The sequence below is a fragment of the Anser anser genome, assembly GCF_964211835.1.
Source record: "Anser anser genome assembly, chromosome: 1".
Lineage (NCBI taxonomy): Eukaryota > Metazoa > Chordata > Aves > Anseriformes > Anatidae > Anser > Anser anser.
This window is the reverse complement of record NC_139720.1, coordinates 140686201-140758289: the sequence shown is the minus strand read 5'-3', so window position 1 is coordinate 140758289 and position 72089 is coordinate 140686201. Positions and strand designations below refer to the sequence as shown.

At 42.4% G+C, this 72089-nt stretch overlaps 2 long non-coding RNA genes across 2 annotated transcripts; both read right to left on the bottom strand.

Moving 5' to 3' along the window:
• Positions 1-21515: 21515 nt before the first annotated feature.
• Positions 21516-39807, bottom strand: LOC310903859. The gene is made up of 3 exons (XR_014587880.1): positions 39648-39807; positions 26185-26341; positions 21516-22728 (listed from the first exon to the last, which is right to left on the bottom strand). It is a non-coding gene; the product is annotated as an uncharacterized lncRNA (long non-coding RNA).
• A 10081-nt stretch (positions 39808-49888) lies between these two features.
• On the bottom strand, positions 49889-52459 carry LOC310903857. The gene is made up of 3 exons (XR_014587879.1): positions 52310-52459; positions 52058-52173; positions 49889-51958 (listed from the first exon to the last, which is right to left on the bottom strand). It is a non-coding gene; the product is annotated as an uncharacterized lncRNA (long non-coding RNA).
• Positions 52460-72089: the final 19630 nt, after the last annotated feature.

Below are 72089 nucleotides of genomic sequence, written 5' to 3'. Positions count from 1 at the left end.
AATTGGCATTGCTGGGTGTACTGAGCAGAGCTTGGTATGCTACAGAGAGAGGAGCACCTCAGGATTTATTGTGCATGTCTGTAGACATCCAGGAGGGCACCTGAAAGCCCACCTGAGAGCTTCTAAAACACGTCTGCACCTCATTGTCAGCAAGCACGCAGCCCCCTCCAACCAAACCAGGGGAGGTGGTGCTCACGTCGTGCCAGCAAGCGATGGCCTTTTCTTGATGGTACATTTTTGTTTCCTACTCGTGAAGCTGTGAGAGGAAAATGCATCACCATAACGAGGTGTGATGTACCACTCATGTTGCCCAGGGAGCAACTCGCCCCTGTATATGGCTCACGTCGCACCCCGGAGGGGCTGCGGCTCCGCAGAGCCAGCCTTGCGAGAGCAAAGCCTGCGGGCGGGGGTGGTGGGGAGGTGGCAGAGTTTGAACAATTAAATAGCACCATCTGCAGGCTCTGCACGCCCCGTGGTCCATGTCTGAAGATGTTCATGGAGGTGCCGATGGGTTGGTAGCTGTTTCGCTCATGTTCACGTGGGTATTTTATCCCTGGTGCAGGCAGTGAATGTGGCCACGGAGTCATCGCCTGAGAGTAGGCTCAGCTGGGGGGTGTTTGGCTGAGACCTTGCAGGCAAAGCACAGCTGAAGGTGGAATTTTTGAAGGAGAAATCTTCTCTGGGATAGCCATTCACTGGCAAACATCAGTAGGGGCTTTTTTGGCTTCCTCTGCCCAGAGATCCCAGGAGTGCGGTGCCATCACATCGGGGATGCTGCCTGAGCTGCCCCTTCCCAGAAAAACACCTTGAGGGGAAATGTGTCCGGCAGGAGGTGGGAATCATCCCCTGGCTGGGAATGTACTCTCAGACTCACTTTTCTACCAAAAAAGAAAAAAAGAAAAAGAAAAAAGCACTTCTGCACTTCACAGGTGAGAGAGAGCAGGAAAGCAAGAAAGCAAGTGAGTGACAAACTGATGTTTTAAAGTTGATAACTTTCCCTTTAAATCACAAACTTCTTTTATTTTTAAGCCTTCTGCTGCTGGCACATTAAAATGTCTGCTGTATCCCTGACTACTCTTAAATCATCAGCACTAGGTTGTGAACATTTTTCTGCTGATACTTTTCTTTTACTAATAATATCTCTGCTGTCTTACAGGAATCTTGCTAAAAGAACCATGACTGATCCCTCCTCCCCCCCCCCCCCCCCCCTTTTTTTTCGTAATGCTTCAGGTCTATCTCTTTATTCTCAAAAAAAGCACTTTCCTGAAATTCACTGCGGGAATTTTGTCTGCCACCCAGCTGCATCTTTCTGACAAACAGGCAGAATAAAGGCAAGTTTAGAGTGTCCTGAGGGTGTAATGCCAATACTTACCTTAAAAAAAAAATAAAAAAATCCCAACCCACCAAAACCAAACGCTTTTAAAAAGTTGAGTACTTTAGAAAAAGCTGGATGAAGCAAGGTTCTGTGCAGAAGAAGAGAAACACCTACAGCTGAAGGTTAAAGACACTTTGCTTCACCCAGCCTGCCCTCCCACCCTCCGTGGGGACAGGGGACACCCGCAGGGATCCTCGGTGGCAGCAGAGCCTCTGCCTACAGTGAGGGCAGCTCTGGGGCTCGCTGCTGAGATCTCCAAACTCCTCCTTATGTCAGCAATGACACCCTGTGACCAAGGTCACAAAAGTCTGGGTCTTCCCTAAAGGACGGTAATAATGCCCAATTCTAGGGACGTGGAGGTGGCATGGTGACTGGTGGGTGACCTGCTACCAGCAGAGACAGCTGGACCTTAGCTGCTCTCTGGGTACTGCCCTGAGGCCTCAAGCACTCCCAGGACTTCCCAGCTCAGCTACATGTGATTGCAACCCTCCGGTCCACAGCAGTACATAAGCCACAGAGCTGTCCTTCCCTAGCACCCTGGGAGTTGTATGCTCTGAGGATGCATTATCGTCTGAGCCTGCGACCTTGTACAGTCAGACAAATCAGAATTATTGCTGCACATAATGAAAATATCTCAGAGTAAGCTCCATCTCTAACGACCTTCTTGCATGAAATCTAAACGAAGGCCTTGTAGCAAAAGCTGAAAAATAAATTGCATGCAATAATAATGGCATTCCAGCTTGGCTGGGAAGCAAAGAAAGCATTAATGCTATTGTGCAGGACTCTGGTGTGACCTTCTGTGGGACACGGGATGCAGCCATGGCCACCGAGGCTCGAGTAGGAGGAACTCCAGCAGAGAAAGGGAGCCATGCAGGGGCTGGAAATGCTGCCGTGCTGGTGGGGAGGCAGCATGACCACAGGAACCTGCCTTGTGTGCCTTCACCGTACAGAAAGGAAGAGAGAAGGGAGGCTTTCAGACTATAAATAAAGCAAAGCAGAGGAAAAGCTCTTGTTAGAACTGAAGAGCAGTGTGGCACACTAACTAATGTGATTAATTCAGTTTTTAATAAAATTTTGAATGGAAATAACCAGAATAGATTTAATCTCTGGAGCAGTGGGACAGTGTGGCAGCCCTCAGTTACAGGGCAGTGCCAGTGGTACTCGAGGTGTTTCTCGTCATCTATCCCCAGCAGCCACGACAGGGATTCCTGCTCCTGGGTCCCATAATTTACCATTTACTAGCACACTTTAGGACAGACAACATCTTCCACATCTTCATCCAGGGATGGACATTTGCTTGGCTGCCTGGTCCCAGCACAGTGTTGTTTCTGAGAGCCCTGTGAGGCTGAAGGGAATCCCCTTTGAGTCCCCCACGTTGAGCTTTGTGGCCTTCCTCATATGAAGCTCACTGGGGAGCGTCCTTCTGGAGACCGTCACCGTCCGTGGAGCTGGAAGAGGGTACGCAGCAGCAAGCTCTGTGCATGTAAGGCTGTTGTTTCCCTGGGACATTGCTGCTGCCCGCTGCCCTCCTGCCAGGTACTGTCACTCAGGGCAAACACAGCTCTACCACCGGCACCCCGACTCGGGCGTTCATCAGTCTTCGTGGGGAGACTGCAACCAGCAGCCTGGTGTAGCCAAGGAGTAGCGACCTATTCCCTCCTTCTCCTGGCGTAGGACATCTGGACTTCCCTTGCTGTGCCAAAAGCGCCTGACTCACTTCTCAGGGCAGTGCAGGCCTGTGACGACTGCTGTGGGAGTTAAGAGATGAACTCCCAGTGTGCGGCCTGGGTATGCAGATGGGCCATTAGCGTTTCCTTATTTGTTCCTCAGAAATGAAGACCTGACCTCTGAGCACAGTGCCGATCGCTGAGATCTGCAGCAGGTTCTCTCAGTCCGTGATGTACTGTGTTTTTCTGGAGGAAGGGAAACATCCAAGAGTTGGATGTTTGTGTACTGGGCTGGGCGGACGCAGGCCAGCTCAGGCCCAGAAGGTGACAGCAGTGTTAGAGTGGTGCTCCCAGCAGGTCTGGCTGGCGTCGATGTAGCTACATTTTAACCTGGCTTTCCAGAGTGGAGCTGGCTCAGGCTCAGACAGCTTGCAGACCACACAAAGGCAGCCTCGGTCTGTCTGCATCCATCTGAGCCTATATATAGCCACAGAACAGAAACCTACGCGAACAGGGAGTCTAACGCTCATGTCACCACCCTCCCCGCAATGAATACGTGTTATGGAGAGGTCTCACACGGGAAACAAACCTTGCTGGTGAAGCTAATCAACATTGCTAATGCAAGTCAACAAAGTACGCTTTGTTTATCAGAAATTTGCACAACAGCATGTCTGTTTTCCAGTTAGGATCCTTCAAAACAGGCCCTCAATAGCTGAAGAGGAAAAGGCTTGCTCCTCAGAAAGGGATATTTTGCTTCTTGCAACGCCATTAAGAGTTGCTGGAAAAGATTGTTGCCCATTTGGAAGTAAAAATATCGTGACCTGAATGTGATAAAAACAGAAATAGCACTGAGTTGCAGGAGGGTTAAACCAAGATGAGGGGATTTTGCAGCATGCTTTTGCAGAAAAACAGCAAACTTTACAGCAAACTTTTACAGCAAAATAATTAGAAATGAAATAGAGCAGAGATTTTTCTAAAACAGACCTCAATCTCTGCTGAATATTTAAAAGGCAAAGGCTGTGAAATTCAAGCACCTCCAAAGTGTATGGTTGGGTTCTGCCTTCAGAAATGTCCAATGGCAAATTCTTTTTCTTTTGTAGTTTATGAGCTGTGATGGCGCTTTAGACATTGCCAAATACAATATTGCAAGAGTGTAGAATTGCATGTTCTGTGACTTAAAAGACTGGGAAGGCTGAAAATATTAGCATTTATTTCCTGTTGCACCTGAAGGAATACAAGCCTCTGCATTCATGGGGCTGGCACAGAAACAGGGAGGGACTCAGACTCCTAAACCCTACATGATTTTGGAAAAAAAAAAAAAAAAAAAAAAAAAAAAAAGAGGCACTATTTCAGTCCTTGTTTGTTTTAGAGAAAAGAGAGGACTGAGGTACCTGTAAGAGGGTTGGTTTGCTATAGGTCAGCCTCCACACCCTGAGGAGCTGCTCAACTGTGGAAAGGTCTAAAGCCTATCACAGCTTTGGGTCTGCTCATGCAGAGACGTGGCCCAGCCTGAGGCCCTCCAGGGGGACCCCCAAGAGATTCAGTCCCCAGGGAGGGAAGGGAAAGAGCTGTGGACTGCAGCCTCTGCTCCTGTATATCCATTTTACATTAAATGAAGGGAAAACAGAAGTATTATGGGAATATGTACCAACTCCAAGGCCTTCTCCTCCCACAGACATGCCCCAAACAACTGAGAGGTTGGCTGAGAGAGGCTGAGGCAGGGCTGTGAGCCAGATTTCTCCCTCTTGGAGAGATGCTCCAGCCTCTTCCTCCTCCCCTCCCAGGCAGTCCTAAGAACATGGTGAGCATGGTTCTGTTTGTTTTCATTTCATTTTTAAAGAAAATATTTGTGCCTGCCCCATGGCCTTGTTAAGCTCAAACCTTTCAGCAGTCTTCCTTCATAAGCCTGAGTCCCAGAGAGAGGATGGCTTTTCAGATGCAAGGTTGTGCTTAATATCACCTGTTTGCTAGCTCTGCACCACAGCTTGTTCAGCACATGGGCTTTTTGAGTTGCTGGTTTGAGGTGGATGCCAGCCTCAGTGAATGCCTGCATCTGGATTTCTCTCACAGGGAACGAGGTGCCAAGAAGTTGGATTTAGCAACTCATGCTTAGCGGATACAGGAGTCTTAGCTGATAGGGCCTTCAGCTCTTGTTTTGGGCTGTAAAAGACCACGAGGAACAAAACGGCAGCAAAACAAATTATACATAGAGAGGAATTTAGCAGGTCTATGTGGGAGGCAGGTACTGGGAAACTCAGGCATTTGAACTGGACTGAATGTGAATAAATGTCATCCACATCTTCGCCGTATCTGGCATGTTCTGGTGCCAGAATATCAGGTGGTCTTTTTCTTATAGCATAAGACCTGAATGTCTACCGGGAATTAGCTAAAGTTAGTCATGTTGCTCAGTGCACAACAGGAAGGCTCAGTGGGATTTTAACGACAGGTCAATAGAAAAAAAAAATTAGAAAAAAGAATGGACTGAGTTACAAGCAAAAAGCAAAGAAACCAGATAGCAGAAGGCAAGAAGCCAGGACAAACTACAGGGGCAGATATTAAGGTTACAGAAGGTGATATTGATAAGTACATTGTTGTAAGGCATGCATGTATTGGATAAGGGAAGACATGGCTGCTATGCCACAAAACCTATGCCACAAAAAGGAGTGCAGTACTAAGTTCTAAATGCACTGAGGCATTTAAATTCATAATTATTTGGGCAACACTGATTTTAATGGATTTAGGGCACTTTGCAGAGGGCTGAAACCCACCTACTTCTGTGGACATAGCCACAAACCAGGCTATGTAATTAATACATGTACGGTGAGCAAGTACAAAGTCTGTGCACTATATGTAAGTGTGAAGAAAGATGTGATGCTTCACACGTGCAGTGTACAAGTCTGAAAGCCCACTGAAAGCATACAGTTTTAAGCACACTTTGAGAGAGGTGAAATTCACTGCAGAAGCAAAGAAGCCACAAAGGTATCAGTTCCCATTTGAAAGCTATGCTCGCATACCTCTCTGGTGCTCACATTGGTGTAGGCTGTCCTTACTGCCTGCAGAGCAAGACCAAATAATCTCAAGAGGACACTGATATCTGGGGACACGTCAGGTTATCAATATGGGTGCAAGGTTGGTTCTTGTGTGATTAAGCATGGTTTTTCTTTGCCTACAAAAACCTGAGTTAAAAAATACACATTTTCATTAGAGGAGCAAAATGGAAGTATTGTACCTGAAAGGTTCCTACATGAAGTTGCACGACATATGAGCATGGCCTGGTCAGAGAGGTGCACCTCTTTGGAGGAGGATAAAACTAATGGCCAGATGCTGCTGTGTGTTTCTAGCTGTTCCCTGAAGAAACACTGGAGATGGGGGTGAAGGACAGCAAGCAGGGTAAGGATACCAGAATCTGAGAGACACCATCTGGAAGCTGGCAAAACAGCAGCCCCTTTTCAGCGACAATGAATTATGCAAGATTGACTGACTGTATGAAAAAAAAAATAGAAAAAAAAAAAAAAGACATGCCTATCAGTCAGGACAGTTCAACACCCACCTAGGGATGGCTGCTTTTCATTAGCTGCTAGTGGTGACACAGATAGCAGTCTCAGTGGAAGAATTAGACGGGGGAGAGGGCTGCAGCTGGCTGTCTTGTGAATCCTGTCAATACTGAATGCAAAGGAGGAACAAGCAGGATTTTGAAAACAAACTTTTGGCAGAAGAAATGTTAGATTCATGTGATGTGAGGCTTCACTGAAAGAGGAGCTGGTATGGGTTGGAGAGACTCCAATTAATCCATAGGGAAAATAGCCTTCTGCTAGCATGATTAGAGGGAAAAGGCTTAGAGTGAAGACGTGGGGGGAAGATATCGCCTCAAAAGATAAATGTGAAGAGGATGTTAAAACACCAGTGTTAATGTTATATACAGGACAACAGAAGGAAATGAAATCGGCTCTTGAAAACACAAGCTGTTTCGGGTTTTAGCTGTCCTTCTTCCAGAGAGGCCCAAGGGGATGTGGAGAGCCCAGGTAAACAGGTTACTGCACAAAGCCAAGCCTCTCAGGTCCAAGTTCATGGTTCAGACATCTCATGGGTTGTCACTGATGAGAAGTTTTTCATCAGGTCAGTATAATTGAGAAATCATTCCAATAAACATCTTCTAAGCTGTTATAACACAGGTTGCTTGCTGTTTTCAGCAAAGAATCCATGGACCAGGAGTTATGGGTGGACATTTTATGCCCAGGGTAAGACACTCTGTGCTCAGACCTCTGGCACAGTTAGGTTCACGTTGAGAGCTTGGACTTCTGCAGCACAGTCCTTGAATGGAAGACTTGCGTCTTTTTATCTTGGAAAATTTTTGTTTTCAGAAGATATACTGAAAATCTGCATTTCCCAAACACAATGTTCTCTTCCACCAACATTTTTTTAAGGTTCAGACATCTGCCTTACACAAGGGAGACTGCAAAATGTCTCATGGAAGGGCTGAGTCATAGAAATTCAAACCAGATCAAAACAAATCTCAGCTAGATCTCCAGCTCCCCTTAGTTCTTCAAAGAGGGCTCTTTCTGCTTTGTTACCTCTCTTCCTTCTGGATGGCCCTGGGAAGACCAGCTCTTGTCCACTTACCGTGGAACATTTCCCAGCCTGTTTTCTGAGCCAGGAGCCAAAACCGATACCATCCAAAACTTCAAGTACGCTTGAGATGTTTAAAGCACAAATCAGGCTCATTTACCCTGTCAGATGAAGTGTATTTAATCAGCACGGGGTCTTTCATGGTTAGCTGTGTTTCATAATAAGGTAGTGGTATGGGATGACAGGGCGCATATACCAAGCTGGGCTTGTTCTAGCAATGCTGTTGACATTGGCAGGCATGGGAGGAACCATTAAAATATTTGGGCAGTGCAGGCATGCTTCTCTGAAGCTGTTGCTGTAGCATTTGTGGTACATTTAGCACAATTTGGGAAGCAGCGTACTAAAGGAATATGAAACGAAATTCAGTGCACAGCTAGGTCATGAATAGTTAATGCAGACGGGTGGAGAATGGCAATTCTGTTTCACGGAGGAGTTTGATATTTGCTTTCATTCACATTTAGAAGCAAAACTAAACACCCTGCAATTCTCCACACGGTGTTACAAGGAGATCAGGTTCTGGCTGGGCTGCACAGCAAGCTGTTTGGGAAACACTGACCCCGACAGTCCTGCTGCCAGGAGATTCAAGACTTCACATTCTGAGGACTGACAACTTTATTTTTGCCTGGCTGTTTAAACAGTAATAAATAAATAAATAAATGAAAATCACGAGAATGGTTTAGCTAGCCCAATATTCTTCTATTTTGATGGTCCACTGCACATGCCTTGGAAGATAAGAGCAAGGCAAACGTCGTACCTCCTCAGTACTCTCCTAGGCTTCAGTAATCCCAGAATTAGGAACCTTGTGCGCCAGAAGTGGCATCCTTTTCCAGGTGGTCCTCGGTGCATTTGTCCTGGTGATTTTTAAATCATGCTAACATTTAGCTTCTACAAGGTTTTCTGTAGCTGAATCGCAGCTTTTGTGGTGAACCATTTACCTCTGCTTGTGTTGAACTCAGTGCTGCCTGCAATGCTAGAATAGCAACTGTGCTGGTGGGAGAGGAGAAAACCTGCTGGTGTGTGACACGATGCAGAGGCCGGTCTCAGAGCTGGGTGCGTCATCTCCACGTTACATACTTTGGGCAGTCTATGGTTCATTACTGAATATGAAAAGGAGTATATTGTAATTTGAATCTGTGAGCTGTTTTTCTAGGAAAACACAGAACGTGTATTGTTTTTACCATTTTTACATTCTTGTGGCGCAGGCAACAAAAGTAAAACCATGCCAAGGTAAAAGAGAATAAGAAAGAGTATAGGGAAAGGGAAGAGAAATGGAAGGGAAGGGAAGGGAAATGGAAAAACAGCATACATTAAAATAATAAAAAAAAATCTACATTCAAAGCATTCAAACAACAGTTTACATGAAGTTATCCTGTTGACGATGTATACGCAGAGCATCGAAGAGTTATCTGAAAATTTCCACTGACTGTTTTTTTGTTTTGTTTTGGTTTGGTTTTGATCACATCACTAACCAGTTCCTGTACCACCAGAAACTGCACCAAATATTTCTTTGCCCTCACATAAACGTGTGTTCTCTGGTTAATTCACAGGCAAGGGAACACTGCGGGTGGCTGGGTGAAATCCTGGCTTTGCTGGAAGCATGTGGAAAGTGCCGGGCTGGACTGGTGTGGAGGGGGAAGCTCAAGAGATCATCTCTTCCCTGTCACTTTTAACAGGAGGTCACTGTTGTTTCCCTGAGGCATTTGAAAATCACAGTCTGCTGCTTCCAAGATAATGGGACTGGCTCACTAAGGTTTTTAAAATTATTTTTGTTCTGTTGTTTTTTTCTAACGTGCAAGTGCTTTCTGGACATCTGTCATGTGCTTACTTAACATATTTTAGCTTTACTCTGCAGTTACGAGGCCTAGAAAAGGAGGCCCTGTCCAAATAGCACCCGAGAGCCTCCACCTCTCTCTGGCATATCAGACCCTAAGATAAGCAGAGAATAAGTCTGTGATAAACTTGAGTTTTACCTCTGCTGTGTCCTCTGTGTGTGTTCAGACGGAGCAGATACGCATTCCCTTGGCCACATGGTCCAGGAGGGATGCTGGTTACCTCCCGGTGCACTGGGCCCTACAAACCCTCCCAGCTTCCTACCCGGGCTCCTGCCTGTGGCAGAAGAGGCCGTGCAGGGCTGTGCCCAGGCAGCTAAGGCCGTGTCTGGCTGCCAGGAGGCAGCCAGGACACTGCTGAGCCCTCGGCTGTGGGAAGGGAATGCTCTGCTTGAGCATGGATGTCAGACATACGGACATGCAGGATTTGGCTTTTGCGCAGAGGACTCCAGAGCAAAGACTCTTAACCAGCAGATCTCCAAAGTGAGATGATGAAGCTATTTCTAATCCTTTTTTTAAATTTTTTTTTTATTTTTTTTTTTTGAAGAATATGATGAAGCAATTTTTACCACATAGACAATGAGCCAGCATCTTACTGCAAAGTCCCGTTATGAATCAGTAATCTACATCAGAAACAGTATAGATGTGCCAAAATCTTTATCAAGAAGATGAAAATTAGACCTGATGCTCTGCAACATTTCATCTTACCTCTTCACAACAGGTCCATTTTCCTACTCTGGCTGGGTGTAGAAAAATAAAGTTTGATTGTAGGAACAGCTTGGCTGAGTGGGGAGGGAGGTTATTGAACTGCTTGTTAGTAGTTATTTTTTTGGCTGAAGTGGATGTAAAAGTTAATCTGCGGCAAAAGGTCTCACAGCAGGAGCATGTTTGTGAAAATCACTGGTACCAATTAATTACTGAAATTCTTGTTGCAGCATAATTTTTCTTCTCAGAGTGAAGGAAGAAAAACAGTTGCTGCATTCACCATAGACTCATACATATTTGGGAATGTGCTGGATTTTTTTTTTTTTTTAGTTAAAACTATAACCAGCTCACTGCTACAAAATAAAAGAAATGTAATAAAAAGGACAGCAATACAGGGAAGTGTATTCTGGACAATGAAATTGAGTGGTTGCTAACAACTGAATTGATCAATGACAAGGAAAAGGGTGTCAATAAAATAGCTCATTACTTCTGAGTTGACAGGGAAATCTTGATTAAATAACAATTCCCTATTTAAGCAAGCAAAGAAATAGATCAATACCATTGGCAAAAAATACACTTTCTTTATCAGGAAAGAAAAGATGTGTCAGATGTTATTTCTAAATACATTGCACAATGCCCATGCAGCTGGAACAATATACACAGCTGTAAAAGAAGAGATTTTTTTTTTTTTGAGATGAGTTACTTTTCTGGGTGCCAACTGCTGTCTCTTTGAAGAGTCTATATGGTCACACACGGCGATTTATAGAATCATAGAATCACAGAATATTCCGAGTTGGGAGGGACCCATAAGGATCATCAAGTCCAACTCCTGGCACCACACAAGTCTACCCAAAAGTTTAGACCATGTGAATAAGTCCACAGTCCAATCGCTTCTTAAATTCGGACAGGCTTGGTGCAGTGACTACTTCATTGGGGAGCCTGTTCCAGTGTGTGACCACCCTCTCGGTGAAGAACCTCTTCCTGATGTCCAACCTAAACTTCCCCTGCCTCAGCTTAACACCATTCCCGCGGGTCCTGTCACTGGTGATTATGGAGAATAGGTCACCTGCCTCTGCACTCCCCCTCGCAAGGAAGTTGTAGACTGTGATGAGGTCCCCCCTCAGCCTCCTCTTCTCCAGGCTGAACAGGCCCAGTGACCTCAGCCGCTCCTCATATGTCTTCCCCTCTAGGCCCTTCACCACCTTCGTTGCCCTCCTCTGGACACTCTCCAACAGTTTAATGTCCTATTTGTACCATGATGCCCTGAACTGCACACAGTACTCGAGGTGAGGCTGCACCAGCACAGAGTAGAGCAGGACAATCACCTCACTCGACCGACTAGCAACGCCGTGCTTGATGCACCCCAGGGTACGGTTGGCCCTCCTGGCTGCCAGGGCACGCTGCTGGCTCATATTCAACTTGCTGTCAACCACAACCCCCAGAGCCCTCTCTGCGGGGCTGCTCTCCAGCGTCTCATCGCCCAGTCTGTACATAGAGCCAGGGTTGCCCTGTCCCAGGTGCAGGACCTGGCACTTGCTTTTGTTAAACCTCATGTGGTTGGTGATCGCCCAGCTCTCCAATCTGTCCAGGTCTCTCTGCAAGGCCTTTCCACCCTCATCCGAGTCCACAACTCCTCCAAGTTTGGTGTCGTTTGCAAATTTGCTCAAAACACCTTCTAGTCCTACATCCAAATCATTTATAAAAACATTGAAGAGGACTGGCCCTAAAATGGAGCCTTGAGGGACCCCACTAGTGACCATTCGCCAGCCAGATGTGGCTCCATTTACCACAACCCTTTGAGCCCTGCCCGTCAGCCAATTGCTCACCCATCGTATGATGTATTTGTTAAGTTGTATGCTGGACATTTTGTCCAGTAGGATCCTATGGGAAACTGTGTCAAAAGCTTTGCTGAAGTTCAAAAAGATCACATCAGCTGGTTTCCCTTGATTGACTAGATGGGTGATCTTATCATAAAAGGAGAGTTAGGAGAGTTCATTAATATGCTGCCCTCATCCTTCTTCTTGTCAGCTTCTCCACCACCGTTGTTCTCTCTAAATTGAATGATGCTGCAATGAATGTTCTCTCTATGTTACAGTATGTACCTGTAATTTGAGTACATAGCCTTGGGCAATATCCCGGTGGGCTGAAAAGTCCTGCCGTACTTGCCTTTTGATGAATGCTTCAGCAGTGTTGGCTTAGGGTATATATATGTAAGCATAACTCATTGTTACTTGTGAAGCTAGGGAAAGCGTGCTTTCAAGGATGGTTTCAGAAGTCCAAAGTGTGGGGGTTTCCTTTTGCTTTGGGTTAGTTTTGTGGACATGGAAACCAATGATGCTACCTTTTTTTTTTTTTTGTATGAAACAGAATTTCTAGAAAAGATGAATTAGCTTCAATAACTCTGCTGCATAGGCTGAAGAGGAGCTCTGGAGGCCTCAGTAGGCAAGTGCCCAGGCAGGTGAGCCAACTGGGAGTCTCCAGCTCCTTGTCTTAGCAAGAAAGGCAGGAGACAGAGAAACAAGCAATTAACTTGGCAGGACTCAGCACTGAGCCTTTCTGCTTTGCAAGGAATGTCCCAGCAGAGTCTTTTATGGACTCTTGGAACTCAACCATCTCCTTGAAATGTTTTTGGGTGTTTAGGAGACTCAGCTATTCCCTGCCCACAGGAGGGACTTCAGATTTCCTTCAGCTAAGTGAGATCAGCCCCCAGTGGCTCTTGAGATAAAGCAGGAATGATGCAGCTGAGGAGGCATATATTAGAGACACATTAATGACATCATATACAATAAATCAATGCTGGAAAGGATGGTTTGCTGTATGTATTAGAAAAATTATAGGGAGTGCATCTGAGATTTCAAGATAAAGTAATCTGAAAAGAAATCAATCTATACATGATTTAATGGTGGCCTCTCATCTATAAAGCTATAAATAGAAATATTAAAAAGGGAATGACAACAGGAGCCAGTGGAGCTAGCAGAAGCTCAGGGATCCGTGGTGTTGTGGAAGGGTGAAGGCTTTTCAGGAAAACCTTTCAGTAATACCTGTGGACACTATGGAAGACAATAGGATTTAGAAAATGTCAACGAGATTAAAAGAAAATGCTCAGCCACTTTCCTGAAGAGAAGAGGGTGCTCAAGGTTAAGTGTATACCTGCAAGGTTTGCTCATCCGAGGCTTTAAATCTCTCCCCAATGTGCTTCCCTCTCCAAAGACCATAAACATTACAGATTGAGAGAGTATTTGCTATTTCCTTTAGATGGATTAACTCAGGCTAAACTTCAAGGCTGATCCTTCATGATGACACAGGGATCTCTAGAGAGCCTTGATTGCTTACACTGCAGCAAACCAGCAATCAAGGCTCTCTCTCTCTGTCTCTCTGTCTCTCTCTCTCATCATCTCCTTTTAATTTATTAAAACAAAGTCCTGCCTATTCTTCCCATCTCTTCCCCACCACGATGATCCTCAAAGCCCTGGCCTTTTAAAAGAGGGGCAGTTAATTATCGGTGGTCGTTCACCCTCCTGCTGAGTCCTTAGCTTAGCTCTCGTGTCTGTGTGTTGTCTAAAACTCAATACTTTAATAAAATATTAAAAATAAGCCATTAATAATGCCAGTAATAGCAAAATCACTACCGTGAATTCATAATCAGTACTATTTCTCTAATAATCTCAGAGCAGAAATACTTTAGGTTGAGAATGATCCTGCTTCCATGGAAATCAGTGGCAAGCCCACAAGCGGTTGCTAGTCTGGTCTATGGAAACAGGGTCTTACTTCTTTTAGGAACAAGGGGAGCACTGCTACTGGGATACCTCTGACAGCTGGAAAAGCTGTTTCACAGCACGTATCTGCTGGCAAATTTCAACCAAATAAGCAGGTAATTTTCCATTTATTATTATTATTATTATTATTATTATTATTACTATTACTATTATTATCATAAATGTCTGTTGCGAGAAGTAGTGAATGGAAAAAATACTTGTCCCACCTGCTTGTGTTAGGTATTCTCAGTAGTGTTACTGCTTAGCTGCTATGTGGACAAGACCAACTTGCTGCATTTCACCTCTGTTGAGGTGAAGCTGTGGAAAGCTCCTGTTTTGTTAGGTGAGGCTGTCCACAGCGTAGACAAGATCGAGGGATTCCTACACAGAGCCTTGTGTATTCACCCTTGTTAGGAGATCTTTTCTATTACATACTCCTTCCTATCCTTTTGTTATGTGTGATCCTTCTGCTAAAAGTCCTTCCAGGGGGGAGCAGCAGAGTGACTAGGATTAAGTGTTATATAAACCGAATGTATGCACACTGAAATAGCTAAGGAGAGAAGAGGAAGATCATGCATTCTCCGGTTCTAAAGGCTTCACTCCGTGTAGTGGCTTGGTTTTGAAATGCATTTTCTATACGCCTAATTGAAAGAAACATTTTATTAATTTCTGCCATTAGATGATGCTTGCATTCTATCAGGATTACCAGGGAAACAGATAGCTGTAATAGCTCAGAAAGGTATGCATCACATTCTTCAGAAATGTCGATTACAGAAATATTTAATCTCTTGGTTCTCCTTGTATTATGATTAATATTTACTCTTCTTTGCTAGTACACACACACATATATATAATTATAATCTTGGAAACTACATCTTTGTTCAAGAATATGTCTACATTTTTAGGAAAAGCAATGCTTGCTGCTGAAAAAAAAATGAAAACACAGCAATTTTCTCCATTTTCCTAATAATATTGAGAAAAGAAACAACTTTGAATGCAGCTCACTGTGTTAACTTGCAAGTTTACTTTAAGACTGATTTTGTTTTAAAAGCAAATAAGTAGTAAAGTAACTTTGACAGAGCCTCTTTCTCAAAATCTTATTTTTCCAGAGGAGCTGATCAGCCCCTTCATCTCTTTAAACAAAACGAGGCCTCTCTGAAGCCTTTTTAGGCTTTTTGCAATTCATTAGACGCAGTTGCCTAACAGTAGTACTGAAATGCTATAAGCCAGCGTTATAAGCAGATAACTTGAAAAGGAATAAAAGAAGTGTCCTGGTTCCAGTTAGGACAGAGTTAAGTAGCTCATAGTAGCTGGTAGGGTGCTATGTTTTGGATTAGGATGAGAAGAGCGCTGATAACATGCTGATGTTTTAATTGTTGCAGAGCAGTGTTTACACCAGGCCAAGGACTTTTCGGCTTCTTGCTCTGTCCTGCCAGCGAGCAGGCTGGGGGTGCAGCAGGAGCTGGGAGGGGACAGACCCAGGACAGCTGACCCAAACTGGCCAAAGGGCTATTCCATACCATCTGACGTCATGCTAAACAATATATAGGGGTGGCTGGCCGGGGTGGGGGGCGGGCTGCTCGGGAATAGGCTGGGCATCGGTCAGCGGGTGGTGAGCAATTGCATTGTGCATCACTTGTTTTCTTACACATTATTATTGTTAATACTATTATCATTATCACTATTATTATTATTATTGTTATTATTATATTCCTTATATTCCTTATATTATTATATTCCTGTCTTAATAAACTGTCTTTATCTCAACTCACCGGCTTCACTTTCCCGTTTCTCTCCCCCATCCCAGAGAGGGAGGGGGGAGGGTGAGCGAATGGCTGTGTGGTGTTTAGCTGCCAGCCGGGTTAAACCACAACAAGAAGAAAAATAAAAAATAAAAAATAAAAGAAGAAAAATAAAAGCAAGGGTAAAATAAATCAGAAATTATAAAGCAAAGCTCTAGGGATGGGGCTGTAGCTGCACACTGACTTGAGCTCCTGGCTACTATGGCTTTCTCAAGTTTTCCTCTGCAAGGGGGCTGCAGGCCACAGGAAAAGGAAGTTGTGATAGATCTTGCTACTAGACTTTGGTAGGGCTTTGGTAGCCCCTTGAGCTTTCTATATGCAGCTGCAGAGCCTGCAGGCTGGGTCATTTGCCCTGGCCTGGCTGTGGACATGATGGCCACCATCCCAAGAGCCCTTGGAGAACTGTGGTGGTGGAGGGCAAGAGGCGTGCACTGCGAGTCACCGCATGGGTGTAGGCCCAGGGACTTGGTGGCAAGGGGAGTGTGGTTTACGGAGCCTGAAGGCAGAGGCCATAAATGGAGCACAGGCAGAGCTCTCAGTCCAAGCTAATTGCACTTGTCCTCCCCCAAAATCAACAGAAAGAAACAGGCGCCTGTGGAAGGATTCACACATCCCAAGAGAGGTGCCTAGGTCAGGTCCGGGGGATCACTGTCTGAAAATGCCCACTCTTCAGAGGCAGTCTGATGTGACTAGATAAGATTTAGACCTTCAACTCTTAGGCAGCGAAGAGAGATTACATGAATCTTCCTGTAGTTCTCCATGGGTGGCCTCGTGGTCTGCTACTGCTAATAAGAAAACGTGGTCCAGATGAGCTACCATGTGGTGAGAGCAAAGCTGGCCTGAAAACTGTGGATCTAGGGCAGTGAACATTGACTACTTGACACTGTAAGCACAAATCTCCAGTACCCCAGATGGGGTCTGCCCTGGAACTGGTTTCATTTAATATTTCCTATAAAGCTTTAAAAGATGTGAGAAAGAGTAAGCAAGCTGGGAGACTACGCCACGTTAGGGGGCTGCAGGGGGTAGGGAAGAGGGAATAGCAAACACGCTGGAGGTTTGGATCATACTTCAGAGTGTTCTTGACAAACTGAACAATTGAACAAATTGGTCTGAAATAAGTGGGATGCTACTCAATAAGGAGAGGTGAAAAGTTCTGCACTTCAATGGGAATAATCAACTAACTGCCAAAATAGAAGACAAAGCACAGCTGGCTACAGAAAAGGAAATGAGATTTCAATGAAATGCTACCTGGACGTGATTCTTACAACATTACACTGCTGTGAAAAATGCAAACATTCTTTTGGGTGTATAAGCAGGCAATGTTACATATAAAACAAGAGAGGTGATTTTTCCTTTGCTTCAGTCTTTCGTCTTTCTCAGAAAGCAGACTGTATCCAGCTTTTCTATACCTTTTCAAGAAAACTGTGGATAAAAAAAAAGGAAAAGATTTTGGAGGAAGACAAGAGAGATCAGGTCAAACATGTGATATATGTGATATGTGAAGAAAGACTGAAGGAACCTTAGTGGTTTTCAGTATAAGGAAGATTGACTGGCTGGAGATGTCAAAATAGCCTCCAAACATGTGAATGTAGCTGCAGAAAATGAAAGATATAGCTGTGGACAGGACAAAAATAAGAGGGTTAAACATCAGGAGAGGAGATTGATTTTAGAAAAAAAAAAAAAAACGGTATTCTAACAGTCATGCTAAAGAGTATGTTTTTTAGGGAGGTACGGATTGCACATCAAATAATATCTTAAAAAATAAATTAGCTTAAGAACTGTCTGGAAAAATACAGACTCCTCCAATGGGTTAGTCAGGACATATAATTTGAGCCCACGGCCCTCTATTAACTATACAATGAACCAGGAGAGACTGGGCGCCTGTCCCAGTCATCCCACATTATATGCTTAAACTTAGGCACCGCAGTGCCCCCAATAACAGCATAAACCAAGAGAATTTTTCGGCATAGTGTTACACCCCATACTTAGTACTCTGCACCCTGGCAGGAGTGTACCCTGTTCAGAATGATTGCATCTGGAAAGTCTGCAGCATTAGTCTGCTTCATTAATCTGGTGTAGCAATCAAAAAAGAAACCATAAAAGAGTGATGTGCAGTAAAGGGAATGCAAGTCTGAATCCCCCAGCTGGAAAGGACACTGGGGCTGGCAAGCAACTTGCGCGTGAAGCCAGACTTCCCCTGAAATAGAAAATCCAAGACAATCCAAGGGAATCTCATAAAAGAATAAGATTAAATTTAGTTGAATACTCCAAGAATATTTCCAGCACAACACATATACTGCCTCAGTGAACTCAGTCACCTGTAAACCCTGGTGCTTAATCCCTTTCTCAGAGTTGAAATTAAATTCAATTTAGTTCTATTTTGTGCAGAATGAGGAAATGATGGTTTGCTTGTAGACAAGCCTTTTGCTGGTATTTAACCGTTAAGGTCTTTTCTACTCATGGGATGTCCCTCAACTCCATCAGCCTTAGGCCACCAGCACAGATGCATCAACACAAAGCTGGCGGTAGAAGAGTAACCAGAAGTTTGCATTGGTGGGGCTCTTTTCTCCTTTCTTGGAGGGAAGAAATCACAGCAGCATAAATCAAGTTCTCCCAGCCTCTTCCCTGATAAAATCCTTGTGAGAACAACACATGATTTCCTGGTTCCAAGGACATATTTGTTTTCATGGATCTGTCTCATGACCAAGTCACAAGTCAGGACAGGAAATGGTGGAAATGCATTTTAAATGTAATGCAGCACGGACTGAGGACTGAGCACGAGGTGTGCTCAGCTCAGCTTGCCACTCGGCGTGTCTGCCTCTTGTCTGCCTCGGCAGCATCTCTCCAGTGTGGTGAGCTTCATCCAAACGCTTCATCCAAACGATTCCCACAGCACTCACCACAAAAGGCAGTGTTTTAATAAATCTTACCTGCCTGGACAGCCTTTCTTCAGGTGCGTTCACTATTGATCCAGTCAAATACAGAGGAGCTCAAAAGGGAGTGAAAGGACACCCATTGCCTCTGGTTTTAAGACACTTTCAGGGTATTTTTGGCACTTTTGAAACGAATTTTATGCATCATCTACTGAATTTGGTTTAAAGCATGTTCTCTTTTCTGTGGCCTATGCTTGCCTGAAAGCTCAGTTTAAAATGAGAAAGGAGAGAAAAAAATGTACTAATTTTTGTTTTGGGCATTTTAGGAGATCACTTTAAAAAGGTGCGTGCTGCAGGCAGCCAGCCTTGGTGGCACCACGAGCTACGCAGAACTGGCTGGATGCAGCGGCCAGTGGCTGTGGGAGCGTTTCAGTGTGGCCACCCCAAGTCCCTGTGGCCCACGAGACCACCAGGCCTGGGGGCCTGAGGCGGCACCAGGCCTGCCCAGACCAGTGCACTGGGGTCAGAAGGCCTCATGGGAACTGGTCACGGTGGTAGGCCACGATTTGGTGTCCAGAGGATGGCACTGCCTGTCCTCCTCACCTCCACTTTAGGGCAGCAGCGTTGCATGTCTCCTAGTTTGGCCAGAAGGGCCTGGGACTTAATTTGTGTTCTGGAGTCAATCCTGATGTGACATTATTTCTGTTGCAAAACACTACCTGACTTTTACGGTCTGAATGATGTACTACAGAGAACTACTTGCTTTCGGCAAGGCTTTGATTTGAACAAAGTTTCCTTACAAACCCAGCACACTGTTACCCAGAGATCACCACAGGACTGATATCCCAGGAAGGCAGGACCCAGGAGATGGTTTCTAACCTAAGAATTGCTACAGATAATGTCAGCATTGACATTCACCATAATATTATCTATATCTATATCTATACCTATATCTATATATATAACATTAATATAACATTATTTTTTTCCAAATGGATGTGAACAGAGTGTGCACAGAGGATGATAGGGGATGGCACTTGACTGTAACATGTGGACAACAGAAAGTTTGGGAGCGTTGCTCTGGGTGGGATCGACTGAGCATCAACTGCACCGTGGCTCACAAGCCCACTTTCCTGCCAGGCTGCTCCCTCCCTGCCTCCCTACTTCTGGGTGTAAGCAACACCCCACTCTCCCACCCCATCCCTCAGCTGGGCATGTCTGCTGGGCCGGGCACCACGGCTGGGGACCACCAGCCCACCTGCTGTCCCATTCCTCAGCCAGTCCAGCTCTCCTCTTGCATTTCCAAGATGCAAAGAGTTTGCATAGGGGGTATTTTCAATTCTCAGCAGAGGGCAAGCCTGGCGGAGCCTCAAGCCCAGTCTAGATACTACCTGGTTAGAAACATTTATGGAATATGAAGATTTGTTGTTGATAGCTTGTAAGTGCGCACACCAGAATGGTAATTTTCTTTCCTACTTATGGATAATATTTTAAAGTTATTTTACACAAAAAAAAAAAGATGCTAATTTGTTTATAAATGCACACTCCTTTTTATTTATAAAACGGGCATCAATTCCTTCAGAAGAGGTCTTACAGCGTAGGCTGTTCCTGCCGTTTGTTGTTTTTGTGATGAGAAAATGTGCAGTAATCTTATGCTTGCTTTTAAGAACTTCCATTTTTTTTTTCCATTTTAATTTTCTATTATTTTCTGCTACTTAATTCTGCTCCTGCTAGTCAGATCCTCCATCTAACTATGTGTAATGCAACAGTAGCTCACTAATTTGCAGTAATGATTAGAAACTCTTCTGAAAATAATTAAATTTGCAAATTAACAAGTGGATAAACAAAAGGAAATGTGTAATCAGTCAAAAGGTTTGAGCAGCTCATTTATGTTGTCATCAGCGATTTGCTATTTATGACAATGCTCTGTATTCTAGCCGTTGTACTAAGGCAATTCTTCATGGTATACTAGCTAGTCCATGCTCTGTAGCTAGAAGAAATGATGCTATTAATAGAAGACTGCAGTACCTTCCATTAAATCTTAGCTGAGAGGTGGGGAGAGGCTGCCAACTTTTGTTGCAGATTATAAAGTGTGCAGTCTAGCAAGTGCATATTAGCTAGATGCAAGTGCAAATATATTCCCATCTACGCCGAGCCTATTAAAATGTACAGACATTTACTTTTTTGCTGTTTCTGCTGCCATAACAGAGAAATAAACATGAGTCATTTGAGGAAGCCATAGCAATGGTAAAGACTTCTATCTGTACTGTCACAGCGATCTGTGGTAATAATTGTCATTAAACAAGCCTAATTGCAGATTTCTGTCTTTGAGCAGCAGCGGCATCTTAAGTGTGCTTCAGCTAATGATATAAATGAAGGCAGATTATGGCCAAAATGGACTGCCTTTGCCGAGCTACCTTTCCCGTCATGCAGGGACGGGCAACAGTGCCGAGTCCCTGCACAGTGGTGGCAAGGCCTGCCCAATGCAGATGTCCTGGAGGTCTCGGTATGGTGGTGAGGGGACACCACAACTGCAGCACTACCACCTGTCTGCCAACAGCCAGAAGCCACTGCTCATGGGTGCCCTCCAGCCATGTCAATACTCCTCCTGCAGTGGATCCTCTTTCTGCTCCACGAGCTGACTACAGCCATTGCCATCAGCATTGCCAAAGTCACTCCTGGCATCGTATGGGTGTGGGGCATCGCACCAAGTGGGGTCGAGCTGCAGCAGCCGTAGGGCTGGGCTCGTTTATCACCACTGCTCAGGGACTTGGCAGTGCCCTGAAAACTCACCTTGCAATCATCTCCTGAAGGTCTGAGCAAGCTTCAAAGGCAGTTAAAGGACTGCAGAACAGCACATATTAGCTGTCTTTTGCTGAAACACAAAGGGATGAGAATACATGGGGTAAATTATCTACAAACCCCCCAGAGTTTATTTATGTATGGCTTTTAAGTTGGGAAGCAGCTCTTTTGTGTCAGGTGCTGCACAAACTCATAGAAGACTTAAAATCTTTTTTTTGTAAACAGTTTCTATTTTCGTACCATAAAAATTGATTCAGGTAATCTATAAAATACAGGTACATATTTTCTAAACTTTTTTTTTTCCTGAATAAACTATTAGATTTATTACTCAGTTTACATTTATGGGTTAATCCCTTACCAGGGTTGAAAAGGTTTGTTGTTTTAAATCCATCCTCTAGCAACTATTGTCACTTTATTTTTATCTGGGATACTTTACTCCTTCTGAAATAATGACGCTGACAGCCGTTATCCACTCAGCATCCAGGTCACTACTCCACTGTCCCTCTCTCCTCCTCCTTGTGCACCATTCCCTTCCAGGTGAAGGTATCACAGAAGCACCAGTTAATGCTCTGACTTTGAAGTAGGTCCTGCTGTGAGCAGGGGTTGGATCAGATGACCTGAGGAAGCCCCTTCTAACATAAATTGGTCTATGATCCTTTGATTAAGGGACTCCCCTCTCCCTGGAAGCAGTAAGTCTGTAATCGCAGGCACAGATGTCTCAGCTCCTGCATTCAGGATCGCAGTTGACTTTTGCAGCTGTGCCTGTTGGCTGCAGACGTTTTTGACTGAGATCTGGCAGTTGTAAGCTCACGTCAATGCTGCTATCCAGGGCCCATCCACTGGAGAGTGGACAGGTCTCATTGCTGGGAACACGGGAGTCTTGGAAACTTCTAGCTGTTAAAGTAATAAAACGTGCCATGATAGATCCACCAAAGGACTATAGGACCAGCAAGGGGAGGACCTGGCTCCCACCTACACTGCTGAGAGGTTGGGTGACTGGCTGTGGCATGCTTCGCACTGAAACTCTTGGTGGAAGAGTGTGCTGGTGAACCCACCCTGAGGAATCTCCAGTCACATCACCACTTTTGTAGTCAGAGATTCAAACACAACTGAACAGATACAAAAACTTTCCTAATTTATTTATTTATTTATTTTTAAATGAGTTTGTTATACAGAACTGCTGTTCAGTATGTTCAATGTTACCAACATTGTTTTAATACATTGACAAAACCTGTGAGACTTTGGGCTTGATCACTTTGCTGAGGAGGTGGAGGAAGCCTTTAAACCTCTGGCCCTGTGAGGAAGAATAATAATAATAATAAAAAAATGTTGGGTACTCACTGCTCTGCAATTTTAAATAAGGTTAATATTTTGCTAACTGCTTATTCCTTATCTTTGCATATGAGAAAGGTTAATGGGATCATTGCAAGATCAAATGTTTATATGGCAGTGGATTAACCTTTACTACTAACTCAGTTTCTTGCAAATGTAAACTGTATTCAGTATGGATACCTGCTAACCACGCTATGGCAATATGGACAACAGTTCAAGCCTTCATTAACTGTGTGCTAAATTACAGTGATAATCATGTAATTTTCAATCATTTCAATCCCTCTATATTGCTCATTACAACACAAGCATAAATGGCACATTCAAACTTCAAAAAACTCAAGTGAGAAATAAGAATTACCATTTAAACCCACTCTGTGAAGTTGACCTTGATATAATTTTATTCTGCTTTCCACTAAGAGTATTATAACTATCTGGGGAGGCAAAGAGTTTCAGCTTAAAAATATGATTTAGATGTGCCACCTTTATTTCTTATTTAGGCTGGCTTTTTTCTTTAGATTGTCTCCAAAATATATGCCACAAGGCCAAGTTTTGCTGGAGACTTTTCTGCCCTTTTCCTGCTTCTGCATGTATCTGAAGTACACTGTGGCAGTTTGGTGTTTTATTACTGCTAAAATGCATATCTAGAATGGGACCGGCCACCAAGAAATGTATCATCCTACAGCTGAAAAGTACTCGGAGTAGATGGCAGGGGAACACCAACATAGCGCTCACGTGCAGTTGGCCCTCCTTTGTATTTCACTGAACTCCGATTGCTGCACTTGTTTGCTGCAGTCATGGGGAAGAAGCCTGGATGTATTGATCAGGGCTTGAGGCTGTTCTCTGTTACGTCAAGTTTATGAGATTACAATCTTTTGATCTTTGTGAATGTGCTGTGTGGTTATGGACTGCACTTTTAGAGAGCTCTTTTGGAAGTTCAGCCCATTACTTTTCTCCGTATTTTCATTAAAATGTATACTTGGTTTAGAATTAGGGAGGAGAAGAACAGGATTTAGATAAGAAATAAATAAAGAATAATCTTTACAAGGGCTTTGTTCCACAGTGCCTCTATCCAGTCTCTTTTCTGGACACCCATGCTCAAAGTATTACCCCAGAACATAGTCCTGGAGAACAGATGTTGCTGAAGATGTGGTGGAATTAGACAGGAGGAATCTGTTTCCTTGGCTGTTTGAAAGGCATTTCTGGTGTGGCTGAACCTAAACACAAAAGTCACAAAATGGCTTGCATACATTTTTGTGGTCAGTTGTTAAATAGTTTTATACTGATGTGAAGGTGGATGTATTGGCCAGTGTCTGTTTACAAACTTTGGATTATCAGCGTTATGTTTTTAACTCTTTCATATGCCAGAAAAAAGAATAATATATATATATAATTTCCTTCCTTTACATAAATAAAATGGAGAAAAAAAAAAAAAGGATATGGTCTTGTTCACTTCCAAAAAACTGTAATAAGAATGAAGCCAACAGGGTAAAAGTAGTTGAAAAACGATGCTCACCAGCATCAGAAATGCCATGTTGGTTACCTTTTTGGCTAAAGTCTAGACACAGAAAAGTAAGTACAACTCATGAAATTTTAAAACTGTTGTGCAACTTCAGTCAGGTACTATATTCTACAACTTCCAGTGTTATTCAAGAGCCTTACTTCAGCTCCATTTGTTCATTGCCAAGTGTTAAGACATATTTTTATCAGATGAAAACTGTCACTGCATGAAGCACCTAGGGAACATACCAAGGAAGCTAAAGGGAAGAACCTGCATGTGTATTTATGTAGTTCATCATTCTCAGCTCTGCATCTGATGTCAGGGCAAATATTTAGCTGTGGATTGTACTAACTGACAATACTGGGATTTCTCCAGAGGAAAGGTATTTCTCAGTGAAGATGCCAAAAACAGTTCATGAATGAGCCTAAAGAAAACCTTGCCCTTGTGTTTCCTTAGTGTGCTTACAAGACTCTGCATTTGCAAGAGGCTTAGGACTCAGATTCTTTCTTGGCTTCAGATTAGTTGCAACCTTGAAAAGGTTAAGTTCCCACAGCAGAAGACCCACTGGGGATTTTTTCGTGCTCTTCAGGGATAATATATGGCCTCACTATCCTGTAATAACCCAAGAAAAGTTGCAAACACTACCGATATCATATTTCCAGAGAAATATTTCAAGCAGAAGCTGGTAAGAGTTGAGATATTCCTTAGCTCCTCAAATTCTTTGTTTCCACTGTTTTGACTCCCTGTAAAAGTATTGTCTTCTACATAGCCTTCATCATTATTATGGCGTTTCATCATACCACAGAAACAGCTGGCTAAAGATGTAATTTTAAGGCTCTAACTAGCCTTTAATGTATCTTAGACATAAATTAAGGATTACATCAAAGGTACCATTACTGATTTTGAATATGAATCCATGCTCTTTGAGAAGCTCTGCAGTGCTTAGAGCATTTGAGGAGATGGGCTTGTTGTATGTTAGACTTCCTAAAGAATAAGGTTGTATTGCTGGCGATGTTCAATTGCTAGAGTGTAGAAGGTCATTGCCTTGTTTGTATGTGTGTATTAACCAACATCTGAAGATGTGTAAGGTCACATAATCATGGGGGTGGAAATAATGGAGTGCTGTTGGTCACAGCAGTTGACAAAATGGGTACTGTTGTGTGAGCACTGGGGAACCACCCAGAATATTAATGGAGTACAACGTGACCCAACTGCAGGTGGTGTGAACATAGAAAGAGGAGCCTACGCTGGGCCTGGGAACTCATCAAAAATTTTCTTCCACTCACCTGGCTAACTCAGGTTTGGCTCAGGCATCTACTCTTTATCCATCCTTCATCTTGTCCAGCTACATAATCATCTTAGGACAATTGTATTTGTATCATTTCATAGAGATAATAAAACGTCTGAGTTATCTCCATATAAGAGGGAGTCAAGCTCATATTATTACTACTGCTTTTAAGACTTTGAGAATGACCACAGAGATAACTGGCTAACCTTCAAGTCTGGCTCTTCTCTACCATCTACTAGGACAGGTTTATAATCTTTCATTTAATATGGAGTCTGTACTGGGAAGGCTACACAGAAGAGTTTCTTAAATGCTCTCCAAAGGATATTCATGGGCACTTAACCACAGAACAAAGACTTGGTCAGCAGATATTGCCTCACCTCAATTTAAAAAAACATATGTCAAGTATTGCTTCAGATTTCATTAACTTTTGTAGACATTTCATTACTCTGTATATAAGGAGATTTGCAGTAGGAAAGCAATCCATTCTAGATGACTTTCTGCTTTGGGAATTTCTGATCCTAGAGCTCCTTCTTTCCTACAAAGACCACAAGAGAAAGCTGGAAAACACAAAAGATAACAGTCTAGTAAGAAATAGTCTTAGCATATCCTTCTTCTTCTCTCTCCTTACTTACCATTCCCTCTCACCACTTCTGATGGTGTCCAGAGCAAGGAGATACTGGATTTTCCTATCTGTCCAGGATGGGTGAAATCTGTTTAAATCTACTCTCTTCTGTATTTCTTCTCACTCTTCTGATTTGGAAGTGGCAGTTTGTGACAGCTGCTAGCGTCCTGCAAGAGAAATAGGATTTATACCAGTTGAGAATTCTTTCAGGTAATTTGTTGCTCTTATTATACCTAGGTCTTGAGCTTGACTTTTATTATTTTTTTTTTTTCAGAAGAACAGATGAAGAAGGTTTTTCTGTAGTACTTTTTTTTTTTTAATAAGAAAGCTCACTTTTAAAGTTTTTTTTTTTTTTAAATTATTTTTCATTTTTGTTTTACTTTTGCAAAAATATTTACTGGTTATGTTCCATACTATATCGACTTTAAATATTTTTAATGAACATAGGTCAAAATCTCAAAATCATGACTATTTAAAATAAGATATAAAACCCCAGAATCTTCATAGGTATAAATGACTTGCTCCATAGCCTCTTTAAAGCTGCTGAAAATCATTGGACATCTCCTCTTTGACTTGAAACCAAAGTCCCCCCAGGTCAGAGCATTTCAGGTTTGAATATGGTTTCCTTGCCAGAGTGCTTATGTACGTTTCTGCTGCCTAAACCCTATGGGCACCTGGCAGGGCACAAGTTCCCTTTGGAGGCCAGCACGGTACTGCATGTGCACAAAGACTTCCACACAAAGACTCAGTGGCCATTTAGCTTTTAAAATGTGGGTAGATGAAGAAGAGTCATTCCTTAGTTTTCATATAAGATACACCAGTTTCTCATTACAGGAGTCAAATTCCTGACAGTGTGCCCCAGCCCTGCTGGCTATAAGTTTTCCTAACCACTGCAACTTCATGTTTCTAGCTAGACCCTTGTGGAGATGCTCATGCCTTGAGACAGTTCTGATGTCTAAGAGACACTAGGGTGGGATTTTCTTAGAATTATAACCAAGGTCAGTGTTTAGCCCACAGAAATGAGACCTTGGTACGTAAGTTCCCTAGGTAACTGAAAATAGCCTGTGTTTGAGTAGCCTACAGAACTGAGATCCACATAAAATGCAAAATCAAAGGGATTCTTGCTATATACTGATTTCCTTCACTCTACAAATGCACTGGTCCACTTTCCCACCAAACTATTCATCAATGCAAAAGTATTTTATCACAGGTCACACATATGCAGAGCTTCCCATGCTGCTTTGAATAATCCTTTTATCATAGTGTTTTACTGGGAAAATTAAAAAAGTGAGATGGCTGATGAATAAGCTTAATTGATTCGTAGAAATATCTGCTGATTAAGCTTGTGTTGTTTTGCAGTTGATGTGATATGTCAGGACAGCAGCATTCTTGACTAATAGTAGCAGCTGTAGCTCACAGAAAGCGTTTATTATTATGGAAGGATCAAGGCTAGGCTGCATGATAGCCAGTGGGTTTGGGGGATTACATTAGGATGATAAAATGTAACAATTCACAAGGAAAGTAGGAAAAAGGGAACCGTTTATCCTCTAGAGACGGCCACACAGAAGGAATGAGGAAATTCAGCATTCACGTGATTTCAGAAACAGGGGGAAATTCCTGGGATCACAGGATCAGGGGTCACCTGGTCCAACCTCCTGCTCCAACAGGATAAGCTATGGGATCAGACCAGACCACTCAGGGATTGTTCCAGCTGAGTGTTGACAACCTTCAGAGAGGAAGACTGCACCTCTTTGGATAGCCTGTTCTGCTACCCAACCATCCTCGAAGAGTTTTCCCTACTAGCCCATCTGAAACTCTCACATTTCGCTTATGCATATTTATATCTCATTCTCTCTCCTTACACCACTGTGAGGGGTCTGGCTCCATCTCCTCAATGACCCCTCACAGGCACTGTGGCGGGCTGGTAGGTGCCCCTGAAGACATCTCAGCTCCAGGCTGACCCAGCCCAGCCCCCTCAGTCTCTCATCATGGGACAAATGCTCCAGCCCCCACTACTCTAGGGGCCCTCCATGAGCTCCCTCCAGTTTGCCCATGTCTTTTCTGCATTGTGGGGCCCAAAACTGGATGCAGGATCTAGATATGGTCTGATGAGTGCCAGGTGGAGAGAGACAATCATTTTCCTCTATCTAATGGCCATGCCTCTGTCCACACAGTCATGAGCTGATGGCTGCCTTCGGTGCCAGGTCAGACCATGGGTTCACATTCAGCTTGCTGCCTGCCACCACCCCAGGGCATCTCATTAGGGTTCTCATTTCATTAGACCCCTACCTTGCAGGTGTTGATCTTTCCCACTGACTTGGGTGGAATAGAAATTTTCATCCTAACATGTGTTCCTCATAAAAGGTTAACTTCGTACCCTCGACTTCACTAGGATGACTCACGAGTCACGAGTTACTCATGTGCATAAATGTTTTCAAGATCACGCCTGGAGCATGTACCTGGGTTTGGAAGACTTTTGATTGACAAATTTATTCTGTTCTCTTTCCTTTAAATATTCATTTGTTAACTTAAAAATCTACTTATTCATACATTACTCATTAAAATATGAATAAAGTTAGTTATAAAAGGTCTAACCTAAAAAAAAAAACACACCCTCTTTTTTCTCAATTCTTCTGCAAGCTCTTAGGAAGAGTGTTATTCCCATTATATTTGAGGGATGCTAATGATTAACAAGGTTCATTATTAGTGGTGTATGCTGATATTTTAGCACTTTGAAGATGAAAAATCTTGGCTTTTCATCAAAATGATTAAACTGTTATCTCTGTCCACTTCAAAATTCTTCTTTATAAAAGATCATTTATTAGTAATAGAGGATTAAGCTGCCTGGGAATGATGCAAAGACATGTTAATTTTCATTGCTTAATACAGCAAATTCTATTTTTCTCATTTTTTTTTTCTTGAATTTCTATCAAGGTCTCTCTATAATTCACTTCAGCTGGTAGCTAATTCACCTCATTTATTGCATCTTCACAAGCGCATCCTCCCACCAAGCACTGCAAAAAGCTTAATATGCTGGGTCATCTTTGTGAGAACCTTTCAGAGTTTGATGATTTCTTGATCTATTGAAGCAAAATTTGCTGACAGAGAACGATTCCAGCTTTCAGATAAATTTACCCTGGGAATCTTTTGCATTAGTAAAGAAATGTGGGACTTGGCTTTTTTTTTTTTCTTTTTTTTTTTTTTTTTCCCAGATAGCTTTCTTTGACTGGAGATATATTTTACCTTCTAAAATGAGGTCCAAGTACAGGATGGGCTTCATTTTTGCTTGTTTTTTAAAAAAGGTCAATTTCCTTCCTTTTTTCCCCTCTTCCTCTTCTCAAAGAGTTTAACAGAAAATTAGAAAATTCGGGAAATAAAGGGACTTTTACTGAATCCCGGAGCATGGAAAAAACACCCAGTGGTAGCTCGTCAGAGAAGTTAGCCAGAAACAGACACTAGATTATGGAAATAGCCCTTCCCTTCCCTTCCCTTCCCTTCCCTTCCCTTCCCTTCCCTTCCCTTCCCTTCCCCTTCTCATATTTGTGTTCCTGCACTGTGCTTTTTTTTTCTGAGCCGTACACCGAACTGCAACCAATGTCAGAGCTGGAACAGATAATTATTCTTATGCATCCTAGTCCAGAGAGCAGAATGAGAAATAAAGTATTGCGAAGAGAAGGAAGGAAATGGAAGGAAGTTAAAGGCTATGGAAAACATTTCTTAAAGTAGAAAGAACTGAAATAACCTTGTTTTTCTACATATTTTACAGAAGAGGCACATAAGGTGATTTATATGATTGCATGTCAATTAAATATAGCCATGTTACCCACTGTTACACAGTGAGGGAAAATTAATAATCCATATAAAAATTAAAATGTAAATCTTCATGACTTTTCTTACATGTGAAGTGCAAAGAAGGGTAATATCACATCCATGAAATCTATTTGCAGATCATGACTACTCATTTAGCTCTTTAAGCACCTGCCTATCAACAACACCTTCACAGTGAGAACGTAAATTACTAGCTGTGATGTCCTACACGAGATAAAGCGTAGTGCACAGGTGCACTTTGAAGCATGGGGTCTGATGTCTGATGTTTCTGTATATGACAAAAGTTGGCCTCCTCAATCCTCTTCTGTTTGGGGAGGAGAATGCAAGCAGGGAAGCTGTAATCCTGACTATGAGTCTGATATGTGGATGCTTCATTGTACTGTCACGTTTCTTCTCCAGCTATGCCTGAGCTGAAGATATGTGATGAGGCACCTTCCTCTGCCCCTTTCTTAGCATTGCTTAGGGTTCCTCTTTATATACATACATATATATATATATTTGTGTTTTTTGATCAATCTCACTTCAACTTTCTTGAGCCAACCACCTTTAAAACTGAGGCTCCCACTTTCTCTGTGGTGTTGTGGAAGGGAAGATAAAATCTACACGGATTTTCACATGGGTTTTTCTGCTGTTTGAGGGCTTTCTGCAGGAATGAAAAGTGCAGCCATTAAAATTTCATGATGCACTTCCAAGAAAAAATGTTCTCTGTTTAGTAAAATAATTAAAAGCCTGCATGGTCTCTGCAGTAACTGGCTATGGAGGGATGAATGAGAGTGCAGCAGAGGAAATGTGCTTGCTTTAATCAGCATTACATCAACCAAGTGGGATCCATGCAGGAGAACTGCTAAAAATCTATCATTCAATAGAGCTGCACCATTTCTAGACCCTTGGGGAGAGCTCAGTACTACTTTGCATTTCAGACACACTGTGGTTGGGTCAGACCAGAGTAAATCTAAACCATATCCCTCCCCAGGGTGCTTATATCATTCTAAATAAATAAAAACTTCCTGCAACTGAGTATAATATATCAGAAACCCGCCCCCTGCTCTGTCAGCCTTCAAGGTATTTCTGTCAGCCACTGTGCTATTTTAAGCTCCTATATAGGTGGCAATTGCTTGGCTTGGCACTGCACCTCAGCGACACGAATGCAGCATTTCAGCAGCAAACGCTGGAGAAAAGGAGTGCAAGGCAGCTATAGCACTCTATTCTTCCGTACAGAGAAAATGATTTATTTTTAGATCCTTTAGCAATTCTCTCCTCTAGACCTCTCTGCTCCTTTGAATGCAGACAGGTTACTTTGGGGATAAGACTGTATGTGGTGGGAGCCAGAATCATACTGGTGGCCTTGGGGAGGCTCGCAACAGCAACAGATGCCGCCATCAGATGCACCTCAGATGTGTCTGAGGATGCTTGAAAATGGAAGAAGAGGTTTGTCATCCAGCCCTGAAGCTCCCCAAGGTTCTTGGATGTAGTCCTGAGGCTATCTAGCTTCTACCGTGGCCTACTACAATGTTCAGCTGCCTGCTTTCTAACTTTGCCTATTGCTGTGTTCAAACTAATGACAGACAACGTGTTCCAGGGCTTATGTATCAAACTCTGCAATTATTCACCACAACAGCTGCTTCCAAATGTCTTATGGATGCTACTGTGACAGTGTATAGCACAATGAATTTCTCATGCAAAAGTACTGCGTGTGTTTAAAACATGGGTGTGGAGAAGGGAAATACAGAAGAAGCCAAATTCCCAGCTCTGCACACGCCCTGCTGGAAAAACAATCACTTCAAAAAGCTGACCAGAGCTGCTATGAAAGGCATTTAGCTTGCTTAACTTGCAGAAAATCTATGCCTTCCTTGTGCAGGATGGAAAATATTCTGCTCTTTTTGTAAGCATTCCCAGCTTGCCTACAAATAGGACATGAACCTGCAAAGGTCTTTGCTTCTGATGTCAGTAATAACTTTTAAGCAATCTAATGGTTAAATTTTGGTTCAACACATGAGCAGTCCTATTAAAGTATATTTCCACATAAAGCAAAACTAATGATTAAGTACAGTTGTGTTCGACACTGTTATAACAAGACTCAGTCTGGTGATGTTTCAGATTTCAAGTAACAGGTTAGGAAAGGTTTTTTTTATTTTATTTTATTTTTATTTTATTTTATTTTTAATTTTTTTTTTTGGGGGGGGGGGGGGGTAGCATCTTTCTAGTTATCGTTCTGGGTGCCAAGGCATACTCTCTTCTGCACTTTCCTTGCTAAACTTTACAAGGTTTACATTTCCTGAAGGAGGTTTTTTCCAGTCACATTCTCATGTCACAGCCTAAAATTTCTGTTTTGGGCTCAGAAGCAAAATTCACAGTAATTGGACTGCAGCAGAACATGATGAAGGTTTTAGGCTTCCCCTCTCTGTCACTAAGAACTCTTCCTCACCTGGCTTCAGCAATCTCTGCATCCCATGCTGCTTGTGGGATGCTAATTACACGCTGTTTTCCTGACCCTCATGAGGAGGGTCTAAAAAGGATCACCTATTCCAGTCATTGGTGAAAGCTGTGGGTGCTATATGGTCTGTACAGTCACACTGTTATGCTTAAAAAAACTGCATGGACAGATTCTGGGATGAGATTTTCCTTACAGATTTTACAGCAAAGTCTGTGACAGTTGTTGCATGGATCTTTATGTGCAGTGAACTCTTTGTCTGAAGGGGAAGGAAATTTTCCACAAAATGTGTTGGTATAGTATACGGAGCACTTATTTATTATTAGCTATTGGAACTTTAAATTAGGCATCTATTTTCAATGCTGCCCCTGGCTATGTTCCCACTGCTGGCATAAGATACAGCTCTAACATAATGCCACATCTCTTAGCTATAGAGGAGAGTTAGTTGCTTGTATGCAGAGAAGAATTCAACAGCTTCAGATGGAGAGTTCTTTATCCTTTATTTTTCAACAGTGCCACTTTTAACGGCTTTGTAGTTCTTCAAGTGACTGAAGTGGTAAGACTCTTTTCTAATCTCAAGAACATGCATGCATTTTTCAAAACTTAGTTGTTAAGCAGAAGCTTTATGAATTCACAGAAATACTCTATTCATCCTAATAGTCTAGTATCTGTGGCCTAGAGTAACTGCATTTCTGTCTTTTCCGAGGCATCTCAAGACCAGGTGCAATGCCTGGTCAGAGACAGAAGCAAGCAGCTAGAAAGGGAAGGATTTTAGGTGGTTACATGATTCTAGAGAATAGACAAATATCTAGAAATTTGGTCTGTACAAGCAGGTAGCTTTCGTCACCCGGGTGCTCTGAACAATTCCTTTTACATGAGACCCTTTCTAGCTATAGTGGCACGTCTCTTACAGCAAATTCATAAATGTCAGTCCTTCTGGACAAATTATTATTGCAGGCTGTCTGCTGAAGAAGTAAATATTTTAAAGTTCATGGTTTAAAAGCCCACAAACGCTGGAGTTATGCCTTCCTTCAAGCCATTCCTTATCTCACTACCTGATTTTCCTGACAGCCCTCTTGTACTCTTGCAGTGAGCACTCTTTTATGTAGATCAAAATACAGTATTCATAAGTTACTCCAGAATAGCTCCAGTTCTGTATGCGTGTTTCTGCCTGATGCAGCCAAACGCTTTAAGATACACTCAAGACCGTGTTGTTCATGGCAGGAGCCTAGCTTATTATTCAGCCAACTCATGCTAGCCACAAGGTGTTATTTCAGTCAGTATGCCTAATCAGTGCAAAGCCTGAAATAAATTAACCAGTCTAAACTCATTAAAGACAGCAGTACCAATCTTAAGAATATTTATGAATTCTTAAGATCTGCTTCTTTCCTCCAGATTTAATATTTGCTGTTTGCAAGTACTTTCTAAAATTACCTTTGGCACAAATATTTAGTTTGCTTTTGCTATGAAAACCATTTTCTAATGCCAACACGGATAACTATTCAGGGAAGGGAATATGTTCCTTAATCATCGTTTGTTATTTCTTTTCCATTGTTAATCCCCCCCTCTTTTCTTTTTATTTTTAAAGAACTTTTTAAGAACTATCCCAGTGGGTAGAGGTAGTAACCATCTATATCATGTAGCACCCATCTCAGTATGTGAGCAATGAACAAAGTGTGCAAAGACACCAGGGGCTGATTGTTTTTACATAAGTAATTCTGTGCGTATTTATGGAAATTGAATTGATTAGCAAAAAACAGCCTAATTTGCCAAGTTCTATAAGTGCAAAATAGGGCTACATGTTCTGGGAAATTTGTTCACAAAATTTCCTACTGCCTAAGTACTTTTTCTCACTCTTAGACTTAAAATAGGTTTACATTTGAAGAGGACTGTGCTGGAAAACAAATTGCTTCAGGTTCTTTACAGAAAATACAAAAGACTCATGTAATATTTGTGTCAGATTTATCACCTTTTAGTTCTTCTGCCCAATCAGGATGACACATCTAAAACCTTTATCACTGAGGGGTTTTAGCTGCAAAACATTTTATAATTGCAAGTGACTCCTAAATAAAAAGTGCACAGAGGCTGATAATTCTGTCTTGCTGTGACCTTTCAGGCTTTTATATTTGTCTTCATTTCTTATCAGAAAACCAGTAAACATCCAGAGTGTTTTCAAAGCATGACTTGTGCTGAAAAGTCTTTTTTTAGATCAAAGAAGTCAGATTCATAGATTAAAAACAATGTTTCCTTTTCTCTTTTTCTGTGGCCAGTTTGACCTCGGAATCCTCCCACTGAAAACTCTCCAAATTAAAAACTCTCTACAAAAGTTTTAGTTTAGCTGAAACAATAAAAAGTGCTTTGGTAGAAATGTCCTATTAGCTTCACTAAAACACCTGTGTGAGAAATATAATATCCTATAGTTTGTAGGTGATACAGACAAAATGTTTAAAAGATGAACATGAAAATTCAGAAGTCTGTATTTTTTTTTCCTATAGCTTACCTCAGGACATAGAGTAATGGTATTTTTTATACAATATATTTCTTCACAAGAAAGATTACAGAAATCTAAGAAAATCTCTCTTGTGTCTTTGTATTAGCCATATCTCCCTCTTCTTTCTCTTCATTGTTAATATGCTTGACAAATTGCAACCCTCTCTTTCCATCTGCCCCACAAAAAAATCCCCCTACTTCAGAAATCCTTTCACACTTGAATAGGAAGGGTAGTTTAAAGCATATGTGAAAACTAGTTATAAGATCTGGAACTTTTGGACTACAGAGATATTTCCAGAGTATGTATGTTTTTTAAAAACTTTGCAAAAACATTATGGAGAAGTATTGTGCTTCATTTTCCTTTGGAATGTAGATTATAATAAATGCTGCCATTCTTTAAGGACACAAACAAAAAGCAATTATGTGAAAGTAAAGTAAGTTTATGGTCAGAGTCAAATTGCTCACTGATCTGGACATTAAAAATATCTATGTGCACATAAACTTGACAACTGATCAGAGGATATCATTGGCATATAGCTCCCTGCATTTCAAGTATTGTACAGCCATAGCTTTCTACTGAACCCACTGAAATGGCTTTACTGCATGAATACATCACTACCACTCAAGCGCAAGAACATTACTGATCTGAACATTATTTCTGTCCTTCATTACTCATTCTGAACCCAGGTCGTTGAGATGGTGTGATTACAGAATGTTATGGTTCTAGACTCACCCTTAGAAATTAGCCATCTGGTTTTTATTTTTTTTATTTTTTTTTTTGGGGGGGGGGGGGGGGAGGGTGAATTCTATTTCCAGCCTTGTTTTATTTCAAATGATTGGTTTTATCTAATTTTGTCATCAGGGCAATCATAAGTGATTACAGAGCCATACTGTATCTAAAAGAGCAAGAAAAAAAAAACACCATTAAAAAAGAACCACTTTCCTTTTGATCAGCAACCCATAGAAACCTGCTGACTTCTTTCAGACATTATAGCTCTTTTAATTAACTTACTACTGGCTTTGCTATTATACAGAACTAAACCACTGCAAGAATGTTAAGGCGATAATAAACATCTAATTTAAATCCACTAAAGAGAGAAAAAAGTAATTTACAGCAAGATTCCTGTCCTTAGTTTACCCTTTTGTGTCAAACATTTTGAGAACATTTGGGAACTGACATAGTTTTCCTTAGGACAGAAAGGAGTCCCTCTGGAGGAAGCAGGCTTACTTAAAGAAATGTGAAATATCTGTTCTTTGCTGCCTAAAATCTTCTGTCTAAGAAGCTGAGATAGTACGAGTTTGCAAGATTTCCTGATTTTTGTATTCTCCTTTTAGTAAATTCAAACCCCAGATTTAGCATTGTAGTAACATTTTATTTTTGTGAATTAATTTCTCAGGTTTTTCAGTGTATGAAACTCAATGCACTGATGACTTCTAATCTATGGATTTTCAAAAAAAAGAAGCACAAAATGGTATTATTTGTACCTCTGGTACTGAGGAAAAAAAATAGTCTCGTTACTCAAGCAAGCTTGGTGTTTACCTTTTGGAAAAAAAAAGGAGTTTAGAGAAGGCCTGGGAAAGAACATTGAAAATAATCCAGAAATCTCGAAAGCCTGCTTCCCTCAGCTGGGGAATTAAGAAGTCCATTCTTTTTTATTTTTTAAAGAGTAGTTTGAGAGGTGACTTAACCAAGCTTAGTCCGTGCCTCCACAAAGAAGCAATTGCTAGTGGTGCAGAGATGTTTCTTTCACTGAACCAATGGCAAAAGGCAGAAGTTAATGGAGTTCCAAGAGCAAAGAAATGTGAATTTCTGTCCATGACTGTAACAAAACAGAAACAGAAATGATAGAATACAGGTTGCCTAATATATGTAAAAAAAGAATGGATACAGTTCTCAAAATTACACTTTAATTCTGTCAGATTTTGTTGATGATGCAGACAAGCAGGCAATAAGATAAGCCATTCACATTCTGACGATACCTCCTACCACAGGACTGTCACTCCAATTCAAACGTTCATCTCACTTGTTAATATTTAAATTTAAGCTGCACACTCAGAAGGAATTTGATTGTCAAACATGACCTTCAAAGTGCATTAGGTGTTTTTTCTTTTCATAACTTTATTCTGATTTTTCAATGGTATTTCTATACCTTGGCAGGCTAAATTAAGGTTAACGATCTATCCTTAAACACTGATTTGCAATGAGGAAGTCCTTACAGGGTGCTTCTAGATTTAGCTGCAGGTGCGTTCAGCAGCATCCCTCCCAATCCTATCTTCCATTCATCTGAATCAAGGAGCATTTCATTTCATACCACTTCCCTTTCGCTGACTAGCCTGGACCTGGTAACTTGGAAACATTCTCAGATGCTCTGGTTAGGACACAGTTAGGGAACAGAAGCTTGATCTGCAAGTACCTAAGCGTACTTACACAGTGTCTGCTATGTGGCAGAAGCGGGTGACTACCCTAAGAAGAAATGTTTTCCACTGCGTGGCAAAGATCCTTTTGGCAGTGATGCTCCTAGATGTTGGCTAACGAGAGACATCTCTTTGGCTGGCACCAGGCAGTGCCCCTTTGGGGAAGCAGCGTGAGGGATAAGAAGGCAACTCAGGACACATTTGTTGCATAGCTCTTTGAAAGCTTTGAGATTTTTTTGTAAACTCTTTTCTCGATTATGAGTCATGCTAATCCGCTGAGGAAACAAGAGCAATCCTGCGTGATTTGGGACTAGTCTCAGCTAACCAAAGCAGTTTCAATTTCAGATTGAATCAGTTCAAAGAGGTCTGAAAAGACTTGCAACAAGATGTGCCATGTAAATCCCAACAATGAATAAATCAGAGGTAATTGTGAGCTGTGTCTGGATATTCTGAAGAGGAAAAAAAGCTAAATTAATCAAGTGCACTATTCATTGCAAAATTATTTTTTTCACTCCTGATCATGAAGCATTGTACAGAGAGGAGCTGTCTGCTCCTAGACCTTCTGGTCCTTAACGCAAGAGGTTTTCCAGGTATGGGGCAGGGTGCAGTTTTACCCTCGCTCCTCTGCCCCCACGTTGTTAGCCTAACTGCAGAACTGCTGTGTTTCCCAATGCCGTGTGTATAGCTTTCGCTGCTGCTGGCCTAAAAATAACACTGTACTTGTGCTTTCAGCTCTTCCATATCACTTGCCATAGCACCTGTCTACAAGCTGCTTGCTGAGGTGGAGGATGAACGGGGCTAATCCAAGCTCCATGGTGAGACACATACATGGACTCTACAATTAAACGTATTTTGAGTTCCTTCTCTTTGTATTTGCTGTTGTTTCAGAGAAAAGTGAAACTGTGATGCCCATGGTGATTATGGGTTCTTGTCTGAACAGCATGTTTTCCTGTTCAAAATTTAAAAGGAAGATTGTTGTTTTCAAAACCTGATGAGGATGCCATAATTATTTCACTCCAGCAGTTTCATTCAATTGAAACAATGATGAAACCATAAAAACATTGGCTCAGAGTCTTTGCTTGTATACATTAGCTCAAAAATTATAAGAGTTTAATGCACAAGAGAGTAAACGAATGTGATTAACTAAGTGTCTTTGTGTCTGTAACCACTTATAATCATGATAAAAGTAGAAAAAAATAATTTCAGTCCTATGCTATTTGTAGCAGTTTGATATTATAATGGATGCCTGTTAATGTCTCCAGTTCTGTGATGCTGGACTGATAAGCCAGCTTTCAAATCTGAGTACCAACCTGTGCTTCCAAGCTATTACTGAATGAAATGGCTATCTTTCTTCTTTTCATTTCAATGGGTCATTTGACCTACACAAACAAGTTACAAAACCAAAAGTTTTTACCTTATAAATTTGTTAGGAGGAGAAATACATGTGCTGTGTAGGTAGCTTAATTTGTACAGCTTTCCAGCATGCTTCATTGACTCCAATCCAGTTCATACTCCACTGAGTATGAAATAAAACCAGAAGAAAATTGGCATTTACAGTCACCTTTTCTCTTCAGAGGCCAACAGGGTATCCTAAATATCTCTGAAGACCCAGTAGTACATTAAAAGGACGTTCATCACAGGCATGAAACCACAGAAGACTTTACACAGAAGGTTTTAGTACTATAGAGATTATCTCTGTGGTATATACTTCTTCCTCTTGATAAAAAGGAGCACTGGAAAAAACTAACTGTGGATTTTATGCGAGGAAAGCAAGAACAGAAAAGAGAAACAGTAGATTGCCTCTCTGGCAACACATCATGTTTCATATTGGTGGTTCAGCCATGAAGGATAAAGCCTGTGGATGCAGAGAACCAACCATGAGAGCAAAAAGCTCTGTTCTGCAGTACTTCATGCCTGGTGTTGGTGGTCCAGCCATGTGAGACCAAGCCTGTGGAAGCACGGAGGCAGCCACAAGACCCTTCCCTGCAAAGCAAACCTCAGCCCTATGGGAGGGAAGCCTGTATGCATAAATAGAGCATTTCCATTTCTCTTTCTTGCTCAGTTTCAATATTTTATTTGGTTTGGGTTGGTTGAGTATTTCTCCTTCAAAAGCTCTGGCAAAGCCATTTCCAGGAGTCACATGTGTGATGAGCTGCCAGCCACCCCCCTGCCTGAAACCACCTGCATCAGCCTCAATGAAGTGGAGAGGATTTGGGAGTTGGGGTAGTTTTGGCATTCAGAGAGTGACAGGAATATTCACTGGCTGGTAACATAGATTAAAAACAGGAGAGTAAGAACAAGAGCCCTACCTTAGAAGATGCAACCAAAAACAGGGAAGTCGTTTCTCTTCTATACACCTTGTTATTCAGAGCTTTGCATCCAGCTTGCTCCTGGCAACTACAAAATACTTAATACAATTAATAACAGTTCATTGTCACCAGCTGCTCACAAGAAACAGATGCAATTGTGGAGCCATTTAGTCAGCACTTCTTCCTGCCCAGTTATACTCCATCTTGAGCTGAGGATATTTGAATAATGAATCATGTATTGGACTATGAAGTAGGACAGATATAAATCAAATTGTTCTCCTTAACTATAGTGATTCACTAAGCACGAGGTCCACAGTTAAGCACAGGAGATTTAGGAGAAATACATTGGTGAGGAAAATTCAGTTTTGGCTTCATTCATCTGGAGGTATTTCCTCTCAATAGCATCCCATGTGAGCTATGGCCCTGTGTTTACAGGGAAGAAAGTCCTTTGCCTTGCCATGAGATGACTGCATTGGCACTCCATCTAGGGAATACTCCTGTAACATGTTATATTCCTAAATCTTTTGTTTTCTTTTTACAGCAAGGAGGCAATAGCACAACCAGTCCCGGGACCTCCCTGTCAAGGCTTTTCTCTAGAAATTTTCATTTGAAATATTGTGGATTCCCTTGCCTGAAATGTGATGTAACACTGGAATATTTCCTCTGCAGAAATATTTGCATGTTTCTAAAGGAAAATAACATGGATTTCTAAGCCTACTGAAAACATCACAGACTCACAGGATGGTTGAGGTGGGAAGGGACCTCTGGAGATCATCTGCTCCATCCACCCTGCCAAGCAGGGTCACCTAGAGCACATTGCACAGGGTCACATCCAGGCGGGTTTTGAATATCTTCAGAGAAGGAGACTCTCTGGGCAATCAGTGTGAGTGCTCTGTCACCCTCAAAATATGTTTTATATGTGTCATTAATATTCAAGGTAAAAAACGTCCGTTTGCCCAAAAGCGTGTTGAGAAATATAATGATGTCTGAATGCTGGAGCCAGCGAGCAAGGAATTTTTCCATTGGCCACTGACCTTTGTGTAAGGATTATCAGAACAGCTTGGTAAAGTGAGCCTTGGATAAACACTTTGAGAGACTTAAGAACTCCCATATGATGCAATTGGCAGGAAATTGATAGGTTATTCAAATATTAAATCTTAAATGAAAAACAAGTGGGGAGCACTCATAATTTAAAGAAAAACACATAAATCCCAAAAGAGAAAAGAGAAACTATTTTAGTCACATTTTTTTTACTTCAAATTAAGTAGTCATACAGTGTCTAGAACTATGTCTGTAACATACATCACAAAAATAAATAAATAATAAAATAAAAAATCTGACAGTAATACATTTAGACTGTCTTATTTAAAGAAAGAGAGAACTGGAAACAAGCAGTCACAGATAGAGATGAGCATAGTCCAGGTAAAAGATTATGGCAATGAAGAAAAAGAAAATATCAGGATAGGGAAGTTGTAAGTGGCAGCACTGAAGGTTGCTTTTCTTCAAATCTCCATCCCATGGCCAGTCAAGGAGATGTCAAGAAGGTGTGAGGTGCAGTGGGTTGGCATCATGGTGCTCTCACAAAGGGATCCCCCTGAAGCTGAGTGCAGGGGAGCTTGTTCCCCACTCTGCTACCTGCTGCCGTTCTCCAGGATGGGACGTCAGGGCATCCCACTCAGCCACCTGCTTCCACAGAGCTTTTGGGAATTTTTGATCAGATTTGTTTGAAATTGCCCAGAAGGTTCAGACAGCGTTCAGGAGGCAGGAGAGACACATGTGCTTAGGCAGTGATATAAAACACCTAATTACCTTGGGAATGCAGGCAAAAAATTAATGCCTAAAGGAAGAATTTTATTAAAAAGCTTTTATACATACTTTGTGGTTGATTTTTATTTGAGCTTCTTGGTCTTGCTAAGGTTCTGGGGGGAAGGAAGAGCAAAGAGTTTCTCCTCTTCTCTGAAGCCTAGTGAAATCAAAGGATTCTGCCTCCTGTCTGCTGACAGAGGTGCTGAGCATGGGCATCTTCCAACACATTTCAGTAAAGCTTTTCAGGGCATTACAACTGCAATTTTATGCAAAAAAAAGTGGGCACTACTTTGTCTTTTTTCTTTCTTTCTTTCTTTCTTTTTTTATTTTTTTTTCTCCTCTGTTTTACATCCTAGCTTACTCAGAAAAACAAAGCTTATGCAGACCTGTGTGTCCATGCACGTTTCCCTCATTTGAGAAAAGGATGTGGGTCTGAAAAGTAATTAAGTTTCTATTACTTTTATAAAAGTCCATAGCCAGGAAGTAGAATTGTGAGGGTCCAGACATTTACACATTCATCTCACAGTGACTCACTTATCTCATTCTTTTGTTATCTTGCCACTTTTTGAGAGGCTCCAGCTGACTTCTGCTAAGAAAGACTTTTTTTCCAAAATTTGCTAACATCTGCATTTCAGGGTAACTCCAGACATTTTTGAGCATCTCAGTTTAGTGGGCAGGAGACACTCTACTCCACCCTGGAATAATGATTTCAACAACCAGGAGAGAGTGACGTGGCAAGCCAGTGTTATACAGGTCATGGTCAGACTTAGCATTAAGCAGGACTGAGAGATAAAGTGATTTGTTCATTTGGAAACACAAATTTTCAACTATGGAATAAAGTTACAAAAAATACAACAAAGTTATTAAATTTATGCTTAGCATTAAGTAACTTCCTGTGCTGCTCCAACACTGTCATTGCTTTCTGGGTCAGCCCAAACCAGAATTTGCAGCTCACTCCAGGCTTGGCATGCTCTGGGGAGCTTCAGGAGCTGGGTGTTGTCTGGCTGAATGATCAGGTCACAATATTCTCCTGTCCTGGCTTAAGTTGGGATAGAGTTAATTTTCTTCATAGTAGCTGGTATGGTATCGTGTTGTAGATTTTGTGTGAAAATAATGTTGGTAAAAACAATGCTTTGTCTTATGAGCGGGCATAAGCCTGAGGATTAGTTCATGCCCTCCTCCCTCCTTCTTAAGGCTGCAGTTATGATTCACATTTCTATTGTAAACTTTAAGCACCAGAAACCTGAGTTTAGCTATCAGGTATTTTTTTTTCATTTACCGTGTCCTTAAAATATGACAGACAGATACAGCACTAGATAGGTAGATAGATAGATAGATAGATAGATAGATAGATAGATAGATAGATAGACGATAGATCAATACTGGACTGATCAATCCACTTTGCCACGGGACATGAAATGTTCAAGATTTATAACATTTTTCTGCTTATGGTCATCACATTGACTCTACATATGACAGTAAGCCTAAGGGATGACAAATATTACCCGGATGCAGGAGTGGAGTGCATCCTCAGCAAGTTTGCTGATGATACTGAACTGGGGGGTGCTGTTAACTCCCTGGAGGGATAAGAGGCCTTGCAGAGCAACGTAGATAGGTTGGAGCATTGGGCAATAATGAACAGCATGAAGTTCAACAAAGGAAAATGCCGGGTGCTGCTCCTGGGACAGAGTAATGCCAGACACAGGCACAGACAGGAGCCGAGTGGCTGAGGAGCAGCTCAGCAGAAAGGGACCTGGGGGTGCTGGTGGCAGCAGGCTCAGCACGAGCCAGCAGCGTGCCCTGGCAGCCAGAGGGCAAACCCTATTTTGGGGTACATTAAACACAGCACAGCCAGCTGGCCAAAAGAGGTGGTTCTCCTACTGGATTTAGTGGTGGTGCAGCCTCACCTTGAGTAGTGTGTGCAGCTCTCGGCTCCACAATATATAAAGGGTGTTAAGGAACTTGAAAACATCCAGAAGAAGGCAACAAAGCTGGTAGAAGGGCTGGAAGGCATGTCCTGTGAGGAGAGGCTGGGGACACCTGGGCTGTCCAGCCTGGAGAAAGGAGGCCGAGAGGCGACCTCAGTGCTCTCTGCAGCGTCCTGAGGAGGGGAAGCGCAGAGGGAGGTGCCGGTCTCTGCTCCCTGGGCACCGGTGACAGGACACATGGGAACGGCATAGAGCTCTACTGGGGGGGGGTCAGGCTAGGATTAGGGAAATTTCTTTCCTGTGAGGTTGGTCAAACACTGGAACAGGTTTTCCAGAGAGGTGACTGATGCTCCATGCCTGTCAGAGTTCAAGAGGCATTTGGACAATGCCCTCAATTAAATGCTTCAACTTTTTGTTAGCACTGAAGTATTCAGGCAGTCAGTTGGACCTGATGATCTTTGAAGGTCCTTTCCAACTGAACCATTCTCTTCTATTGGTTATTTGGATGGCACAGCATCCCCACAGATATGTAATAGTATGTAATAGTACAACACAGGTTAACCACTCTACAGCTAAGTAGTTTTACATCTGTAGTTAAAATGCAAATGCACAGTAATGGAGACACTTTTATACTTGTGGGCTTGAACAGATACAGACCCTTGATTCTCTATATAATAGTAGAATATATACTTGAGCATTAATTCTGCACCTCACTGTTGTTTGGACAAGACAGTATTACCAGGTTGGTACTTAATTGGATTTTAAACATATCATTTAGGCATAGTAGATGACATTTTCCTCAAAAATTGGCTAGAGAGGTTTACACTTAAAAATCTTTGAAAAGCATAAACATTGCAAATTATAGTCTTATACAACCATATAAGGGATAGCTATAAATGCAGCTCATTACTAAATTCCTACAGAAAAACAAAACCAAACCAATACCACTGAATATATGTGCACAAGATAGGGTACTTTCTGTGAAAGGGCTTTCTGGGACAGGGTTATGCTGTGATTTTCATTATTAGCTGTTGACCCCATTGGCTGATTATGACAGCTCTCATGTCATTGCTGAAATCCTCTGAAGGAGAAGATTTTAGGTACATACATAAATATTAGGATATTATACTATAATTAATTTAAACAATGAATCGGCTGTCTGATAGCTGACTGATTATATCATTGAATTATAGAGAAACAGGTTCAGGGTAACTCCTGCTTGCTAGCTGGGGTGCTCACCAGTTAATGTAAGTGATGGATGTCACATTATCAGAATGGCTGCTCTTAATTTATGTGTCTGCTGGAGTGGGCTTCTCAGGACATACAGACACTAGGATGCCTACATATGTGTCCCTTGTTGGCTTCAGTTTCAAGCAGGTGCTGAGATACTCAGCCCAACAACAGTGTCTCAAGCCATGCAAAACTTCGGTGTCCCTGCACTTGAGATTTTTTGTAAAGACCACTCTTAAACGTAGAGTCCTATTATTGTTGCTGAACTTTCACAACTAAATAAAAAAGTACAAGAATTTAAAGGTATAGAGTATGAATTCAAGCATTTCATTGAAATGAATGAAAGGGTGGGCTTGAATGAGTGGACCTTCACAAATATCCAGTAATGGGATCTCAAGAAGTGTACAATTAATTGCTATATGAATTAGCTATCTGAATGATGAATAATTATATCTTTATTAATAACCACTGGCCATCATATTGGCTTGGAGACTTGTTGCTGCATGATGAAAAATGCAAGTGGATCAAAATCCTGCCGCTTGCAGAGATGTCATGCAGATAGATGGGGACACAGAATAGTTTTCTTTGTTATGGACCAATGTCAAACCCTCCAGCAGCCTACTGTTAGGCTGGTGGAAAGAAAACCCTGACAGATGGCTGGGCATTACCTATGCTGTGCTGTAAAAGGTACGGCACTAACTGGGTACTTCTTCCTGATAGTGCCTATCCCCAGCACGATGCCAGTCCCAAACAGCTCTGAAGCAGCACTGTGGAATAACACAGCTGCTAGGAGGCAGGCAGGGCTAACAGACCCAAATCGGCAGTTTCTTGCTAAAAATCACCATTTCAGCCCTCTGAAGGAAGGCAGCCAGGTAAACTGTTAGCATGAAATGTGCTGTACCCATACTTAGCACAGCGTGCTACAGTGACTTGGCGTTCCAGCCCTGAAAACAGAGGCAGTGTCTGAGAGTACAACAGCCATGCAAATTTCATGAGGAGGGAAACGACAGATTTACGCACTTCACATCCAAAACTGGCTTAGTGCATACTTTCACTTGAAAAAAGACGGAGGTTGGAAACTCAGACCTAGCACAACAAAGAAGCAGGAAGCCGAACTCGACTGGAATCTGGCATTTTCTGTATGTTATGAAATAACAAGATCATATCATACCTCTTCCAGAGACATCCTGCTGGTAATTACACACAGTCTACAGAGTGTTCCTATGTGGCATAACCCTCTGTATTGGGTTTACATGGCAAAGATATGGTAGCAGGGGTGGTGCAGGGGTGGCCTCTGAGAGCAGAGCCCAGCAGCTGCCCCGTATCAGCTCAGAGCCAGCTCCAGCCAGCTTCAAAAGGGACCCACCGCTGACTGGAGCGAAGCGCCAGGGAGCGACACTGGGTGGGCCCCTGGGAGAGCAGATTTAGAAAGGAAAAACTACTGTGCAACAGCAGCTGGGAGAGAGGACTGAGAAACAGCACCACAAGGGCTGCACAAAGGTGAGTGCAGCAGGAGGGCAGGAGGTGCTCCAGGCAGGCAGCAGCAGTTCCCCTGCGGCCTGTGGAGAGGCCCCTGGTGGAGCAGGCTGTCCCCCTGCAGCCCACGGGTCCCACACGGAGCAGATCTCCACGCTGCAGCCCGTGGAGGAGCCCCCGGTGGAGCAGGTGGATGTGGCCTGGAGGAGGCTGCGGCCCATGGAGAGCCCCCGCAGGAGCAGGCCCCGGGCCGGAGCTGCAGCCCGTGGAGAGGAGCCCACGCAGGAGCAGGGGGTCTGGGGGGAGCTGCCGCCCGTGGGGGACCCGTGCTGGAGCAGTTTGCTCCTGGGGGATGGACCCCGTGGTGCGGAGCCGTGTGGGAGCAGTTCTTGAAGGGCTGCTGCCTGTGGGCAGCCCCCGCAGGCTCAGTTCGGGCAGGACGGCATCCCGTGGGAGGGACCCCGCGTGGAGCAGGGGCAGGGAGCGACCGTGAAGGAGCGGTGGAGACGAAGCATCAGGGACTGACTGCAGCCCCCATTCCCCGTTCACCTGCGCCACTTGGGGGGAGGAGGTAGAAGAGGGTGGATGGGGGAAAGGTGTTTTGATTTTGCTTTTAGTTGCTCACTGTTCTAGTCCACTAGTGATAGGTTATAAATTACATTAATCTCCCTATGCTGATTGTGTTTTGGCTGTGACAGTAATTGTTGAGTGATCTCCCTGTCCTTATCTCAACCCACGAGATATTTTTCATAATATTTTTTCTTTCCCTTTTCCTGTGAGAAGAGGCAGTGAGAGAGCAGTGTGGTGCTGCTTAGGTGCATGTTGGTGTTAAACCATGACACCCTCACCCTGTAATACTGTATATAGCTGGGGCTGTTCCAGGGATGCCTAGCAGCTCCCAGAGGTTGGCCATTCAGGTCCACATGTATGAGCCCCGAACTTCTCCCTGGACCCAGCTCTCCACAGCAGCAGATCCACTTTTCTCCAGCTCATTTAGTCATCGATGATTGTGTGTCAGAATGATTTACTTAGCCAAACTCACTCAGTGATAAAATAGCCTGTGAGAACATGGTACTACATGGTATAGCATACCTGTCAACATACACCACGGCTAAGGAATGTGCTAATGTAATTGTCTTAACATGTTTTCCTTTGTTTACTGATTGGTATTTAAATCTGTGGGAACTGTATGTGGACCTTTATCTAAGACTTATAATAACCTTCCTAAAAGGTTCAGGTTACAAAAGAAAAGAAAAAGCCAGTCCTTGCCAAGGCAGTGTTGACATCTCTCATATACAGCTGATCAGCAGAGCAAAGAACTGACTGGGCAGCTTGCTCAAGGCCAGACATTAGTGCTATGGCTGTGAGTTGTTGTAATGGAGATCTTGAGGATTCCTGTCCAGCACAGCCACATCCCAGAAAATCAACAATATCATACAAATATATACATGAGTTCCAAATATTATCCAGGGCAGTGTGTGTGCACAGGCAGCAGGAACGCTATCCTGGAGCCTCTGGAGATATCAATGAGAAAAACAGATCTAGGAGAAAAAGAAACAAACAAACAACCAAAACAAACAAAAACAAACAAACAAAATATTTTTTTTGTATTCTTTGTTTTTATAAGTCAGGGTTTATTTGTTTTCTTTCTTTTCTTGGTTTGTGTTTTCCCTGGAGTACTTTCTTTTTCTTCTTTTGTCTCTGCAACAGAACATTTAGGTTTCAATAGTCTCCAGTATGTGATTCCATCAATAGATATTTTACTCTCAGTGACTGAAAAGTATCCAGCAACAACCCATCGATCCTTTTTGTGCATGAGAAACTTCAGGATACTGGTCTTTCAGGGCACGAGCAGTTATCACGAAAAGTAAATACTGCTCCTATTTGACATCATTTTTTTTTATTACATCTACGCCCAATTACAACTTGCGGAAAAAACATTGGAATTTGTAGATTAAAACCTAACAAACTTGAGGAAAATTTAGAAAGGAGGTTGGTAAGATCCTACAGGCTTTATTCTTGCACTCAGAGCACAGAAACACATAAAGGCTCTGCTTTACCTTGCTGTCTTTACTATTCCTGTCAAAGAAGTACCACTTAGTACCATCCCTTTTCTCCTACGTCTCATTTATTTGCCAGCATTTTTAGCAATGCAAGTCTTGTTGGCAGCTGTGAGAAGAGCACAGTTTGAAAACTTGCGAAGAAAGTACAGTTTCTTTCTTTCCGTTAGGCTGTCTTTTCTTCTGTCAATGAACATTAGTTATGGAGGAAAGGAGGACACTTTCCAAACGCATTGGGTTTACGTGGCAAGAACTTGGTAGCAGGAGGGTCTGCAGAGGTGGTTTCTGTAAGCAGAGCCCAGCAGCTGCCCCATGTCAGCTCAGAGCCAGCTCCAGCCGTCTCCAAAAGGGACCTGCTGCTGGCCAGAGCCGAGCCAGGGAGCGACACTGGGTGGGCCTCTGGGAGAGCAGAGTTGGGAAAGGGAAAAAAAATAAATCCTGCTGTGCAACAGCAGCTGGCAGAAGGGAGTGAGAACCAGCTCTGCAGACCCCAAGGCCAGTGCAGAAGGAGGGCAGGATGTGCTTCTGGCTCTGGAGCAGAAGTTTCCCTGCAGAAAGCCCATGCAGTATCAGTTTGGGAAGGACATCCTGTGTTTGGGACCCCATGTGGAGCAGGGGCAGAGAGTGACTGTGAAGGAGCGGCGGAGACAAAGCGTTAGGGTCTGACTGCAGCCCCCATTCCCCGTTCCCCTGCACCACACGGGGGAAGGATATAAAAGAAGGTGGTTGGAGGGGAGGTGTTTTTAGTTTGCTTTTAGATTCTGATTGCTCTAGCCTGTTAGTAATAGGCAATAAATGATACTAATCTCCTTATGCTGATTGTGTTTTGGCTGTGACAGTAATTGTTGAGTGATCTCCCTGTCCTTATCTCAGCTGCTGAACCCCTTCCATTGTATTTTCTCCTCTTTTCCCTTTGAGGAGGAGGAGTAAGAGAGTGGTTGAGGTAGACTCCAGCTCCCCAGCCAGGTAAAACAATCACCTTAAAATATGCACACACACAAAAAAAAAAAGCTGCATCAAGGTTACATCCTACTGTTGCTGTTCCAGCAGCAAAGGGTATGGTCGGTAGGGGCCCATGGAAATGCATTGAGTTCTTCAGAAGAAACAGAAATTACATGTTATAGAACTGTAGGAATGCATGCTTCCTTTCAGTTTTGCTGTCACTGAGGCCTTCTTGAAAAGAAGTTATGATAATAAGTAACTTGAGTCCCAGGATGTCTTATGGAGAGCTGTAATGAAGCTGTCTGTTTAAAAGCTCCTGTGGCCTCTAAGTAGCTCAGGTTCACCCTACCCCAGGGAGGCACAGCCCTGGCGACATTTAGAGACCACAGCTTCCCACCCCGCTGTCTGCAAACTGGGGACCTTCAGGCTGCCCACATAGGTGGCTGGGCCTTTATCTTCATGGCTCCTTTACATGCCCCCATACAGATGTCCCACCAACAGAGCTGATGTCTCCAGGGCAGCCCTGTGGCAGCCCCAGGGCGTACGGTACCATAGGTGGCACTGAGGAGGGCAGCACCGATCCCCCTTGGGAGCAGGGCCAGGGTCTTCTTGCACCTCCTCTGACTTGGCTGCTGGACCCTGAGAGCATCTTTTGCTGAAGAGTTTCAGGGAAAACTCTTCTAAAGGGTGTTGGACAGAAAACAAGACACCTGTAGAGGTCTCTCTTCACTTGGTCAGAGGAGATTTATCTCTGCTCCTCCAGTGCACTTGCCAACAGATTGCTCTGCGCTCTTCTCAAGAAAAATAAAAAACGGCAATAAAGCTTCCAGAAATATCATTTTACAGGTTTAGTTAATTCATACAGAATCCTTACTATTCAATTTCTTCTGCCATTTCTGGATTGATGAATTCACAACATACAGCACTAATTGTCAGGCAGCTACATCTAAACCCTGTAATAGCTAGATGCTCTAACGGGAATTGACAGATGACACATATGGAAAGTGTTACTTACCATGGCCTGAAATTGAGGGAATTATGTGACAAAATTAAATGCTTACATGCTTGCAGGCAGAAACTCTTATTTTAGTAACGAACAAAGAAATACAATTACTGCACAAAGATTTACTGCAGGTAAGTTTGATCAGGATTTTATATCTACAATATACCACTTCAAATTATGTCACCAGGTATGCACGTAAACACATTCATCTTGATGGATGTCACAGCTTGCTTAATACTGCCAACAACACAATGCCTTTTTTGCAGCAGCGTCTTTGAGAAGAAAACACCCATCTTTTTTATTCTTTTCCACATATAGCCATTTACAAATACTTCTTTGTACAATTAAGTTTAATTAAGCATACTGTATTCACTTAGGAAAATTTTTCTTCCATCATCAGGATTTTGAAGGCAATTTTATCACACTAATTTGTTATTTCTGATCCCCCACCCCCTTTAAACCTTATTATTATTTTCCTGTGAAGGCATTCATTTGTCAGACATTCTCCCCAACAAAATCTGTAGCAATGCTTTGCCTTGTTGAACGACCAGTATATTTCATCGGTAGAAAAGGTCTGTTGCTTTAAAAGGAATTCTCATAGGTCGACTACCCACTAATTAAGCAGAAAAAGAGGAGGAATTTGGTATATATTAGTTTGCTTTGCTTTGCTTTCCAAACTGCCAGGTTAGCAAGGATTAGGTAATGGCATAAAGTTGTGTGCATTTTCAAAACATTTTTCCAGCAGGGGGATGTAGAATTCCAGTTTTTTTTATGAGTTGCAAGAATGGTGGGACAATTATTTTCCACGTCATGAGCACCAGAATGGTCCTATTTCAAAAAGAACAAAGTAAGAGAAAAAAGGCAAGAAAGCTGGTCTCAGGAGTTTCCATATCTGTGCAACTGTTAAATTGCTTCCCTGTTTGTAATCTGAATAAATGATGACCATGAACACTTTTGAATTACTTACCAGATCACTGCCTGGGAAATGACTGGGGTAAGTATTCCTGAAACTATTCAGAGTAAATTATGGGTGAAAAAGTGAGAGAGCATACACGTGATTTAGAAACTATTTGGCCAGTACGTGGCAGGCTGAAAACAATGCAAACTGTATCTGCAATTCCTCTGGAGCATGGTTTTCCCTGGTGCGAATCAAGTTAAAAATAAGGTAACACAACATGTAGCAATTAAAGAAAGAAAGAAAGAAAGAAAAAGTTGTTGACTAGGCACCCTAGAGCCTTTAGACCAACAAATATAATTTCCCTTGTTAAAATAGTTCAACACTAGTCACAGGGGGAAACCTGAACCCAGGAGCCCATTCCAAATAAAATACATTTGTTTAAATTTTGAAAAACAAATTGAACATCAGTGCCTGTCATTCAATTTCATCTGGACATTGACAGCCTACTCCAATGGGACCAGCCAGGATCCCCTGTCTTCAAGAGCCCACAGCATCTCCCCCCCCCCCTCAGGAAGTCACAGCTCTGTGGTGATGAGGGCACTCTCCTACCTGCTCTTCTGCACTGACACAAGAGGTGAAAGCTGGCTTGTCATTTAGGACAAAGGACCTAAATCCATTTAATTCACTGTGTAGACCTGCTGGAGCAGCTTGAGGCAGGTGGGAGCTGAGCTGTGAGATATCCCAGAAAACAGGATGGAGTCCTAACCTGCCACCTGTGAAGGACCTCAATTTCAGCTGGTAGCAGGTATCTTCTGATTACCAGCCTTGGTTTGTCCATCCCCCAGCTGGTATGAACCAACAGCATTACAGTGAATCACACAGGCTTCAGCAAAGTTGGCCTTGGCTCAGAGATGGGAGCATAGGTGCAGCCTTTTGAGTCTTTCATGTTTGCCACCCAAGCCACCAACCTGGAAGAGAAATAGACTGGGTTAATTCCTCTTGCAGTTCCAGTTCTCAGCCTGAATTCCCTCTTCATCACACTTCCCTCTATCCAGTCCCTCACCTACCACGTTTCTTTCTTCACACAGAGATTTCAGGCACACAAAAAGTAGCTTTTGCAGAGTGCAAAGTGGAGTTTGTCCTGTTGCCCAAAAGCTGCTTTATCATTCCTGCTATGTGTCAACTGAGGAAGGAAACATTTCCTATTTAATTGTAGAAAATTGCATTCAGTGATACAGAATCATTTCACAAAACAAAATGCTGGTTAAGCCAATTAAGAGATTCTAAATTAAAAAAGAAACAAGCTGTTGTCAATATACCAATGTCAGCTCTCTCCAGTGTTTGGAGTTATCCAATAATCAGGCGCTTTCAGGGGGTCCAGTCGTGCATCTATTGAAGTCAATGGCAAAACTCCCAATGATATCGGAGGAGCAGAATCCAGTTACTAATCTACAAGCTCAGTAAGAGTCATAGTAATTACGCAGATGGCCATATAAAGAAGTTCAGCTGAAAGTCATTTTGTGTTAAAAAAAGAGAGAGAAAGAGAGAGAGAGATAAATATAGAAGAGAAAGTCTGTTGTAGTAGAAAAACTAGTGAAGTCTTAGATTTCAGAGCTAGCAGGTGATAAATCATTTGACATTGTAAGAGTGGTGGATGGATTGTAACAGATATCAAGATAGGCATGAAGAAAAGGTCTGTAAGAAATTATACCTTCATTTCTGTATTAAGATAGCATGTAACTAAGCCTGCAAAATTCTGAGTTTTAAACCATTAGAAGTGATTTATTTCATCAGGGCTGTGAAGTGTATGAATTAGTATATTACTGATTTATTCAGATTTACTTTCTTTGAAATATGGAGCTGGGTTCAAAAGAAAGGGAATAGCAAGAGGGAAATGTGTGTAGATCTCCAGGCTAGGAGGAACCATTTTAAATTGCTGCAGGGGAGTTTCAAATTAAATAAGGAAATAGTTTGTCTCCAGAGGCTGTGAAATCTTTACTAGTAGCACTCTTTAAGAGTGGGAGTTAAATAAATGTTTTTCAGGAACATCAAGAGGAGAAGCAGATCCAGCCTTAAGAAGGGAAGTTGGACTTGAGGATCTCTTGAAATCCCTTCCAGCCATCTTTTCTATGATTCTTTGATTTTTATTTTTTTCAAACTGATAATTTCCTTGCCTCCCCTATGGCTTCTGTTTTACTTATAAGAGCTTTATAAAACAAATATTCCCGGTATCAAATTTATTATAGCAGTGCCTAATGACTAATGAAGAATAATGCTGCTATACTGAGTGTTACAGTAGACAAGTGCTAGATAACCAATGACTCTTTGGCTTTGGAACTAAAAATCCCTTGTTAGCTTGCTCAAGTGGTGAATCACCCTCATGCCATGCACTATATGCTGTATCTTTTTGCTTCATTTGGAGACTTTTGTTTAATTTCTTATTTTCTTCCTCTGTAAGTATTTACACTATAATAAAATCAACAGTTGCCGTGCTTTTGGTCAGTGATGCGGGTTTGAGTCTATTCCCTGAACATGTCCCACCTGCACTGAGATGCCTATGTTGGGAGGTTCTTTATTTCTTCTCTAGAGGGAAAGGAAAGGGGCAGGTAGTTTCAGGTGGTGATTTATATCTTATGTGGCCTGTTTTGCCTAGCAGAGGTGATTGTCCCTGCCCTGTGGAGTACACAGGGCACTTCAGATGTTGGAACTTGTAACCCAAGGATTTCAACCTAGTATTAGCTTTTTTCTTTTTAGATGGAGATCTAGTCTTTAACATGCCTCTGTAAGATGTTTTTTTTCCATTCCCTCAACATATTCGGTGGGTTCTCTCTTCACAGGTAGTGTTTGTATTGTCACTCTTTTCTCAGCAATATCAAGTGCAGCCTTTGTTTTTACCATGACTGTCATGAATACTCCACCAACACGTTTCTGCAACAAGTATCTTGAATAGTCATCTTTCCACTCATTGCCATTTACATTCACTCTTTGCACATCCTTTTTGGGTCTGGAAAAGGTATCCGTCAGGCAGGAGCACTGTACTTGTGATATAACTCTACCACCATGCAAGTGTATGATGGCAAGAAGAGTTCTTGCTCCCAGTGGCGCCTTATCCCTGTGTTAATGCCAGCAATGTGCCATTAATTTGGTATTTTCTTAAACTATGAAAAGGTTGTGATGATCTTCCACTATTGCTTTGACATTCAGAGTTTGATTTTGCTGTAGGAAATGGTTCACGGATAACCCAGTACCTCTATCAAATTTGATTGTGTGCTTGGTTGTTTTCCTTTAGAATTCCTTCTCCACTGCTCAGAAGGAGGGTTCCCAACTGAGACTCACCTTTTCTGAAGTTATTCATTTTTCCTCTTGTGGTCCAGTATGGTGAAAATGAATGCACAACCTCACAGAAATTAGTCTGCCATGAAACATGAGAAAATTATTTCATCGGCCTTGAAGTGATTCACAGATGTTTTTTAGAAATGCAGGCCAGTAGAAAGAGGACTGGTCAGGGGTCACAAACATGTAATAACCCATAAGGAATTGATTAGCACATCCAACAGATTAAATCAACTAAAATATTTAATATATTTTTTCATTTAGTTGAAGTTACTGAAAATAATGATTTGTTTAAAAACAATAAAAATCTAGTGATGCCAAATTTATTTTCCCTACCTCCTACTAGTACGCACATTGTGCAGCACAGAACTGGTTTCTTGCAAATCAACCTGGGAAAGTCTGCAGCAATGCTTGGAAACTAGGGTGTTTACTGTTTGCCACAGTGGTTGAAAGAGAGAACTGCAAAGCATCGTGACCTCAAAGAAAATAAAATCAACCCTCTATTTGAAGAGAGGCAGTGGGAGCAAAATACAACAGATCAACTGTATTTAATAAATATCAGTAAAACCATAGTGGGCTTCTGTTGATAGAAATGTATATCTGGGCCAAGCTTGCAGCATGTGTTGATATGGTTTCACTGCTCTTAGTGCCTGAGCTTGGAGTAAAGATATTGCAGTTATACCTATCCATGCTGTGATCACACTCTCGAAGGCACCATAAAGCCTTCTAATGATAAAGATAACGAGCCATCGAAATAGAGTGGCTGGAAATTGTGAAGCATCCTTTGTTGAAGGTCTTTAAATGGAAGCTGAATAAAAAGCTATCTGGAATGATGTGGTTACAGATGATCATGCCTTTGGGCAGATAGATGAAGTAATTGACCTCTTGATGTCCTGGCCAGATGCATTTTTTTTATTTTTTTTATTTTTATCTATATAATCTTGGATTTTCATTGGGCAACAAACCTCTGTTTTTCTGAGGCTCTTTTACTGCCTCAGTGCAGCGTTGATGCATCAGTCTTCAGAGTCACGTCTGAGCACTAGTAATGCCTACTATTAGGTTTGCTTGCAAAATTCATTTCTAAAATAACATTATTCTAAGATTGCTCTGAATGTAGCAAGTCACCTCACTTCTTGCCGCTGGATTCTGTAGATCTGTGGCTGTCCTTTGATCAAGAGAAGGCATTAAAATGTGAAGAGCTATTGGCAACGATGACAGCTGTGTACTCTTGGAATTTAATAGGAGAAATGTATTTCTATTGTATAGGATTTTGTAGGCTGGTTAGGTGTGCAAACTGCATGCAAAGAATCCCTTGCTTTTTACATTCTGCGTATTCCTGTCTCCAGCCTACCTACAGCATCTGCCTGTTGGCTTCATCTGGTTTTATAACAGGAATGGAGGTTTAAAACTACCATTAGGGTATGAATCTAGCAGATTTAGCTTTACTGAGTTCCACAGCACTTGTTCAACTGGATTTCTGCTTGCTATTGTAGTTAATGAAAACTGTTATTTGGCTGGCAGTCCGGTAAACACTTTCATAGAGCAATCCAGATGAAATAGATCCAGGGGCTCTGCTTTCTTCAGCTGTAGCCATCCATGTATAGGCATTTACCTGTCAGTGAATTCCTGCTGACTTCACAGGGAAGAGTGGCCAGCCTGAGAACATTGTGGGGCAGTGACGTTGGAGCATCTTCCATGCAGGCAGAAAGGGTGTGACTGTGTGGGGCCAGCTCTAGGCAGAGAGACAGAGGAAACTCTGTGAGTTTCCCCCCATAAGGGTGTTCAGCCAAACAGGGCTGAATTTACGCTTGGTTATGTCTGGCTTATTAGGCAGGGTATTTATTATATTGTATGATTTCGATGGAGCCTTTGAATAGAGAGAATGTGTTCCTGTCTCAGATTTGCTCTTTCCCTAGGCATTTTAAATAACTGTTAATATACAAATTTAAAATTTAAGTTAATATGGTATTGAGGATGTAACACTCCATTGTGGTTTAACCTGTCATTATGTCTGATTATTCCACTACGTTATGAGCTTACTCAGAGTAGAAGAGAAAAACATCTTGTCTTCCTGATGAGGCAAAGAAGAAGAAGAAAATAATTACATAAAGGAGAGCGTGGGACCCATTCTTCCTCCGTTACAGTGGACTTGCATCGCTGCTGTTCCAGGCATTTCAGCAAAGTTACTCTGAATTTGCGTCTGAGTCACCAAGGGCAGGGTTTGGCCCACACTGTGTAAAGGCTGCATCCTGTTGTCATGGCAATAGAAGTTCTAAAAATTGTAGAGGAGCAGAGCACCGGGTTGTTGTGATAAATGATGCATTAAAAGTGACTGCTTTCTCATAGCTTCTTACTTTTAATTGATGCCTTTTTTTTTTTTGTGTGTGTGTGTAATCTATTTTTATTGATGGGTACAATTAGCCAAGATGCTCCTGTAGCAGCGCTGATGTTCCAGTGGCCGGATATCACACGGGAGATGCCCGGGTTACGTTTTATAGCAAGATGAGCGATCGGTTAGCTTAAACTTATGCGACAAACTTATGTTCTGTGCTTTCCTATTGATTTCTGCAACAGCTGTCATGCAGCAGTGGGAATCAACCTAAAGCTAACGCTATCACAGTGACAAGAAAGAAACCACATTTTTGACATCTGAAACGTTCTGTATTCTGAAACAGGCTTATGGGGAAAATGCATGTTTCTGTGAACTCCATACTTTTTTACTTTCAACGTTCCTGCAGGGAGACTGTAACTCATATAACGCTTTTTGATGGTCTTTCTGGTCTGTGCTGGGCTGAACTTTGAGGCCTATAGACCCATCCCAGCCAGTTTACAAATCATTGGGTTGGCTTTGCTTGATTAGCTCCATCAGCCCCTCCCTGATTCATCAGCTTGCCAGCAATCACGTCTTTGGGAGGAGAGACCTGATTCACTTCCTCCTGGGGAGTTATGGGTGGCACCAAATAAGAGGTGAGCACAGAAAGGAAACACTGGAAAGCTAAAGGCAGTGGTGAAAGAAAGCTGAATTCAAGTTTTAATGGCATAGCACATCCTTGTGCATATAAAATGAGAGGTATTGCTGTCCCAGTTTACAGGAACCTGACTTCAGGTGTCTGCATATGGGAGTCCATGGGTGTCTAAACTCTCAGCATAGACAATAGGGTGGGATTTCTTCACCTAAATGTGGCACCTATAGTCATTTGAGATATTCTGGGATATCAGAGACATCTAGGTTATCTGGGAGGTTTATCCACTTTTGAATATGCCTAAAATGGCACCAACATTCAGGCAACTGAATCTTCCCAGTATGTAAACTGGACAAATACATCTCTCAGATATTCAGCTGATACTGATGCTGCATTAATCTGATGCCCACTAGCTGTAATGAGATCTTAACCATCAACTCACATGTAGGCACCTATACTGTAAATACATTGCTATCTAAAAATGGCTGTGAATTTCATAATTAATTACTGTTTTTCAGCCATAACCTTAACCTCAAATGAAGTAAGGGAAAGCAAGGATTTATTTATTTATTTATTTATTTATTTATTGCTTTTAATTGAAGTCATATCACATTATCTCCATTGAAATCAGAATAAAATTTCTACTCATTTCAGAGGGGGCAAGAGAGAATACATGTGATTTATGAATACAGCTCCTTAATGATAACATCAGGGTGACTGTTTTTCCTGGTCTACACGGCCTTTCTTTGTTTAAGCTGTTTAAACAGACAAGATCTCAGGTAGTATCTAGACTCTTTATGTTGTCATTAAAGGGAGAGAGAGGCACCTCTACAGTGTCTCTTTCCAGTTATTAATTAGTGTGCCTCACTCATGACACTCATAACACGTATTTAAGTCCAGAATAACTCTTTGGTGATCAGAATTAGGCAAGATGAATTGCCCTGAATGATTGCAAGCAACTGATATGACAGCTATTTAGGTGTCTCCATAACACCTGTCTATAGGAAAGAGGGAGTAGATGAGATTGGCTCTGTACTTACTGATGCCTGGAGAAACAGCTGTAAAATGTTGACAGGAATTTCTGTTGAAGGGTTACATATATAAGGGTTATATAAATATATAAATTAATTGATAAACTAGGTTTTTGGAGAAAATCACTGTTATGCCTTTGGTGCATACTGATGATTGGAAAAGGTATGTGATCCTTCTTTGGGGTTGGGTTAGTTTCTGTGTTTGTGTCCTGCGGTGATTTTGATCAGCAAATTTCAGGATACAGATCAGGATACAGGAAAGTACTAGGCACTGAACCTCAAATTCAGCAGGATTCATGCGCATAGGAATTATTTTTTTCTTTTTACTGGAATTTTTCCTGTGCTATAACTTAGGCACTTGCTAATCAGAGGCTAGCTTCCTACAAACTGTAATTTGCAGTATGACCTATAAGGTTGTTCTGCTTTTTAATTGCTCTGCTTACCTCATTCCTTGGTATTCACAGTAAAATGTTGCTGAGCTAAAAGGGAAGTTAAGTATAGCAGCTTTTTAGTGTACCTCAACCACTAGCTGTCTTGGAGGAAGTTTATTCTTGGAGGGCAGGCTTTGAACACCCCTCAGCAGGCTGTCGTGTCTGTGGCTGTGCTCTGGGGCTCACGGATGAAGCTGCCACCTGACCTGTGACCTTAATGTCTGCCAGAAGTTACTGCCCTGTTGGAAGAACTGCAGAAACCAGCAAGTCCCAGCTCCTCAGCCCCTGCAGTTCCCAGGTGTGGTCACCAGGACGGTGCCTGTGCACAGCCCCTGCTATCACTGCCAGGGTCTATGTGCTGAGCCCAGCCGGGGCAGGTGGCTGGGAAAACCACGGCAGGTCAAGTGGGAATGTGAGCGTGAACGGCTCTTGGGAGAAGTGCTCTGGAAAGATGCTAATAACAAATCTATCAACCCCGTGGAGCTCAAGTGTGTGATTTGAGCAGTTTCTCCCTGAGACAATGTGTGCATGCTCACATATTCACAGAAATAACTCATGTCTTGGAAGGCAACAAAAATGAAAACTACATGGCAGTGAAAATAATAATGGCCAGGGGCTGCTATAGGATTATTATTTTTAGCTCTTAAACAGTGACAGTACTTTCTATGCTGTAGAGTGATGAAGGTAAAATGTAAGTCCTGCTCAGATTAAGTTGCTGGGAAGAAAATACATAAATCCATAGTTTTAATGAAAAGAAACAGCAGAAGAAGGTACAGTCAGAGGAAAAAAAAAGACAAGGGGGAAAAAAAACACTTAAAGGGTCTGTTTTTATTTTTTCTGGTCAAAATATAGGATGTAGATTGAAGAAGTTAAATCTCACAGGAAGCTAGTGCTGTCCTTTACTGCACTAAAGCTGTTCTCGGGTTTTCAGAGCAGGCAATGGCTGAGCTTATTTTTACCTGTGGAACGCCAAAATATGGCAAAATTATACAAAGCCCGGAGAACACACATAAAGCAACAGAACGAACTGCTGCACGTTCCTCCTGTCCTCACACTAAATTACATACATTCTGTTAAATCTAAGGTAGTAAATTTACCTTCTGATGTCTTAGTGGGAAGCAGCTCACTAGCTAAGGTGCTGCAGGTGTAGCTGAAGAGAAAGGACAGAGAAAAAAAGAGCAAGACTGGACTTGGCTAAAACAGCCTTCTGCGAGCCCCACCTCAGCAGCAGCTCTACTGAAGTTGTGTTTTTCAAGGATCTTTGCTCAGAAGGCAACAAAGAATGCAAATAGGCTGGAGTGGTTAGAAAAGTCATAATGTTCCCTTCTCCTCTGGCAAACAGTCAGAAAGGAGAAACGGACCTGGAACGGAGAGTGGACTTCAATGTTTCTTCTGTTCTCTGCATAATGGAAGGAGTTGATCAGGGCAGGGGCGTGAAATACTGCCTTGGCACACGGAGTGAGCATCTGAGCTGGTGGAGATCCCTCTGCTGAGAGCACAGGGACAACTTCATTCGTCAAATTGCGTAGAAAAGAATACAAAGAAAGAGTATATACTATTTGCTTTTATGTTTGCAGAGCTGTTAAAAATTCATGGCCCTGTTCTCCAGGAAATTCATCAGGCATGAATGAACTGAAAAGTGTGTTTTATGTTTCATATGTGTGTCTCGAGGAGAAGTGGAGAGTGGTCATAACTCATGAACTAAAACTGACTTTGATGTGATCGGTGTACTACTACGCTGTGTGCATTTCCATGGAAGTATATGTGAAGATTAAGCAAATGGAAGAGCCTTTTAAAAAGCCCTTGCTGTCCCCCAGGGACTGTTGTTAATGAAGAAGGGGTTCAGCTGACCTGTTGCTTCTCAGGCTGGGTTAGTGCTGCAGACCAGACTGGAGGTAGAGGGGATAAGGATGGGAGATGGGGCACACTTATTTATAGCTCTTTGTCTGTGGCTTGTGAAAACACACAGGTAGGAAATGGAACTAGAGGATTACTGAGACCCTCAAAGGATGTGCATTTACAGCTACTGATGGGGGCAGAAGCTGATGCAACTTCCTCTTCATTGTTAATACCACATATCGTGATACAGAAATCAGGGAATTAATTACAGCACACAATATGGTACTTTCCTTATAAACCATGGCCATTTAGCAGTTAATCATTGGAACTATTAAAATGCATAAAAGCAGGCAATGAAATATATTAAATTTGTACCATTTCAAAGTAGATTTATATTTCAAAAAGAAAAAATGGAATCGGTTTGCTGCCAAAACAAACCCCAAACTCAACAACAACAAAAAAACACAAATCCAAAAGCAAACAGAATATCATGTGTTACTAAAATAGCTGGAAATTATATATTTTACTAAATTGTGTGTTCTCCAGTAAATTTTAGTTAATGAAAATATTAAGAGGATTAAATATTAAAAATGTCAAGCTATATAAATGATGGATACTTCTGAAAACAATAGCACAAATTATTTTGAAAATATAAGTAGTAAGATGCTTCTTGCAGTTATTTCAGTGAAAACATGTAAGCTAATAATTTAATTCACTTTCTTATTGCTAGTTACCAATGGCATTTGAATGTTCCCTTGTTGACTTTTGAGTATACTTTTTCTTCATATTTTATTCATGGACTCTTTAGATTTGTGCTGGTTGTGTTCTTTTCACATACAGTAAAGGTTTTCCTACATCAGAAGCTGCTTCAGAATATTTTGTATGAATTTACCTTAATTATCATTTTATTCCACACTAGTTGCATCTTCTCATTTTCATAATCCACCCAATGTCTGATTTACTAATCTGAGAGGATGTCTGATCCCAACCTTCTCCGGTCTTCTGAAAAATAGCCTGAAGACTTGGCTGCATCTAGAGGAAAGTGGGGTTTTGCATCAGTCGTGACTGACTCTTCTTCACTCACAACTGATGTTTCTGAAATATTTTTATCACACGATGTTTGGCCCCAGGCATCGGGATGAGGAAGTCACCCACCTGACAGTCGGCATACATCCCCTCTGCTTGATGGGAAGAACAGCACACCATTTCTGTGAACAGTTGTGTAGAAACTGTCAGTCTGGAGAGGCAGTGCTCTGTATGAAGATTATGTGTTGTTATAGGAAATGTTCAGAAAGCCTCTGAATAACCTGCTGGTTACCAGCTAGCACTTAGGGCTTTTTCCTTGGGGTCTAATTTTTTAGAGATTTACTTGTGTGTTTAAGAAGATCTTGAAGACAATGTTGTAGTAATGTACTCCAGAGTTTCCACCAGGAAGGTCAATCTCCCTGTAGTATCGTTTTGAGATTTGCACAATCATGTTTCTTTCTACACTGCAAAGCATCTCTTTTTCTCCCACAGGACTGATATAATACCATCCAAGTGTGTTGGAGACCGACCATTGGATCCATCATCTCCTGACAGTCGGGATTTCAACGGTTGTGTTCATTTAATTTAATTTACTCGAAGACATAGTAACAGAGTACTATGAAGGATTCACTGTTTTGTGCTATTTCCTTCAGACCTGATGGAAAATGTTCTCCTCCTCCAGGCAATGGAGAAAAGGTGAAATATTCAGAGAAAAAAATGTTCTCAGGAGGACTGGCAGGTATCCTCACTGCTTCATAGGAAAAATAATAGTTGCTTTATAACCTGCAGTGGGACCCTAGAAAGCTGGAAGGGGAGTGATGGAAGAACGGCACTAAGATGCGGTGCCTAGGAGCGTGGTATCACGCAGGCAGAGGGGAGAAAAGGCACGAGGGAGCTCTGAAATCCACACCCCACCACCGATTCAGCTGGGTGGCACTGCGAGGAGCTTCCTCGCAGCCAGCCCAGCCGTGCTGGCACGTATCTCGCCCACGCACCAGCTGGGAGCCCGGCTCCCCTGCCTCACCGCTCCATCTGCCGCTGCTGTTTGGGGAGGAGGGCAGGCTCGCCTTCAAACGTGCGCCCAGAAGGCTCTCTCTTACTTTTAGTCATTTTCAGGAGAAAATAAAAAGGGGGGGATGCTGGGGGGAAAAAAAGAAACAACAACAAAAAAAGAGAGAATGCTGAATTCTGTGGAGAGCTGGGTTGGGTGTCCTGGGGCGGCTCTACTCCCAAGGGGAGCCCTGGTGCTGCTGCCGCCGCCTGGATTTTGGGAAGCAGAAACATCTGGGTGGCTGTACCTGGAGAGTCCTCCACAGACAGCCAAATTGTGTTTCTTCTCCCGTTACCATGGAGATGGGAAATGCTCTTCTGCAGAGACCGCAGCACTCAGGGGACCAGGGGATCTCAGAAAGATCTGAGACGGCACCTCTTTTTTCAGATGCAGCACATGCTCCTCTAAAAGGAAATTAGAAGTTCGGTTCCTGCATATTCCTTAAACATTGGGTGAAAACATCCTGAGAGCTGTACGTTTCTCCTCCGGGATATCCATCTTGCTGATCAATAAATTCTACAGCTGGTGATGGGAGGATGATTTATGGCATGGTGCGGTATCAGAGTTACGCTGCTTTGTTGATGTATTGATGCAATATATTATGGAGGCAATATCCTGCAGTGATACATTGATTCAAAACCTAGTTGTAACCAGCAGCAGCATTATGGAATAGTCCTGTCTGCCTTTTCTTCTTTCTTTTTATGTCAGTCAGATGAAAACTTTTGGGGTGCTGCCACTATGGCACTGCTGGTCTTCTCAAAGAGAAAAAAAGTCTTCATTTTTTTCTGCACGTTTGGACCAGCTGCCCTCTTCAGTTGCTGCTGTCCCCAGGGAGGGCAACCAAATGATGTTCACGGGCTCTGGACACCGCCTGCTTCGCAGCCTGATGGACCAAGTATCTTTTGCAGCCTGGGTAATGGGGGCTGCCAATGCCTTTAAAACAGAAGAGGCTGCCTGAGCTGTCCTGTTGTTTCACAAGCATGGTCTGTGTTTACTTGCTCCCTTCCTCTCCCCACCAGTGACGAGCAGTGTTTGTTTTCAAGTGGCTTTGCTTTTGCCACATTCACAGTGACTGAAGCGCATTGCAGCCACCGGAGTATATTGAGCAGTAAGACTACATTAAGAAAGCCTCCTAGGGAAGCTAGCGTACCACAGCGTTGAAATTAGACAACATATTGTACAACACAGCCTCAGATATTCAGATGAACATTTTTCCTCGAGGTCCCGTAGGCACATCCAAGTTTGAGCAGCAAAGAGTACAAACAGCTGCAATCCTCATGAGCCAGTGGGCGCACTGCTGTCACCAGCTACTGAAGTGTAAGTCAGTGACATCGGCGCACCTTGAGGAAAAAAAGTCTGCTACCCAAACAAAATACTATTTCTCAGAAGGGAGTAGAGCACTGGGTTAGAGGAGGAGCAGGATCTTACTGCAGAGTGCCAAAAGGAGGTCTGCAGAAGGGAATTAAGTGTTCAGGTATTTTTCTTCAAATGTGTTTTTTTTTTTTTCTTCTGGCTATTGACACAGATGTGCTGGCATGCTCTGATGTAAACTATTGCCTGCTAAAAAAATCTAACAACTTCTTTTTTGGGAGGAGAAAACAGCAATGAGTTATATGCAATAACTGTTCAAAGCTTGTCACAAATCCAGGGAGCCATCAGATAACTACACTACCCATACATCTAAGTCCTCAGTGTGCCCCTCAGACACAGTGATTGCTTTGGAGCAGATGGAGAACTGAAAAGCCACCCAAAGCTAAAGGGAGCACCTGGCACTCTTTCCAGGGAGCGCATAACCATGTATCTTTGAACTGTGTACATATAGCTTGCCAGGCAGCCTTACAAGGTGCAGCTAATGACATTAACGAATTCTCCTCCTCATGAGGTCTATCTTAAAAAAGAAGCCAAGAAAGTGGCTCTGTTGGAAATCTTTTTATTTATTTATTTATTTATCAAAAATGTTTATTTATTTTAAAGTAGGACACAAAGCCCCAAATCAAAACACGGTCTAGAAAGGGCCCCATTCAGACGGTTTACCAATGTGCCTTACAAGGGCTGCAACTACTGTCACTCCCAGTTTCAAGGTCATGCTAAGAAATTCATATGTCTCTACGCTGTGGGGTCTCTAAAGCCCTAAGACTCTCACCCCCAAAAGAAAGAAAGATCATAGAATGGCTTGGGTTGAAAGAGACCTTAAATATCTCATCTAATTCCAACCCCCCTGCCATGGGCAGGGATGCCACCCACTAGATCATGTTGCCCAGGGCTTTGTCCAACCTGGCCTTGAACATCTCCAGGGATGGGGCCTCCACAACTTCTCTAGGCAACCTGTGCAAGTGCCTCGCCACCCTCTCTGTGAAGAATTTCCTCCTAACACCAAATCTAAATCTCCCCTCTTCTAATTTAAAACCATTCCCCTTTGTCCTATCACTGTGTAAAAAAACACCCTCCATCTTGTTTATAAGCACCCTTTAAATAGTGAAAGACCACAATGAGGTCACGCTGGAGCCTTCTCTTCTCCAGGCTGAACAGCCCCAGCTCTCTCAGCCTTTCTTCATAGCAGACATGCTCCAGCCTTCTGATCATCTTCATGCGCCCCCTCTGGACCCGTTCTAACAGCTCCACATTCTTCTTGTGCTGGGGCCCCAGACCTGGACGCAGCGCTCCGAATGGGGCCTCGTGTGCAGAGCAGAGGGGCACAATCCCCTCCCTCACCCTGCTGGCCACCCCTCCGTTGTTGCAGCCCAGGACGCAGTTGGCCTTCTGGGCTGCAAGTGCACACTGCTGGTTCATGTCAAGCTTTTTGTCCACCAGCACCCCCAGGTCCTTCTCTGCAGGGCTGCTTTCAGTGAGTTCTTCACCCAGCCTGTACTCATGTCTGGGATTGCCCTGACCCAGCTGCAGCACCTTGCACTTGGACTTGTTGAACGTCATTAGGTTCACACGGACTCCCTTCTCAAGCTTGTCCTGATGGCAAGGGATGATATTCCTTCTTTCTGTTGTATTAATTGCACCACTCAGCTTGGATTCATTGGCAACCTTGCTGAGGGTGCACTCAATGCAACTGTCTATGTCCCTGATAAAGATATTAAACAACACCCATCCTAAGATGTCCCTGAGGGACATCAGTTGTCACCAGCCTCCACACGGACATTGAAGTTTTGACTGGAAGTCTCTGGCTGTGGCCATCCATCCAGTTCCTTATCCAGTGAGTAGCTCACCTTTCAAATCCACATCCCTCCAATTTAGAGATCAGGATGTCATGTGAGACCATGTCAACGAAAGATCATGTGTTCTCTTTTTTTCCCCATAAACTAAAAATGAATCAAGGAACTCAATACTTCTGTTAAGGATAATAAAAGGTCTTTAGTAGCTCAGATTGCTCAGGAAACACAGGTAATAGAGCAAAGTAGATAAATTAGATGTCACTAAGCACCTGAAATTCTCATCAGTAAAAACTGGCTTTGCATCCAGTTATCAAGCAGGGAACCATTTACAATACTATTCAGTTGCTGGAAATTTTAGGAGTGGTTGAGGAATTCGGGTGCAGATGTCACTGTCTATGTCTATTTCTGGATATGTTGCTGTGCAATTAAGCTAGAACTCTTCTTTTGCTCATCTGAAGGATGGAATAGCAATAAATGTGTATATGCTTCACAGTATGTCTCGATAAAAGTTCCATGTTGATTAGTTACTTGGGCAACTGGCCAGTGCTCTCTGCTAATTGTAGAAGACAGAACATTTATTTTGTAATAGACTTTAAAAAAATCTATCCTTGCACCTTAAATTAGAGGATATTAAATGAGAGTAGATCTGATTTGTGTTTTGAAAGAAGAGAAAGAAAAGAGAAAGCAGTACTGATGCTTCAGCTTCAGAAGGTGTGTAAGTTCCAATCTATTTTATTTTGGTTTCTTTAGATTTCCAATCTGGAGATCAAGTAAGAATTTACCACTTTTCTGAATGCTTCCATTCTGGGAAATGGCCCTCAGTGGCAGAGCACAGAAAAGAAATGTTGCTTCCAATGTATGCTGAAAACAATTTTTAACCAGACAAGAAACTTCTGAAAGGTTTCTTTTTATGCAGAGAAACTGCATAACACTAAAGCTACTGCTTGTCTTGACGCATTTGTGTGAAGTAGATTTTTGCTTGTACACTTTCACTTGTTTTGAATGATAATTCTCTGGAGCTTGATGTACTATGAATACTTTTTTTCCACAGTAAATCCTGCTTAAAGTGGAACAAACTTACATCTTCAGCTGTTAGAATTAAAGATTCTTGTGCATTCGCTGAAGACTTTTCCTGAAGTCCTTGCTTCCTTTGAGCAAAGACTCAAAGAGCAGACTCTAAATAGCAGGGCTCACTAGTTAAACATTGATACAACTTGGCCTCACATAAATCTACCCACATTGTTCACTAAGTGGTGTGCTGGAGTGTAGTGGTGAAGAACAGCATCTTCTGCCAGGAAGGCAGAAAGCTGCTCACCAAGGAGGATTTTTGCCTTTACTGCAACTGCTTCCACCAAGATAATCAGCTAAAAGAGGCCATGAGACAACCCTGATTATGTCTCAGTCATTGACAGCCATAACAGCTTGTATATACTATTAAGCAGTTTGTCACACATCACAGTATGCACTGAAAATATTGTGATAGATGCAGCTACTACTGTATATGGAGCTGTCAGAAAACGGGAGATGCAGGGATTTTGCCTTCACAAATACAGAAGTTCCCAAGGCTGTTTCATCTAGCATGTTTCTTTTTAGTCAAGAAGCAGAGTAATTCTTATGAAATTGTTCAGTATTCTTCTCCCTATGGATATTTTCACCTTGCTTTTCCCCTGCCTTAAGAAGGAAAGAGTAATCCAGCTCATTAATTCACCCCACGTGTTTGTAGGAGCAAAAGGTCGTATACACATATACGGTCTTCATGAAGTCAGATTTTCAGTAGTGAATAAATGGTGAAGGCAGAACCGCGTAAAAGAAAGCTGGTTGAGTGGTGCTTCGTTGCAGAAGAAGAGCACTGAGCTGTTGACTACAAGAAATGACCTGGATTCAGAACAGTTCTCAGTGGCAGAGCTGTAGGATTTTACATCCTAGGATGGGCCTCGGGGGCTAACATCATCTATCCCCACCCTTAAGATAGGACCAAGTATGTATATATTGCTTCTGATGGGTATTTTTTTAACTTAGAGAAACGTAAACTCTACTGTCTCCTTAGGCATTCTATTCTACTCCTTTGCTGTCATTGTCATTAGAACACTTTTTAGCAAATGCAGCTTGTATTTTCCTTACTGCTACTAAGACCACTTACTTCTTCTTCTATCCATCACAGAAATGGACAGAATAATTTCCTCCTGTTCGCGGCAGTCCTTGAGATATAGTTAGACTACTACTCTGACTTCTTGTCCTTAGGCTAAACAACCTTGTTTCTCTCATTTCTTCCTGCCAGCTTGGTTCTCTTGACCTGTGAGTTTTGTTACACCTTTCTAGGCTCTTTCCATTTGATCTGTGTTATTCTTGAAGAATGTCTATGGAAACCGGATACCTTACTGTTAAAGTATTTCCCAATAGAAAATAAAGAAGGTAAAGATCAGCTGTTCAAAGCAGGGAGCAGCAAGAGTGGCTGCTCCTCAAGGTAAGGGAGGGCAGGAGATGGCCATGGCCTCGGTGACAAGCAGGTGGAGCAGAGGAGGTCAGGCAACACTAATAAGGGTCAGACAACAGTCCAAGCTACCAAAAATGTCACAGCAATGAGAAAGGTCTGAGGCCAAGTCAGAAGTTAAGGCTGAAGGTCAGGATCAGCAAGGGACATGGCAAGGTACAGGTATGGCTGGAACAGAGCTCAGGCAAAGACCAAGGAGGAATGCCTTATCCTGAATGCAGCCCCTGAGATAAAGAGCGTCAAGCCCCTTTGAAGGCTCAGTCTCTCACGGCTCTGATTCAGGAACACACAGCTGCCCCAGAGCAGAGAGATGGCCTTGAGCACAGTCAGCCAGATTCTTAGGAGGACAGGTTACTGTTGTCTGACTGCCTAAGCTTCTCCAGTGTAAACCAGTTCTCCCCAGCAGGCATCACATGTAATTTTAGTAAGAATTGTCTGTACTGCCTTATGTAGTTTGGCGCTGATGTTGGGAATAAGTATTCTTAAGTATATACTTATAAGTATTTAAATACTTATATACTTATATATTCTTAAGTGTATAGCCCGTAAGTATATACTGCAGTTTCTCTGAAGTCTCAGCAGATGCTTTCCTTTCAGTAGTGTGTCATTAACATCTGCTCTCTGAGCCATTCCTATGGTACAGCAAGTGATTTGGGGCTGTTGTGAGGGGCTGTGACAAAAGCTTCACTAACATCAAATTGCGATCTGTCTACTGTTTCTGCTTTTTCTCTTTTTTGTTGTTGTTGTTGTTGTTGCTGAGGGTGTTGGTCATCACCAGAATAGGTTGATAGATGCCTTATTCATGCAGAAATAGAATCCTTCATTCCAAGGACTGATTTTTAGAGAGCAGCGGCAGAGAAAGAAGTGTTCTTGTTTAGCCTTAGAATATGAAAAAAGTATTGGACTTAAACTGAAAAATTTTAATTCCGTTTCTCAAAGGCAATGATTATATATAAGCCTCCATACAATCAGTCATGAGCTCCTGTTCGCAGCTTTCCTCCAGAACAAAATACCCACACATAACTAATATGACATGGAAAGGATGTTAAACAGGAGTCAGACTTTGGAGATTAATATTTAGAAAACACAAATCCATTTAGCCAAACAGATGGATGTTCCTGTTGGACTAGTCAAGTGAATAGGATTTTGTATTTGACAGACTTTCACATATCTGCAATTTTGAAATTTGTGAGCATCAGCCTTGAAAAGGTATATACCTTGACTATGCTTCTTCATATTTTTCTTCTAGATATACCTGCCTCTCCTAAACTGCCATGCCCTGCTAAATGCTTACTACAAAGAAGGATGTGTGCATTTAACCCAACAGTTAATCTTTCCAATTTAGCAAAAGGTAGATCAGTCCTTATACCACAGTCTGCAGGTCTCAAGATATTTTCTCATTCCTTCTGTGTGATTCCTCATTTACTTTACTTTTTGAATACTTCTTCCTACATTGCACTCCATGCTGCGTCCTCAAGCAGCAAATTCATTTATATGATGCCAAATTTATGTAGCATAAAATCAATTGATGATCTTCAGAAGCTGCTAAACCAGCCCAAGCCTTTATCAGCATGTTAATGTCTTTGTACCTGAGTTTGGAAGGAGCATCAATATCCCTGTCTACTGTCTTGCAGCATGAAGACATTCTCAAACTTTCTACGAATATCTCGTTCTTGAAATCAGAGGAAAATTGGTTGTGTTAAAATTTTCCTACATAAACTGCCTTTGCAAAAACTCTTCAGTGATTCACTGCTATGCTCTGAACTGCAGTTATCCAGCTACTCCAAGACATAATTGATAGTGACTGGTTCCCAAAAACATTGGCATTGAATCATACTCATTGATTGGTGCCAGGACTATCAATTGACAGCCTCTTAACCAAATAATTTTGTCCTGTCATGTTTTGTGTCTGAAACTTAACAAAGACACTGAAAAATAGTATGGCGTTCAGAGAGAGGTTACAAGAATGAATCAAAATCTGGAAAAAATGACATGTAGTGAGATACTAAAAAGACGCTATGAGGCAATATAATCACCCACTGTAAATATCTGTGCTGGAACATAATATAGTGCTGGTACATAATATACTACTCTTTAATCTAACAGAAAAGAGATACCAAGAAACAAAGACTTGCTGTAGCTAACATGATTCAAATGGATATGATTAGAAACGTACAGTACAATTAACAATAAATCCATTTGCCAAGGGATATAGTATATTATCAGATATTAGAGACATTTTCTAGTTCTAACATGAGCTCCCAGGCTCTTCATTGGACCTGTGAAGTTCTATTTCCTGAGCAATAAGGGACATCATATTTGGTGTCTTATTCCACTGTCCTATTTTAAACCATCAGTCTTTATTTTTTTTTCCTGGCTCTAGTCAATAAGTGCAAATGTAGGCAGTGGAAATAACTAAATTTTTTAGTATAAAGTAGTAACAATTCTGAATGTTTATTCTTGCAGGTAATATCTTTCTATCAGTGTCCATTTTACTCCAAGAATTATATTTAATAGGGAAGATGATTTATAACAAGAGCTACTCCCACAGTGAAACCAATTTGTTGTAAAAGCTCGAGTCAGAAAATAGTTGTGAAAAACAGAAGAAGATGATGCATTTTAAACTTCTTCTAAGTCATTAGCAGAAGATAGTCAGGTGGTATGTGGCTGCCAGTGGAAACACATATGTCTATTTAACTCATTGCACTGCAACCAACAATAGTATAAAATAGGAATAACCCATGCCTTTATTTATTTATTTATTTATCTATCTATTTATTTATCTATCTATCTATCTATTTATTTATTTATTTATTATATCTAGGGAAAATGCATAAGGACATTGGGTTTATGTGGCAAGATTTTGGTAATGGGGAGCTGCACAGGTGGCCTTCTTGAGCAGCCCAGATCCTGCTTCCATCCGTGTCAGACACAGCAACTTCCAGCATTCTCCAGAACAGAGACCTGCTGGACAGAGCTGAGCCCATCAGTGACAATGGTTGCAACTCTGTGATAACAAATTTAAGAAAGGATAAAAAAAAACACTGCAGCATCTGTAAGAGACAGGAGTGAGAAAATGTGAGTGAGAGAGAAGCAGCCCTGCAGCCCCCAAGGTGAGTGCAGCAGGAGGGCAGGAGGTGCTCCAGGCAGGCAGCAGCAGTTCCCCTGCGGCCTGTGGAGAGGCCCCTGGTGGAGCAGGCTGTCCCCCTGCAGCCCATGGGTCCCACACGGAGCAGATCTCCACGCTGCAGCCCGTGGAGGAGCCCCCGGTGGAGCAGGTGGATGTGGCCTGGAGGAGGCTGCGGCCCATGGAGAGCCCCCGCAGGAGCAGGCCCCGGGCCGGAGCTGCAGCCCGTGGAGAGGAGCCCACGCAGGAGCAGGGGGTCTGGGGGGAGCTGCCGCCCGTGGGGGACCCGTGCTGGAGCAGTTTGCTCCTGGGGGATGGATGGACCCCGTGGTACGGAGCCGTGTGGGAGCAGTGCTTGAAGAGCTGCTGCCTGTGGGCAGCCCCCGCAGGCTCAGTTCGGGCAGGACGGCATCCCGTGGGAGGGACCCCACGGGGAGCAGGGGCAGGGAGTGACGGTGAGGGAGCAGCAACTGACCACAACCCAAATTTCCCATTCCCCTGCACTGCTCAGCGGAAAGATTTAGAAGAGTTGGAAATGAAGGAATGGAAGAAGGAATGGGAAGAAGGAGGAGTGGGGTGAAGGTATTTTTAGTTTCGTTTTTGTTTCTCATCACCAGCTCTGTTTTAGCTGGCAATAAATGAA